Here is a 56,854-nt window from a genome sequence, read left to right on the forward strand (position 1 = left end):
CTGTCAGGCTATGCTTTAAAACGCGCCGCGTTTGACATAGAATGACCGCTAAAATGTCCCCTTCATGTGACCTTTTCAACTGCCCAGATGTTCGTATCGATAGATGACGGACTGCTTGTGACCTTATAGCACGACTTTACACCTGTTAGTGGTGAAACGTCCTGATACACACACTATACAGCGTTAAGAAGTAGTGACAATTGTCTTTTGGAACTACTGTACTTTGCGAAGAGAACAAGACTATCTCTCCTATCAAGATCCATCTTTCTGTTCAAACAACGCTGAAGAAAGCTTCGCCCGTTCGATCATTCAAATAATTGCCGTGATGAAGGACCAAGCGTTTACCCATGAGAAAGATGAAAACTATGTAAAACTCACTGCGAAACGTGCGACGACACTGAAAGTGTTTCGAATTGCGATGCCCGTTGTCTTACCCCGTAGTGCCGCTGCTTGCGGACAAGTCGATGTCACTGAAAACGTTAACTGTGAGTTGAGGAGTGTAAAAAAGGGGTCTGATGTTTCAAAAAAGCTTCCAGACTTTCAGTCAAAAGTTTGGATGTCTTTTGAGAGTGAGGGTACAACTCCTGATGTATGTGACCAAATCAGGGAACTCGAAGAAGTTGAAATTGGTAATGCTTGTACAACGTTGGAGGACATCAACCTTGAGGTGACCTCGACGACTTCCTTGTCAAGTAAAGGTGAGAGTGACGTAGAACCGACAAAGAGAACCGAACATCCAAGTAACACCGACGAAGGTTACACCTTCCTCAATATAACAGGTACAATATCAACATAACCCTGCTAAAATCTCTAAGAAACCTCAATTACTGTTTTGAAAGAATTATCTAAATATGCTATCGTTGCCATTAACTACGGGATATCAACAGAAGGTGAAGGGATTCATATAAGACTACTGGTTTTCTTCAAACATTTCTTTAAAATATGATGTGACTGAGATCGACAAATGATTATTGAAGTTGGCATTGTTTCTGTAACTGCACATGTTAGTTGCCGGGAAAATTGCGACTGTAATGTCCATGATTGATGATATTTCAGAATGAAGCAAACAGGAATCGCTAATTCACTTGTGACAAATTGTATTTCATACTCTAATCATTACCGTTTTTGTACTGATATCGTTAGCAATTTCTCCAAAGTCATTTGCGCACTTTTCTTTGCTTAGGGAACTCATTACATATGTGTTTTGGTTTACAAGTAAATTAGTATATTTATAGTATGGATGCATGGAGTATAGCCTGGCTGTAATTCGAAAAAATATGTACCTGCCTACAACATTCTTAAAAAATGTAAAATGTTATTTGTAGAGGTTACATCTTTTTAAGGAACGTAGAGACAGTTATGCAGAATATTCTTTGTTTATTTACATCACTTTACCATATGTCTTATAATGATACCTAACCGTGAAGGTCCCAGAGTAGAATAGGTCTTCCGCCATCCATGCCTGCCATATAAAGCGAGTGCGCTTGTCGTAAGAGGTACCTAAAGGGGATGGGGTGGTCAGGCTCGCTGACTTGCTTGACACATGTCATCGATTTCCCATTGCGCAGATGCTCATATAGTTGATCACTGGATTGTCTGGTCCAGACTAGATTCTTTACAGACCGCCGCGATATGGCTGGAATATTACTGTGGCGTAAAACTGAACACAATCACTATAATATACCTGATAATCAGTTACTAGCAAGTAAAATTCCTGTAGATGTTGATGACATTATGGAAGGCACCTGATACAGGAACTCATCTTCTTTGTCCGCATTAAAATTTAAACACGGGACGAGAGATGGAACTTGATTATTATCTTAGATAACTTGAAGTACACGATAATCTCTATTTCTTTGTCTGCAGGTAACACTGTCAATAAGGGTGTGTCACCAGAACTCAGGTATGTAAGTATGTATGTATGTGCGTGTGTGCGTGGATTGAACATATATTGCATACATCCGCAGTAACGTGCTCTCCATGTTCCTGTTTCTGCGAACAGGAACAATGTTTTCAGATTACTGAGTGGACTATATGGCATCTTGCTGGTCCTGCTTGGTGCAGTGTTACCCATAGCAGAAACATTCGTAGATTACCGGCGGCCTTATTTCTTTGAGGTAAGTTATCTGGGCATAAGCTAGTTCATTACTCACACTTTATTTGAAATCCGTGTTACAGGGTAGTAGGATTGCAACAGAATAACGATGTTCCAGAATGCAAAATCATACCATCGGAGCAATGTCAGTAGGACTGCTAGAATAAATTGGTACGGGGGTTCCTGTTCGTCTTTTTCTCGGATCGTACAGGAATTCGATAATGATATATGCATTAGTTTGAAACAGAAATGTAATGTAATGTTAGAAGGCAATGTACATCAAAGTCATGCTACAGATACGTGTAATTACGTTGAAAGAGACAAAGCAATATCTGGGGAAATTACTTGACTGACTTGCGTCAGTAGATCCTGAAACTGACACATGAACACCAGTGTAATTATCGATTACCCTGATCATGTCACGGTATTCTTTGTGACCTGTAAGATTTGTAATGGGCTACAGTCGTTACGAAACGGGCTTTTGACTCGTGCGCTGTTTCCACGCTGTCTCCTTGGTGGGATAAAGTGAAAAGCCTTGCGTTATAATTCTAGCAGAGGGAAGGCGAACAGCACGTCCGGCGGAAAATTAACACATGGGCCAATGGACCGTTCATAATTTATGGCTAGGGGCTTGATGACGATGGGTTGAGAAGCATGCACAATGAACATGAAATAGATTTATATACACGACATTTACTTCATAAAGTCCACACAACCTTGTTCTTCCAACAGTTACATTAATGACTGTCGTTTGGTTCAATTTCCAGGCGTTCTATGTATACCTGTACTGCACCAGCATGGGATTCCTCCTGTATGTCCATCTTTACCTTCTGCGCAGGCGCAGACGTGGTTTTCGAAATTTGCTGCAGAACTTCTCTCGCAACTTCCGCTTCAATGTAGATGACCATTCCTGGTCGTCCAGCTCTGTATCATTTTCTTCAGACAGACAAAGACGTAGGAAAGTAGCTTTTGACGACAGCACAACTAGTCGTCAGACTGGTAGCTTTTACCTGAGACTTGGCGCAGTGGGTGAGAGTGAAATTAAGAAATATATACAAATATGTCGTTTGTATAAAATACAAATCTAATTCTACACGGAAGCCCCTGTCATGGGAGTTTCGAATTTCACTGTGCACAAAATTCCGATTTTCACTGTAATGGTTATAAACCGTGGACTGTTTGAACCATATCCATTCTATGTTCTAGCTAGCATGTGAAACATTAACTTAAATGTGTAAAATGTGTAGCTTTGTGTGTAAAACATTTATTTACATCTTGTTGAAAACAGGCACCGGGGGATCGCGCATATCACTATAAAGATTCTTTGTACAACATGCCGCTTCAGCCTGTAAATCACATATACATATGGTAACTACTTCCTACAACAGGATGTCAGGAAAAGAGTAGGCGTAAGACACAGATCATGTGTTAGGTCAAACCTAGACGCATACAACACAATTCTAATGTGACAGGTCAATAAGGCTTGACAATGCTTGACATGTTTTTCTCCACTCCCTGATGATAGATATGATATCCATGTCCGGGGCATCTTGGGTTTAATCCTAACAGCAGTCTCAACAGTTTGTGTATTCTAATGGAACATTTCCTCAGTACCACCCGTACTTCAGAGAAGCCCATCCATTTCACGTTTATAAACTGTAGCATGATCAGATTATTTGAAATGTGTGGTAGAGTCACTTATGTCAAACGGTAACAACGAATCAAATTCATTGGTTAGAAACGTGTAAACTTACTGGAAGACAATCGATATGTACACGTGCCTCAAAACCATGACAGTGCCTCGATTACTTGGTCTTGCTTCATACAGTAAATGGCCAGTGTTTAACGCCTTCATTTCATCTTCGATACGGGTTTATATGATATAGGGTGAGAAAACCTACATGAATTAAATTAGGTAACACAGATCTATGAATATTCTCTGAGTCGATACCTTCAGTCCTAGTGACATGTTGTTTGACGCCGTACTCAGCAATATTCCAGCTACATGCGGCTGTCTGTAAATAATTGAGCATGGGCAAGACAATCCAGTGATCAACTCCATGAGCATCGACTCTCGCAACTGCAATACAATGACATGTGTCAAACAAGTCAGCGAGTCTGACCACCCGATCCCTCGCCTCTTACAACTAGTATGGATTACTGAAGAGCAATTCTAACCAGGATCTTCACGGGCAAGCACATCAGTGGATAAACCGAGTAATTCAAACTGGTAAAAATTAACCTGAGCTGTTAAAGCTTTGTGAAAAGAACAATCGTTAGTGAAAATATAAAAGACGGCACAGGGCCAGTACCAGTTCACCTCGTGCTTCTTACTACATTCACTGCACTGCACTCTCACGAATCTGCGTCAGCGAACTTTTTACCTGCGAATCTCGGTAAATTACACTCACGAATCACCGTTAATGTCCGACCTTACATCCAAGAAACACCGTTTAATTTGTTCAGGACCTTAAACCCCAAATCACCGTTCATTTCCGACCCTACATTCTCAAAAACCGTTAGTGCCTGACCTTACGTACAAGGGAAAGCGTTAATTCCTGACATTATATCCCCGAAACAACATTAGTTCATGGCCCTGCCACACCATAGATCTATGTTTACGTCCAACACTCGTGAATCACAGTTTATTGGCAAAACTACACCCACAAAAAACCCATACTTCATACTGATAAAGACGGGTGCATAATAGAGGTGATATTTCCGCAAACGAAATACACACATTAACACTGACAATTAAAAATTGAGCAACCAAATGACCGTTTTGAAATCATTGACAATATTCAATTTTTATTGCACCTTTGTCTCCAGGCTTTGGCATCGGCAGCATGATACACAGCGGACTCACCATCGGTCACTATTTTGAGATAACGCATTACCACGACTCATGCAGTGACGTGATACAAGCCATCAAGCCTGTGGCTAAACTTGCTTTTACTTTCACACAGCTGTACTTCCTGTTCATTAACTCCAAGGTTAGTGGTCACAGATGTTGTCAAGTTTCGAAGCTCCATGTCCGGGAAACACGTAAATCTCATATACATATTGACAGAAAATGAAAAAGGTGAAGATAGTCTACTTTCAAATAAATCTATCAAGCTAATCCAAAGGTTGGGCTGACACCTGATTAAGAAACGTGTTGGAAAGGTGTGGTTAAGTTTTACACTTTCAAGTAAATTTTGCCATTTGATTTAGATGAGCATCTACCGCTATAAGGTTCTGGCAGAGTTTGGCCTTATGCACATGTGCGGCACCAACATATGTGTCTGGTTGAGGAGCATTGTCGTGGAAACGTTGCACGTGACCCAGAAGTGGGAAATGCGCCAGGCTCTTGAGCAGCTACAGGAACAGGCAAGTCCCACTGCTCGAAACGTCCATCAAACTGACAGGTCCACAATGGGTCCAGGTGGGTACAGGTGTTGACTGGAAACAATAAGCGATGTCAATAGTAGATATTAGGTGCGGGGATGTGCTGAGCGTGTTTTAGTATTTCGAAACACAATGCGAGATGAATAATATAATAAGTCTTAAGGACTTATGAGTGATGAACAGGATTGCCACGATGAGAAGCGCAGGAAGGGTATAAAAACCACAGTTCCATCGAGAATGGTTGCAGCAAAAAGCGGCGTGAGTTCTGATTCGTTTTAGTTCGAAATGGTATGGATGCGACTTCGTTAATTTTGCATGGACCATAGTCGTTTTTTTATTTTATATTATCTTCTTCGCCAAGCTCGTGGTTTTCCCCATACAATTGTATGTCTTTGGATTAGGCCCCTGTACAACTTCAGATATAGTCAGATGTCCTTTTTGATAAATCACATAATATAATTTTTATTATTGAATTCTCCATCCTTACTGACAAGACAGAGGAGAAACATATGAGAAACATGTGGACCTTGTGTAGGAAGTGACTTGCCTCTGAAGAATCAAATTGTCCAATTTCGCATTCTTCTTGGTACTTTGCAACTCCCAATGTGTTGACCGCCAAAAACACATTCCTTCCGGCACTCCAGGTAATGAGACATTGTCGAAAAGGACAAGGTAAGGTTTGTTGGCACAACCTTGTTGGCATGTTCATAAGTTTCCATGAGACGCTGTGCATGTATGGAGACAGCACCAAAGCGACAGGTATGGCAATAAAACCATTCCAACATTTCGTTTAAGATATGGTGTGGAAGGTGTGCCAAGGAAGGACATCCACTAACAAGGTGTGGAACAATCTCAGCAAATTCAAGTTTCGAAGCTCCATGTCCGCATGCTAGCATTATATCACTGTTCTCCCCAGAACCACATGGGAAGTGACTGGTCCAAGACTGCAAACGGAAAGCCGTCTGTGTCGCTTTTAAGACCAGGCGACTTCACCCACGCGAAGGTGTTGCTTTGGTTTCTGTTGTGCCCGACACACTGCATAAATACAAGGTGCAGAGGTTTCCAGAAAGCGTCTCTTTAAATGACTGAATTTGGACAGATTTTGTGAATTGCTTAACCTAGGCTAATCACAATGGTCTACCGTGTAGCAGTACATCGCCATCAACAAAATCAACTTCATCTTTGGGATTCTGCCCAACAACGTATAGGTTAAATCCCATGCTTTCATCATGAAGTAGACCATAACATTCAATAGGGAAGAATCTCTATATTTATTAACCCACGACCTTCTAAATTGAAATAGAACTGGGCACTAAGAGTGGTGACCACTACGGTGAGACATCCTCCTCCTAATCAAACGGTAAAGATACGAAAGGCAGGTTTAGAATTAGGACCTTATATGAACATAACTGTTCCATGATATACTCAAGGTTTGTGCGTTTTGTTTCAGCTGGAGGGTCGGGGTCCTTCTTGCCAGAACTGAGCTGTCACTGGGATGCTATGATGGGGAGGGTCGTGGAGCAAGCCGCCTATTACCTGTACCCTTGTACCATTGAATACAGTCTCATCTCCGCAGGTAGACAGCCTACGCTATTTGAGTGATAATGCATTAATTTGCCTTATATAAGCAGAAAACCTTACGGCTTTGTCATTGATTTTGATAACGGTCCGTATGTTGGGATGAGAGTCAGGTTCACGATAACGATTTGGAGAAACGAGAAATGTTCACAAGGGGATTGTTCGAACTCAATCATTAATACTAAACTGAATAAGATAATTAATAGCATATTTTATTATCGGACCTACAAAACATGATTACTGTAGACGTTCTGGGAACTCACACAGACACACACACAGACACACACACACACACTCACACACTTAAAATGGGTCTACACAGAAGAAACACTCGATTATCGATTTTTCAGCGCATAGAGGAAAGCGAAATTACTATATTAGAAGGAGGTACCACTGATTCCGATTCTGTTGTTGTTATAGCTGCCAGATGACAGTGCATACTTAAGAGCAAACACATTACGAAAAACGTAATCGAAACGTTAATCATCATAGATGGATGCTCATGTATAAGCTGATAAGACCGACTTCAATTTTATTGAAACTAATATAGGGTCTAATATCCGAGTCCAAGATGAACTTGTCTTTCTTCAGGTATATTGTATCTGATGTGGAAGAATGTTGGCAGTGACACAGCACAAAGACCACACGAAGCTGAGGAGAAACACAAGACCTACCGCATGAGCGTCGACTGCGCAAGGTCCAGCAAGGGGCTCTTTTGTGGGCTATTGGTCTTTGTGTTCGCTGTCATCTGTCTCGTCGCCTTCTACGTGCTCCTGGAGGAGGAACATCTCGGTTCTGTCGCTTCCTTGGTCGGGCACCTGTCAGAAACGTCGATATACGTCGCAGCCACTGCTGCTCTTGGTATCGGCAGTTACCGGATGAGAGGCATGCACTTCGACCGTCAAGAACAAAGTAATCTTGAACAAACGCTACTGTTGATAAGTTTAGGTGGATTAATGCTGTATTCAACGTTCAGCATTGTTTCCGCTACATTTTACTATGGTAATCTGGAGGGGTGTCTCACTATTGTTACAAATTCAGTCATGGTGCTCCAAGCATCGACACAGGCATTGTTTATAATTGTCGGACTGCGTCTGACCGTTGCCAATGGACACCAGGTTCGGACCAAACCAGGAAGAGAATGTGTCACCTTTTTGTTGATAAGTAATTTTGTCATGTTTGGGATGAATGTCTTTGAGACTCAGAAGATGGAACACAACCCACTCCAGGTAGCGCTCTACGGAGCCCAGGCGTGGTCAATCTTCACACACGTGACTCTACCACTAGGGATATTCTATAGGTTTCATTCAACTGTTTGTCTGTCTAACATCTGGAAGCAGGCGTGGAAGAGGAAGCTGTTGAACTGACAAATAATCGTCACACTGGTTAATCAATTGGAGATCAGTTGGAGTACCCAGTCTCCTTCTGGTATTATTATGTTTCGCTAGCAGGCATCAAACAAGACTAGTCTGCTATTATTTTGGTAGTTACTGATAATTTTTTGTGCGTTGTGCTTACTGAAGTGTCATGAACACAAAACTGAAAACATATTCCTTTCGTCAGAATTTACTTCTGAAAGGCATAGAATTTACTTCTGAAAGGCAGTGATATTTCTGTATTATACATTTACTTTAGAGTTGTATTCAATTCTTCGTCATGTGTGTAGCTGTCCTTCTGGGCCATAACATCCCTCCGTGAGGTGTCTAGCGTATGTTGACTTTTGTACGTGGTGTTATAATCTAGATTTGACTGTTCTTCTTGATGCTAAGATATACTTTATGTCTGTAGGAGGTGTTGAAGGTTGCACTTGGTGTTAAGATATAGTGTATATGCTTAAGCTGTGTTATCTGTTCTACTTGATGTTAAGATCTAGTTTATATGTGTAGGTTGTGATGACTGTTGTACTTGGTGTTGAGTTTTCCATGATGTGTTTACTGTTGTACGTGTTGTTATAATCTAGTTTTGACCGGTTCTTGGTATCAAGATTTAGGGTATATGTGTAGGTTGTGATGACTGATGTACTTGGTGTTGAGTTTTCCGTGATGTGTTTACTGTTGTACGTGTTGTTATAATCTAGTTTTGACCGGTTCTTGGTATCAAGATTCAGTGTATATGTGTAGGCTGTGATGTTGTTGTACTTGGTCTTAAGGTCTAGATTACCTGTGTAGGCCGTGTTGCTATTGTACTTGGTATTAATATCTAGTTCATGTGTGTATGCTGTGTTGCTGTTGCACTTGGTATTAATATCCAGGTTATATATGTAGGTTGTGTCCTGTTGTACTTGGCGTTAAAGTCTAGTTTATAAGTGTATGTTGTACTGAATTTAGGGCAAAGGTTATACTTGAGCCCAGTCGTTATATGTGAATAATGGTGTCATCTATATGCGATAATAACGCTTTTGGGCACAGTAATCTTTACATATGTGTGCAAAAGCAAACATGGAAAAAACAATATTTGATGAAGTAAAGGAACTATAATACATACAGTTATCCTGCGACTTTCGGTGTTGTGTGTTCAACGTATCTTTCTACAAGCCTGAATGTAACAACAAGGTCAGCCTCGAATATCAGCAAACCTCGCAATTTTCTGTAAACCGTGACTGATGAGTCGTTAACACGTGACGAACAATGAAGATGGTAGGTCCGTGTCAATGTAGGGTCACATCAGAAGGCCGGGTTCTGTGATCTAGACGTTGATAACTGCATTTCCTTTGTCATCTGGAGGTGGAAGAAAATACCAGCGTAGGTCATAGAGGTTACCTCTAAGACAAAACCAAGGAACATGTGACAGGTGTTGAACGACAGCATATCAAGAGTAGCGACACTAGGACATCCTTTCAACGGTTACAATCAAACTTTATAAAGTGGTGAAAAACTCACGTCACTCACCCAATTCATATGGAAGAGGTGGGGAGTGATTAACACACCTTCGTGGTACAAACATAGTCTCATCGAAGGCCTCTTCCATCCTCAACATAGGCAAGAGTATGGATCCCTTCGCTCGGTTTCCATTTCAGGATTCTGTTCGAACAGTTCCAAATGAAGCGTATGCCACTGCATGCATACTGAGATTGTATGAGAGCTTCTACACTTATCTCACCATTCAGTCTGAAACACAAAGTTGGAATCCATTTAGTGAGGAAGCATGGGTACATGTTAGAGTATGACGGGAATTGTTATAGATTCACACCCTCATACACAGAATATGTATAATGTCGTCAGGAGGGGATTATCAGATAGTTAAAACAAGCGATGTCATGATACTCACTATCTTCAACAGGGAAGAGTAGAAACGTTCATCAATCATTATTGGCTGAGGAAGGCTTGGTGTCTCTTTTAGTAGTAATCCAGCTATACAACGGAGGAGGCCACCAGACATTATACGTTGTAACTCTAACTATAACCCTGCTAACATAAACAAACATCGAGGGTACCTCAACCCATTCTCCCCTCGTGACCTAACGCATTCATATTCCCGAACACCTCAGTGTTATTTTTGAAATGTTTGCTGCTCGGGTATCGGACCGTACACTTCAGCCAATCTGTTTGAATCAAACGATTCGAATCTTGCATCTTGTTGTTTTTTTCCCGCAGGTAGTGTCTTAGTAAAGTCGTTGCAATGTACTCCCCCTCTCAATATTCACAGTGACTACATTTGAACGTTTTGTCAAAATGTATTTGTTGGAAACAAATGTTTTCGTAGCCATCGCTAGATTTTGCGGACGACACAAGAAAAACAGATTTAGAGTTATCTCCCGTCCATCGATTTCCATTCGCAAAACATCGATAATTTCCGTGCATCATGCGTTTTTAATGTTATTCGAGATAAATAGTAGCTACAACGAAGTACCGAATTAGTTGCTATTGGCAGCGGAATATATTGCAATGTACCTCGCGTGTAAGCGGGAAAATAACAGAAGAGCGCTCAGTCAATCTGAAAACGACATTCATGTGTGAGGCAAGGTAAATTAAATATTGTACCCATGTGTGGAATGGACCCCGGCGAAACTATAACCGCTTGATTACCCCACGACCCCCTCACAGGCAAACTGTTAAGCAGTAGTTTGTAAATTTCTGTCAACATTAACAAATCTCAGTTTTTCTCACTTCTATTATTTGTCTTGCAAAAACTTATACTCAGCTCAAAAGCACATGGGTTTAACACCTTATTCTCACTCGAAAGCATGAAATTGAGTTATCAAAACCATGTTTTGTAGTACCATCCATAAGTCTCATAACCCGTGAAGGTCCTGGGGTAGAATAGGCCTTCAGCAACCCATGCTTGCCCTAAAAGGCGACTCTGCTTGTCGTAAGAGGTCGCAGTGGCTCGGGGTCAGGCTGGCTGACTTGGCTGACACATATCAGATCTGATTGTGCAGATCGCTGCTCATGTTGTTGATCTCTGCATTGTCTGGTCCAGACTCGATTATTTACAGACCGCCGCCATATAGCTGGAATATTGCTGAGTGCGGCGTAAAACTAAACTCACTCACTCATAAGTCAAGACGACAGAAGATGACAATTTAAAAGCTCTATGTCGTAAAATAATTATATTCTTATACACTGTATGTCAAGACAAAAATTAGTTAGGAGTTAGTAGAAATATGTTATGCGTCAGAAGAAGTCGATTTCACCAGATGGACGTTCTACGTCGACGGACATAAAGAAGTCACGGTGACTAAGTGATTTTGAAAGCTGAATCTGTACATTGGTGATACAGTGCATGACACTGAGATTGTGGGTTCGAATCCCGGATAGTTCTCAGACTCCCAGAATATAACTTGCGTAGAACAAGAAGAGGTTAACACCCTAAGAAAGCTGACGTGAACTGTTTCATCGTAAACATGTATGTGTATGCTTTGTTTAACTGACACATGCTTATTTGATTGACTGGCCGCTGGATGACCACTACATGACCGCAGTAATGACCGCCAGAATAGTTTTTTTCCAGCGGGAAGTGAAGATACTCAAATGCCGCCTACCTTGAGCGACACATCGGACGAGAGTCGTAACACGTCTACAGCTGTGAAAATCATGGACGTCAAGTAAGACCGTTCTCTATTTTCCTTCGTGACGTCAGTAATCTACCCTTTGTATTGGTTTATATACTACTACTACTAATAGTAATGTAGTTTGTATAGTGCTAGATTCCTTAAATGGATATGCTCAAAGCGCAAAACGAAATAGAATAAATTACATTATAAAGGGCTGGATATTAGAGGGTAAACTAGCATGCACAGACTGGGCCGTCAGACACAGTAGATAATTATATCACCCAAAATATATATAGCGCTAAATCCATCCACTAAGAGTGTTCAAAGTGCTACAAATGATGGTGAAGGTGAGTGTTCATCTGTAACTTACAATTGTCATTGTTTTCGATCCTCTTATTTCTAAGGAAGGTCATTTCAGAGCATCATTACAGCAGTTCCGATTGTCTTAGTTCATATACTCATATCACAGTTCCACAATAATGAAAGAAACGATTTCCTATTTCGTCGCTTATAAGCCGACTACTTTAGGGCGGTCAGTAGGTATTCCTGTTTTGAACTGACAAGGAAAATTATCATGTCATGTCATCAACAGTAAATGAAAACAAATGAAATCAAAACACTATTTATTCAGACTAGCATGTATGGAAACATTATTGTCGTAGAGTAGAAAACATTATTGTCACGATGAATTCTGCACAAAATGTTAGCCCAAAACGCTGCCGTTCACATGCACGATATTCGCACATGCTTTTCGACAACTTGATCCTCGTGCACACACACACACACATTATGAGGGTTTTAAGTGAGTCTTAACTTTTGAAAGCAAGTATATATTAAAGATTATTATCAAATTGTAGCTGCCTGTTTTTGTGAAGTTATCGTACTGGTTATTACATAAAGAATACCCGACATTTACGATGTATATTGTTTCAAATACCTATTGACTAACGGGATCGGATGGTCAGGCTCGCTGGCTTGGTTGATACATCGGTTCATGGGTCATCGGTTCCCAATTCCGCTGATCGATGATCATGCTATTGATCACTGGATTGTCTGGTCCAGACTCAGTTATTTACAGAGCGCCGCCATATAGCTGGAATATTGCTGAGTGTGTAAATCTAAACTCACTCTCTCACTCAAATATCAACGGTACAAACTACGGTGTTGTTGTCAACAAATTGACAACTTCTGTCCTACCCGTGTTTGTGTGAATGCCAGGTGAAAAGAGCCCGTCTCCCTGAGGCATTTGACTTCCGTGTCAAAAGGCTAGGTCACAGCTGAAAGGATTTGCCCTCATAAGGCCCCGTCCACCAGATAGGGTGCGAACGTCCCGAAACGAACTAAATATTAAACTTACCAGGATTTTAAGCGTAGATTTTTTGTGATTTTAATTGTGACTAAATTTGACAACAATCGCTAGCGGCTGAATGGACAATGTAAATCCAGCTAGGGTCCATTTAGGTATCAACGGTACGGTAAGTCCCCGTGGACTCTGGCATGGTGATCAACCTTCAGTTGTTGGTGATCTATGGCTCGCTGTATATATTGTACAGTGATTTATTTTCATGAAAGCGTACAAATTTTAAATGAAGAGCTGTGATAATCTAGAATTTTTACTGTCCTTCGATGACAGGTTTTAACGGTCTAGATTTATTGATTTCAATATTGATAAAAATGAAATTGTTCTCGTTATATAGCTGCAATATTGCCGATCTGACGCTAAATATATAGTCACTCACTCACCCATCAGAGACTGCATTCGTGGTATGTAGGAACAAACCCATCCACCTGGTGATGACCGAGCAGTGAGATTTGTCCACCTCATAAGGAAGAGGGTCGGAGACTAAACAAAATCGATGCAGCAAATACCAGTATACAACTACAATCATTTTGCCGAATATAGGATACAACCTAGTAATCACATAGGCAACCATCCATAAGGAATTTGGTTATGGGTCTGTGTTTTGACAGTTCTCCGTTTCAGGTAAGATGCCGTCCAAGGTGTATCTCTAGTATACACTGACTCTAAAACAACCTCTTAAACTCTGTGTATATGTAGTGTAAGTATATAAAGACAAGACGTTTGAGTGCAACAGAAGCAAACCAAAGACAGCACATACGAAATCTGCAACATTATGTACACTAAAAGCCAAAAGAAACGTTACCCTACTCCCTTGATGAGGTACGTATTTTCAGCTGGCGTTGAGATGTGTGGCCATAAAGGGCGACTATGCTTGTCGTAAGAGGCGGCTAACGGGATCAGGTGGTCAGGCTTGCTGACTTGGTTGACACGTTATTGGTTCCCAATTGCGCAGATCGATGCTCATGTTGTTGATCACTGGATTGTCTGGTCCAGACTCGATTATTTACAGACCGCCTCCATATAGCTGGACTATTGCTCAATGCAGCGTAAAACTGAACTCACTCACTTACTGAAAAACCCTCACTGACTTTAACTTTTCTACTGGACTTCGCAGTCACCGTTATAGGTTTATTTCGGCGTGGTTGAAAATGGGACAATTTAAATTCTTCTGAAAAAAGATGCATTTCACCTAATTATGAAAAAATACATACATACATACATACATACATACATACATACATACATACATACATACATACATACATACATACATACATACATACATACATTTTTCCTTATCTAATTAACTACACATTCTAATTCCTAACAGTAAGTTACATGCAAAACATTCATCCGCATAAAGTATTAATGATATCTCTCCAAATTAAAGTTTATATATCTACCAACGATTTAGCATTGAATGTTTATTCTACAATGCCACTCCGGGAAACACTGACTCGGAAGGCTAAGTTTGATATATTTAAACTGCTGTGTACGGAATTGTCAAAGATTTGGCCCGAAGCAATATCTTAGAAAGCGACAACATAACGATTAGTCTACTAAACTAAATACATATACTATTATAAACTTTGTTATTGAACCCTTTTCTACATTACTAATCACCCATAGCCAGTGTCAACTGCAGTAGTAGATGGCCGAATAAAATGGAGTCTTCCCCGAGGCTGTTAATTTCATTTTGGCTTTGAAGTGTCTCTGCTCTGTGCTCTCAACGTTCATCATACATACGAGTTTTGCATATGGATATATGACAAGCAACCTGAATATTTGAACATGGGCATCACATTTGCTAATTCCACTGTAGAGTGGCGATAACGTAAAGGAGTAGAGGGAGAAGAATAGAATGGGTTTACTGACTGGACTTTAAAGTGAATAAAACCAGCGAAGTACTTGCTCCTTACAGGACACACATGCACATTTGCAAATAACCTGTGGACACGTATACACAAAATAATTTCTAATAAGATATTGATTATATGTAAAGTTAAAGTAATAAGAACAGAAAAATATAAAGTTTCAATGTCGGTCGGTTTTAGTGGTTCACAGATATGCTTAATATAAAATGTTCCTCAAATGTGACAGTTAATGTTTTTGTTGACTATAAATGTCAGTGTTATAAACGCCCCCTACTGATGGTGTCTTCCTTCAGAGGCAGCCTGTTCCCGATGCTAAGTGGAGTGTATGGTATAGTTCTAGTGGTACTGGGATCGGTCATACCAATCACTCAATCTTTTGTGAATACAAGACACGTGCTCGCATTTGAGGTTAGTACCAACCATGCTATATATTCTTCATTGAGGAGGCTGACTACGATCATGTCCCTGCCACAGTGACAAAAGCCACATCTTTGAGTGGTTGTTGGGCCCTCTACTAGGTAACAGGGACCCAAAGCGGCAGATGGAAAAGTTTATCCAGACCAGTTTCAACGTTTCCCGTGTATCTTAACGGAATGGAATCATCGATCCTTCCTTTCTGGTCAAACGCTCAATTTTGATTTTAACTACTTATTGTTACTTTTAATTACATTGAAAGAAGCGCAACGTTTTTTGTCATGATTTTAAATGGAAAAAAAGCCACCGCTTACTGTTAAGAGATTTCATTTTTTCGAAACTTGCGTTTCTTTTGCTGTTCAGTATAGTTGATGTATATCATTTGATGCTATTGATAATGTCAAACACGTGTATGGAATATTATTTGATTTATGTAATTTCATTATTAAAAGCACATTTCGTAAGTTTGCTGTAAAGTGAACATACTCTTCATCTCAGGGCTTCTATATCTACCTATACGTGGTCAGCATCATCTTCCTCGTCTACGTCTATGCCTACTTGCTCAGGAGGAAGAAACTCAAAACGGAAATGTTGACGAAAATGCCGACCAAATCAAATTCTTTCACAAGAGGATGGGCCAAGGCTCGTACCAAGACAGAGGTCTCCCCTTCAACGACAGGCAAACGTAGGAGGCACATCTCTGTAGATGTGTCCCCCCACACAGGAAGTTTCTACTTACGCCTTGGTGCTGTCGGTGTGTAGATAATATATATATATATATATATATATATATTCTTGATTTTATAAAATGTCAACGCAAGAGAATTCAAGTGTCTCGAATGCATTCTCTTAAGACTTGCTTAAAAGTAAAATGTAAACAGATGACTGAAGATGAGCGAGCCCATGAGTTGGCGAGAAAAGGTCGATATGCCCTGACCTACTGATGAACAGGTATTAGATGAGCCACACCTGACAAATGACCCCAGTTTGCATATATGGGAAGGCCCTCCAGAACATTCCACTTGAAAAATGAGTGAAACAGGTTGTTGCCTATAACTTAGCAAATTCAATTTCCTCGTGCAAATCGTGTCTGCTGAACACGTGTTAAATAGAAGCGACCCTGGGTCACGGTCAGCATGTATTACACGTGCCAATGTACCAGTAGCAACCAAGTGTATTCGTCCAAATTACTTGCCCCGCCTACTTGTCACAAACGCGGTAACTGCGAAATCATATATTTTCTTATACCAGTGAAGATCCGGTTTAACGCTTGCGTTTAGCGACTGATGATTGTCTTAGGAGATTAACGGGGCAGGTCATTGTATTCCAATTGCAGGCATATATGTTCAAGATGCCAGTCAATGCTCATCATGTCAGTCACTACATCGTGTGATGCTTTTTGTTTTTAAGTCAGACCCGTGAAGGTCCCGGGGTAGAATAGGCCTTCAGCAACCCATGCTTGTCGTAAGAGGCGACTAACGGGATCAGGTGGTCAGACGCGCTGACTTGGTTGACACATGTCATAGGTTCCCAGTTGCGCAGATCGATGCTCGTGTTTTTGATCACTAGACTGTCTGGTCCAGACTCGATTATTTACAGACCGCCGTCATATAGCTGGAATATTACTGAGTGCGGAGTAAAACTAAACTCACTCACTCATTGTTGTTAAGTCACACAAGTCGTTGCGGATAAAGCAAACAAACACAGGGGTCAAGACGACCCAGTGATCGTGAAAGAATCTTTGGCCTCAACTCACGATAAGGGAATCCTGGCAGGGTTTAAGTGCGTAACACATATACTAATCCATGCGTGGATACAGCAATATGGATAAGAAGGACGATATTGTGAGACAACTGTTAAGAATTCATACCTTAAAAAGCTCACATTTATTGGTTAGTGGACCCTCTCTGTATATGAAACGACACTGATCCTAGATACTGTACAATTCTTGTGTTTCTCGCTCCGTAGGTTTCGGTATTGGGAGTATGATCCATAGTGGCCTTCACTTCGGACAATTCCTGGTGTTTGAGCAAGACCTCTCCCACTGTTTCAGCATCCTGGAGTCAGCCGAACCCATTCTCCACCTTATTTTTACATTCACACAACTTTACTTCATATTTCTCAATTCGAAGGTAAATAATTGTTTGTCGTGCATGTAACTTGTAAGAGGGAGATGGCGGTATTTGTAGCATATTATAGTCATGTAAATACAGGATTCCATCGACCTTATGTATGAACATAACTACCCTTAATCCGAGTACAACTGTGATAAAGTGAATTAGATTTTTAGGTTGGAACACGTCAAATCCTCTCAGGGTAATCAACAAACGTGAACAATTTCCAAAATATTTTTCTCTCTCCTCTCACTTTTGAGGAATTTTGTATGTGCCCAAAGGGGAAAAATATTCAAACCTAGTATTAATCAAAAGGCAATTTGAACTACTATAATATTTAATTACGACAAGCAAAATTATAAGGACTACTACTTTATCTTTGTTTCGTATAATGATTTCTGTTTTCATCAATACGCATTTTTAATTTCTATAGATTTGTTTCTGAGCACGATTTGAACTTGATGACGCTCTCACAATAGCCTTCCCTTCAAAGTACACGTGTGCGAGGAAATTCTCTGTTGAGTTACATAGGAGTTAAAGAAGCTGGCTGGGATTAAACTACTTGGCAGCCGGTGATGCGATATAGGTGATTGTTTGTTGTTTTCAGATGTGCATCCATCGTTACAAAACCCTTGCTCGCTTTGGTCTGATGCACATGTGTACTGCGAATGTATGTGTCTGGTTCAGGAGTATCGTCGTGGAGACGCTACACACAATACACGCACACAATCATGGTCAGCAGAACGAGAGTCATCACCACGACTACTTCCCTCAGCACACAGTAAGCTATGACACAACCAATGATATCCATAGCAATGACTCTCAGTGGGATGATAACGGAACGCTTCAAGGTACACTTATTTGTTTTAACTGCCAGTGAAGTCGATTATGTTCTAATTCTCTTCGATCAAACGAACATAAAATATTTATTTATGTACAACAAAATACTTCGCATGGGTAATGCCTACCGCAGCTCACAGGCGAGCAGGTTTATTAACACAGAGTATACAAAGAGCCGGCAGAATATTAAAATACCATCTCGTCTGCACCTTCAACCTGTACCTGAAAAACAAGCAAATTCAAAACCAGAAAAAACTGCTTACACATATATGAAGTATACAACAGACGTTCCTGCAATACTAACTTCATTTTATTAATATTATTAATATATTATTATCATTACTGTTATTATTCATTTGTTTGTGTTTAAATGCAAGACAAAACTAAAATACATATCTCCAATTCCTTACATCCTCAATTTTGGGTCAGGTCCCATCTCCAGGCCGCTCCATGTCATATAAAATCACATCAGGTCAGCCCTCTCCTCCTTACATCCGAACCTCAGTACCTCACTGCTAATACAGATCGCAATACTGCGTAGATGAACCATCCGGCTTGTAATCCAGAATTATCCATACGGATTGAAGGTTCAATACTGAAACCTTCATAACTTCAACAAGTTCCAATACACTCGATTTAAGAAAGCTGCTCGCCGTGTTGTGCGAAGACCTCGAATGACTCAACTCATGCTCAATCTCACCACGTCACCTTCGTCACGTGGCTTCAGCACAAATCTCACGTGCAAAACACCTTCGCTGCAGTAGGCAAGCTCTACCGTATTTAACCCAAAATAAATTCATTTCTTTTTCAGCCGGAATATATCGTCTATATATAGCACTAAACGCACATCATGGACGATGGTATCTCGACAATGGCATAAAAGTGGCTGGATTGTGTTACAATGATACAACAGCGATTCTGAAGTTTTATGTGTGATATTACCGTGACTTTCATATGATGGTGGCCCATCTGATTGCCCGAAACAAGGCCTGGTCTATCGCTCCATTGTTCAGGATTTAAGCTCATAAAGATATGTGTATCCAAAGCCGTCTATAGAGAGGGCACTGGTTCAAAATATTTCCATTTAAATATTAGATGTGCAGTTAACAGTATTGATGATGGGGATGGTGATGTGGATGATGAAGAGGGAAGTAGAAGATGATGTTGTTGGTGATGATGATGATGATGATGATGATGATCTGTACGGTCGTGACATGACGGGTTTCGTTCAGCAGCATCAGCCTCGACGTCAGCTGGAGATATCTGTCCCCAGAAAACTACGATGACTGAGCTTGTCGAGTCTTCTGGTCCATACCTGTACCCATGCACTATTGAATACAGTCTGATGTGTGCGGGTAAGTCAGAGCTACGTAGCATAGCTGAACCTATAGTGGATAAAGAACTGAAATCCATTTATTTCACGGCCTGTCAGGTCTGTGTGCGAGAAACAACCCACACGAAGAGCCTTGTAGGAATATTTAGCCGATGGACGCTTTATATTATAATTAGTTACGTAACAGCGAGTTGAATTTGGTGCCGTGTTACTTTTAGATATACTGTTACTTATTTACAACCCCTTAAATATAAATTTGGAGCAACCGTAAACATCCTCGCCAATTGGTCAATATCTTAGCGTGCGTGAGTATGTGCGTCTCTCAGTACGTCTGTGCAGTGACGAGAGAACATGGTCACTTGCACGTCTTTTTGAACAGCATTGAAATGGGGTAATGTTGAAATTTAGTATTGTACGCATGTGAACAGTTGTTAGAAATGCAAATATTCATTGGCATTATAAATGTAGATACCATTTGTGATGAAAATATATGTTTTGTCGGTACAGGGATTTTATACGTAATGTGGAAGAATGTTGGACATCGACGGAGGAGAAGCCACCCCCTTTCTCATGACGAAGACGAAGAAGCTATGGGCCATCAGAGGATGAGTGTTGACTGTGCAGGGTCCAACCGAGGCTTATTTCTCGGCATCCTTCTCACGGTGGGGTCCATCATCTCCATCATAGCCTTCTATGTTCTCGCGGCTGAGGAGGTCATGTCCAGCACTGCCATCATCATGACACATCTTTCAAGCTCGTGCATGTACCTGGTCACCTCTGTAGCTCTTGTCATTGCTGCCCAGAAGATGAAACACCATCGCTTCCACTCAGAACACAAGGGTGACCTAGAGGACACACTGATCCTCATTTCCTACACTGGATTGTTGTGTTTCTCACTCTTTAGTCTAGTTGCTGCCATCTTACATCCGTATGACGGAAGGACTGCCTTGACGATTGTTTCCAATGTAATGATGATGGTACAGGCTACGATGCAGACAATATTTATTATGGCGGGAGATCGGATGACTGCTGCAACACCTTCACAAGTTAGCAAGAAACCAGGTCGGGAATTGGTAACCTTTCTGTTGCTGTGTAACTTCGCTATGTGGGCAATGAACACCTTTCAAACACAGAAGCCCAAACATAACCCAGTTCAGGTGGAGTTCTATGGATATGAAGCATGGGCCATATTTACTCATATTTCAGTACCCATGGGCATCTATTATCGATTCCATTCCTCGGTGTGCTTATCAAATATCTGGAAAAATGCATGGAAGACCAAGAGACACATTTAAACTAGCTGGATTATTAGCAATGATGTTTTGTTTTAATAATAGCTTCACGTCACGTTCCCATGGCAAATACTTCTACGTGGAGTCGGGAAAACAAAATGAAGTCGGATTCACCGGAGGGGTAATGCATAAATGATTTGTTCGGATATGTTGAAACTGTACATATTTGTTGATATGGAATTTCGTATCATCATCCGTTACTGACGATCATCACGTAATAAAACACGAGGGCATTTATATTTTTTGTCTCTGTACAGGCACTACGTTTCTGTGTTTTGTAACGTAACGCTCGCGGATACCATGGAATCAAGGATTTAGGGATAAACATGCCTCTGTTATTCTCATTTACCACTTTGCCAAGAGGTGGTGTCAAACACCAGTATTCTACCCAGTTCCATGTGATCAGCATAGTACCGCTGCCACAGACCAGAAAGGTGTGATTTGTCATATCTTACATAGTCCATTCAATAAAATGTACATATTTCTTAACTCTTGACGAGCCTACACGTTATTCCACGTCTTTAATAGAATGGTTTAATTTCACTGAAAAATATCGTAGCGATCGTTTGTTTACATGGGTTGGACGGTTCCACGTGCTGTCATCTAAGTTCGACGGAAACCAACGCATGCAGCCTGTTTGATATATATAAATATGCATTGTCATGAACCTTACTGTGGCATTTGCAGATGAATATCTACGTAACAATGTAAATATTATGAGCGCGCAAAATGTTTGGGTCCTTGAGCATATCATCTGTATTATCTCCACAGTAAAGTACTCAGTATAACCATTACTGTTGAAAATCAGTTATAAAATTGCAAAGACACCAGGCTAATCTGAACTTTGACTTAATTTAGGAATTTCTGAGAAAACTCTTATTAATATATGAATCACCTGGGTAAATTGTATGAATAGACAGTTAGTGAACCCCATAAGTGGCTGAAAGAGACTGATGCATTATACTGGCCCTGATCACTTCTAGTCCAAATTTTCATCTGCAAGGATTGTCATAGATGGTACTGAATTCCCCATCCAGAAACTTAAACATCCCATTGTTCAGTATGTTTCCAACCTACAAATATCACAATACAATTAAAATCCTTGTTGGATCTACACTAAGTGGTCTTGTGTCATGTGTGTCACATACATATGGTTGCTACACAAGGAAACGTCAGATAGTAGAACGCAGTAGTTTGGTGGTGATATTATCATGTCCAGTAAAGGTTGTGACGTACAAGGTATATTTGCAGCCAAAGATATGACCATTAATATGCCAATGGCAAGAGTAGTATTTCTGGCAAGAGTTATATTACGTGATGGGAATATATCAAGCAAGAGAGTTTACATGAACGTTTTATTGGTCTGACCAAAACATTCAAAATACTGACTGAGCCTCTCAACAGCTCTGAAATCAAGTTAACCACAGACATAAGCACAGTTTGCATTATGCTTGGTTCTTTCAAAAAGTACATTGCTCATTCTACTTGCTGATCATGAAGGTTACAATTACATGTCTTCCTTCTGTTTCCAGTTTCTGTATGATAGCACACAGTTGTTTAAATAATGGATAATTAGAATAAAATGAAATGTTCTGATTTATAATAAGACCGGAATGGGAAAATATGGTAAATAAGCGACTAAGATAATTGTGTGTAACCATACTCACTTACGGAAATGATAAATTTCCGGTATCAGTGAAATGCGTCATAATATGTGGTTAGTCGTTGACGGAGGTGTAAACATGAAAGCAAACAAGACACACACATTGTAAAACGATACCTACATGCTTCCAGCTCCATATTCCTACCTCCGCATATGTAAATACAACACCAATGGCTCGTGGTTGTAAATGAACAACTAAATAATGTTATCTTCATTCACATTCAATTTAATCAATGGTTTATAGATTAATAAAACGGCCCTGCGAATACCACACTAAAATCAAATGGTCAACATCGATGTCGACAATAACAGCGTAAACACACATCCACTGGCTCGCCCACTCCCCTGTCTTCTTGCCTACATCTACTCTTTTCACTTCTCCTGTCTTTCTAGTCCTATTTTCACACTTTCACTCCTAGTATTTCTCCCTTTCCCCCTAATTAGTTAATATATTATTCAAAACTATTTTGTGCATTTTCAAGGATGTTACTTTCACATCCATGGACAATATCTTCATCTCTATTTGAAATGGACATACCTGGATTTACACAGTAGCTGTATATATGCATTTTATATGTACTTATGTATCGGATCTGTTCCTATGCTAATAAAAAATAAAAATAAAATATATGAAGATTTAAAAATAACATGTTCACAGATAACAGTTATGTTTTTCTTCTTCTTAACATACGAGCCTAAATGTCGACTGAAAATATAAAGAAAACGTATTTAATTTCAGTGTGAAATTTACGAAGGAGAAGATGAATTGAATTAACTCAAGCACTCTTTAATGTAGACACGTGAAAACGAGTTTGAAATTATAGCATATGGATACGTTTTTGTTGACTCTCAAAATTATACTTTATTTGGAGATGGCTGAATAATTCTGAAAGTTGTGTCAGTCTCTTTTGCTTGATGTTTGGAGAAGAAACCAACAGTTTTGAGATGCGAGACAATGCGCGAGCACGCACATGTGAAAATAAACCCACACAGAAGGACCCAGGGTACTCTACCAAATTCGTCAAATAAACAGTCCTTCACCTCGATAGAACTCGGTGTTATGTAAATAATGTAAATGTTGTTAAGATTTAGGTTTAACAACTTTTGGCCTGGCGCGTTCACCTTGCGACTGATAATTGTGGGTTTGTTACTCTGCTCCTCAAAATCAAGGTCTGATTTGACTTCATAATGTTCACTGTTCAACTCTACAAGTTCCCGTCAGGTAAATAAAGTTCCTGTTCTTCAGACTTAAAGAAGCTCATATGTTTTTCTGACACATGATCATTCACGATCATAAACGAAAACCGACACCGAACTTTACCGAATTTTAGAAACACGCGTTCATTGGTTGAGCTAAAGATGACAACCCATCAAGAACATTATTGCATGTGGATGAAAACTGGTTCTCTTGAAAGTTTTTGCAGCTACTGTGACAAACGATAACAATATTTATTGCAGCATATCTGATTATTCCAAACTTGTATTTTTGTGGAAGCGGAGTTTTCAAATTCAAATATGTTTGTGTCCATAGGACGCAACCCAAATATCTGTCAGCGGCAATTCATATTTTGATGTCGAAATGCAGCAGAAACACGTCCTTGGATCATCCAAGCAGGATTTGCACTATATATAATCACACTTAACCCCCTGGATGCCGAGGGGTTTTTTCAGGTGCACATTTTCGTAAGGTTTGAAACGTAAGTGAACGTTGTGCGAGAATTGAGCTCGTGTGGTCCTGGATCTGGTCCATAAAATTACACAGAAAATTAGAATATTAAATTTCCTATCGTTGGTATAAATATAACTGTGACAACCTCAGGGGTTTGAGAAATAGACACTGCTAAATGTTGCCCAAAACTTTTGTGTGCGTTAAAAAACAGTAAAGTTCTCCGTTTTGTATCTTGCACTGATAGAAGCACTCTGCAACGAGTTTTTTTAATTTGTCATCTTTACGGAACGTGTGGGCGAAGAATATACAGCTTGATATCTGAACGACATAAGTGTATATGAAATGGATTTATGTGGTAATGCATAACATCATACGCACAAGATAAAATATGACCGGCAATAAATGTCAAAAATCGATTTTCTTTTATAACGTCAAACGTCGACAGAGAGGTCATGCACGTATAAAGATATGGGGCATACCTCCGCTATGCTTTACATTCGGTCAATGTAACTCAGATCATTTGGAGAGAATTTCCTGTGGATTCGGACAGTATATTTTCGTTATGTTTTGTTCACACTGAACCAAACTGTTCCGATACAAATTTACCCAATGTGAGAGGATACCGTTTGGTAGTTTCAGAATTTGTAAGAAAAGATGCCAATGTACTACATCAGAAAGCAGTCAATAGCGATTTGTATGGCCCTATCCGATACACAATTTAGTTCCTAGATTCCTTTATTCTCCTGTTTCTGTAGATGTATTTTCATTAATTTTACATCTTTATTAATGGTGTAACACACATTCTCAAATGTAATGAAATAACTGAAAATAATGCGACATTTTAGTTGACGTCATGGCATGTTTTGTGCATTTTGTGACGTCAGAAAAAGACGACACTGGTTTGCTGATTAGTATTTATCATTTATTAGTGATTATCACTCAGTGTGTAACAGATCTCTGTTCTGTGTCAGAATTCAACACTTTTTAGGAAAAACATGAAATGAATGCCTTACCGCTGGGTATTGGGAGCAACACGCGTACGCGCACATGTCTGGCATCAATTGAGCATAAATTGATTTAATAAACATGTAAACATGTAAACCTTTCTTCTTGTGATTATGTAATTATTTCACTTCATAAGTATGCAATGAAAGGTACAAAGGGATCGCTTTTTCACTATGGAACTATTAGAATATGGACGTAAGGTTTGCCCAAATTAAGACAAGGCCTGGTTTATATATTTTTAAACAATGTTCGTATAAATATTGTTTGAGTTAGATATTCTGTCATTAACATAGGTTTTAATCGAATTCGAATTGACTTTATTATCCAAAACAATAAAAAGGAATCCTAAAACGTTTTGACAAACTTGCACCTGGTAAGTCAACTTTCATAACTGCTTTGTCTATAAAAACGACGCAAACCAATTAAATGAACAAGAAAATTCCTTTAAATATGCGTGCCTACACATTTTATACAATGTACAAATCATCTTCATCAATATTATCAATGTTAGTTATAAGGTTGAATTAAATCGCTGTTTATTAACCTGTTGTTCATATGAAACTGCAATATTTGTTCGAACGTATTGAATATTGTACATCACAGGAACTAAATCACATATTGCAGTAATGGCTACGTGTGATCTTCTAACACTTGTGTTGAAGATCAAACTGTGGTACAATAAACTTACTGAGTCAATTTCCCATGTAAATATTATTCACACAATCCAAAGTTTTCAAAGAATATAAACGCATACCCCATATCCACATATGATATGATGTTGAACATGGATATATGTAGATCCTGAAATCGGTTTCATGAAAAATATCTGAACGATACGCAAAATATACTGAAAGTGCAATCGTAATGATATGGCCATTGTGTTAACTCTTGTTCATCCGACCTTCACCTCAAAGAAATTGCCTAATATGTGACGTGTGACATCACTACCGATTTACGTTCACTTTGTTTCCATGGAAACAAACACATTTCTTGGAAAAATACCTAAATGGCATAAGGTACATTCGCAATGGTTGCTAGATGCATGTTAAGTGCAAGTTCTTTCAACATTTGGCATGATGAAAACAACTGTATTTACAGATATGAGCATGTATAATATATACAAAGAAGTCAACAGGCTTTGATACCTCAATGTGCACAACATAAAGACAAATACAGTACAGATTCACATGGGATAGGGTCCCTTCCCTTAATGTGCATAAATTTTAACCTGTTGCCATGGAAACCGTGGACTCTTAAACACATTTACTGGTGCACATTTCTATTATAAGCATTTTTAAATGTGTTTAGACAGCAAAAAAACCTGTGGCACCTATTACAGGTGGGGTGGTAAAGGATATAATACATACGTGTCCAGTTATCCAGAAGATTTAGTTCCCTTACTTGTTGTGAGAGGGTGACCAAATCTACCATTTGTAATCTCCATTGTCAATGTACCTTTACGCTAAAATTCTTCTTCAAGCAGTGGTTCGTGAGAAGAAAAACAAGGTTTTCTATGTGACACCTAATATGGATCAGAGAGTCTCAAATCCTAAATATTACTCTTCATTGGCCAAGATACCTGTACACGAAATTTGTAACCCAAATAATTCTTGAGGAGAAAACAACAAATGTGGAATGTTTACGGACAGATGGATGCATGCCATGACATTCTGTCATGCAATAAACCCACTGCGCCTTTACTATCTAAAAATCAAACTGGCCAAAATAGCAAAATGCACCAATTAAAAGCCACATAAGATTTTACTTCAAAATATCCAATAGCTTAAGACATACAATGTATAATACATACAGCTGGAGTGTGTGTGTATACAAAGTTCAAGTCTCCATTGAACACCAACGAAGTATTTTTTAAAATACAGAATGACAAAATTATTAGAAGGCAGCTATTTAACAGTCAATTGTAGTACATGCAATGTTTTGTTAAGATACAGGCTGGACAAGGCGTATACACCAAAACTGCACAAAGATCAAATTGTTAGCATCGAAAAAGGAACAAAAATAATAAAGAAAACTCATGACCAGGAGTTGATATCATGAAATACCACACAACATTGGCAGAGAACAGAACAAGGAGCACAACTATAGTTTGTATCCAAGAGAAATTTTGTGGGCACGTTTCGTTCATATTCATGATTACTGATACACAAAGTTGAAATACAAACGTTTTACAAGAGATTTAAATGTGTATGCAACTAAATGCTCCTTTTGATGAAAACAGTTCAAACGGAACATTCTCACTTAGATTAAGATTAAGAAATGCATCTACTGTTTACATTCCTCGCTGTATACATCTACTGGAAGTCTATTTAGTGCAACTTGGACAAAACCGCTCTTCAGACAGGGAATCCAAATTATGAATCTTCAGGCAATTTCCGTGGAAACATCTGTCACAAAGATCACATGCAACTGAGTCCAAGTCTTCACAAGTCCCACAGGGGTATTCAGCAGGGAGACGTGATTTCTTCATCTGCCATTTTCCCCTTCCATTTCCCTTCACAGGCTTTTTGCCCCTGTTTTTCCACTCCCTTGAGCCCAAGGTTTGTCATTTGGTTGTCTGGATTCAGCTTGAGCATCTGAGTGGGATAGTTCCTTCTTCAAAGTTTGAATCAAATCATCCTTTCTAATCTTGTATGGGAACTATACTCGCCATATGGAACCAATCTCATGAAGCTCCTTCATGGTAAAAGTTTTTAATGTGTCTGAATCATGTTGAACATTAGTTTGCAATAAAACCCTTGAGAACTCTGGAGAAAACATTTTAACTTGCTTCAATGAAAAAGCCTGGGTATGGTATGTCTTTGTCATCTTGTTGTCTTTGCGGTGAGCCTCTTTCTTCCTTGTGTCACAGTGTTCCAGGATATCTCGCACTATTCTTGTCTCATCATTAGTCTTGTGAAAATTTCCACAAATTCATCATAACTATGTGTAATGTCAACAACGGAATTGTTTGCTCCATCGATACAATCCTCGACAGCCAAGGGAGATGAACTCTCTGTTGACTGGGGTAACAAAAATATCTGGATCCAGTTGGTGAAAAGAGCCATATCTGTTTTCAAAGACGTTGCCATAAAGACATGGAGGTGCTTACCATAAAGATGTAAATTAAACTCTGCCTTCCCTGATGTTTTGCTTTCGTCTTATTTCACTCACTCATAAGCATCCTTAAGCTTACTCTCCTCGCATATGTGTTGCTGCTTCCTGACAGCCCTCCCAATGTTTTTTTTCTTTCTGTATTCAGATGTCACTACATCAAATCAACCTTTTCTTGTTTTGAAGCAGTTGTTCTTACTTTTCTTGCAGCATGGTGTGAGGAGCTTCTGAAAACAATACCCTCCCACATACCTAACCTTTGCTCGTGGCGCTTCATTCATTTCTGGAGCAGTTCTTGGATTTATATCCTCTTCTGCCAAATTCATGGTCGCTTCAATTTTCTCTCTGATCGTCAGAAACAGCTCTTAACATATATGATATTCTCTTGTTCCTGTTGTATGAAAGATGTTAGCTACAGATGTTTTGTGTGTTGATGATGCAAGGTAATCCTTGCCCAGTTTGTAAAACTTTGCTATATTTTCTGTTGTTGGTGTTATACCAACTGTTTGTACATACATTTTTTTGAAATGGTATGATTTGTTTGGGAACAAAATCTTTCCACGACATCTTTCTTGCTTGTGGCTTCATCGGTTTTAGAGCACACATCCTTCTGCAAATCAGTAAATATGTAAAGAGGTTTTGGGGCTTGCAGGTCCAACATGGATTCCTCCACTCCTTAACACTCTTGATTTTCATCATCATTGTCATCTTCATCCGCGTCAACAATCTCATCGTAGGCATCACTGAGATCTATATCATCAAATGGGTCAAATTCAGCTGTCAGCCCAATCAGCAATCAGAGACATTTCATCTGCCTCACTCAAATCAAACCAAACAAGTGTGAAAGTCAGAGGAAGATAAAACAATGTAATATTTGTATGAGGATATTCGTACTGCAATATTATTCAAGAGTAATACCGCTGCAAACATGATGTCAAAACGTCGATAGAATAGGACTTCAGTAGCCCATGCTTGCCAAAAAGGTGACTGCTTATGGTAAGAGGAGACTAGCGGGATCAGGTGGTCAGACACGCTGACTTTTCTCACAAATGTCATCAGTTCCCAACTGTGCAGATCGATGCTGATGCCGTCGATCACTGAACTGACTGTCTGGCTGCCATGTTGCTGGAATATTGCCGACTGAAACTGAACTCACTCAAAATTGTTTACAGTTCTGATGTCACAATGCAAGTTCCACCATGACAATGGTTTTTGGCCTAGCATGTCATCGCTTTTCATGGATTTGGGATATTTTATATATTAAATAATAAACAGGATAACTCACTCATGTGAAATACATTTTTATTTAAGTCATGAAAGATTAAACATCAAACTCACCTTTGCTTGGTTGATACAGTAAACACTTTTCCATGGATCATTAACTGAAATCAGTCCTCATTAGGATATTGTAATCACAATCATATAATTTGTCTATCACATAGTAGGTAATGAATGACTATTTACCTTTCATGTTGAAAACACATTCTTTGTCATCAAGAAGTGGATGTGTGTCCCTCTCATAGAATTGGAATAGCATTTCCTCTTGGGGGATCACAACACGCTGGTCAAAATTAACAATCAATCTGTAACCTGTAAACAGGCAATGAAAACATATGTATTCTGGTTTGTCAAGTATCCACATGAACACTCAGACCTTTAAGACCCTTTAAGAGCGTATATATGACACAAATAATTATAGGTCCATCACTTAATATCCTTACAGTCCTCCCACATCAAAGTAGCACATGCAAGTATGCACATTTAGTCAAACAAGAAACATTTATTCAAAGGGCGCACCCAGCTTATCCAGTGAGTGTATCTTTAGTATACTTAAACTTTCTGATAGAAACTGTTCGAGATAGGCAATGCAAACTACGGAATGCTAAATACCCTCACTACTACAAGTAAGAGTATAACAATATACCCCCTACTCCGCCCCTGTCAATGGTGAGGAGTTGTACTAAAAACAGAAAATGATAACAGCCATTTCTCAACTTTATTTCATTACAAATGATAATAATCATTCTATGAATTTCAATGATTAATTCTTCTCACCTGTCAATAGTCATTCCTTGAGACTTACGCACAGTCAAAGCATAACATAGTGTAAGGGGAAACTGCAATCTCTTTGCCACATCAGTCTTCAAACTTGGATCATAAACTGACAAGTTCAAAATCCATTATATTAGATACATCATAGTGCTATCAACCTTGAAATTGACATTTATAGTTGTTTGTGGTCATTTGGGATTTTTTGTTTTGCACCTAGTGTTGCCTTCTGCCATAACAAGCGACTACGCTTCTCGCAACAGGCGACTAACGGGATCGGGTGGTCAGGCTCGCTGACGTGGTTGACACATGGCATCAACTGCGCAGATCGATGCTCATGTTGTTGATCACTAGATTGTCTGGTCCAGACTCGATTATTTACAGACCGCCGCCATATAGCTGGAATATTGTTGGGTGCGACGTAAAACTAAACTCACTCACTCACTAGTACTGCCTACTCAAAATTCATAAAATCATTTACAAATGATATAATCAACATATATTTTCATATTTACCACAGGTTACTACAGGGGTTACAGATTGATAGCAAGAACAGTATTCAAGTAGAGAAGTTGTTTCAACATTATAACTTTGAATGATTCGAGGGAGGCGCCAAACCATGCTCATCAAACATATTTTCTAGACTACTGAAGACGTTATTTCCTACAGTGACATGTCCAAGGCCTAGACCTGGTTCAAACAAAAGAATCTATCAAGGCATTACATGGAAAGACCAACATATACTTAAACCCGATGAAGAAAAGGACTTTGATACAGACATTATTATCAAAAACATTCCTTCAGATTTTAGAGTATGTGAGTGCGATGTGTCCAATAGGTTTGTCAGAACTGCAATTGATTCTGACTATTGTGCCAATGGAAATGCTCTACAAAAGGAAATTCTTTTCCAACCTAAAATCTGACAATTACACGTTTCAAGTACCTATGTGGATTTAAGCTCCCATTTCATCAACAATGCTTTCACACGCTCTTCACAAAATGTGAACCTTGTGTGTGATATAGTGCGGAAAATACAATTATGTATGGGAGCAAAAAGGTAAACTAAACGTTGTCGAATGGACAGTTCCAAGAAATCTATTATATCACCCAATTGCAAAAAGGGTAATAATATCCATGGTAACAACAACGTATTGTCGAATATGCAAAAACATTGCATCGATTCCTAAGGCCAAGAAAAAATACAGTGAAACCAACGAAAACTGGAACGAAGAAAATCATAACTAAAGGCAAACATTTCTGCAACTAACAAAATAGTGGCATGCTGTCTTTGCCCTCAGAGACCCTACTCGTCCTGTATAAGAACTCAATAGAACAAGCAGCTGGGTTCTAAGAGAGATGTTTCTGTGATGGTAAGACTATCGATGAACGTCAATGGCTTCATCCCCGGTCACTTGCTTTGGTTGGTTCGTCATGAGAATGTTTAGTGGCCGGCGATTCGCGAGTTATTGCATATTTATTGACAATCATCAACAGCGTGATAATTTTACAAAACTGGGAAAACAATCACTGATCCACAAATACTATTAAATTAAAAAGTCTCAACTTCATGTGACGTTGTAAGTGAAACTTGTTGCTTTTCGTTGAGTGTCATCTTGACCGGTCTTCGGCCGTGTGCCATTTGTTTATCTCGATTAGTTATCTCCCATGTTCAACAATCGGATGGCCCGAGTCTATCTGTGGGGTGGTTGAATGGGCCCGATTCAATCAATCGGCTGGTCACGCCAAGCCCTGTGTACATTGTGTGTACTGTGTGTACATTGTTTTGCACATATTTGATGACACGTAAAAAAAATAAATGTTAAAGGTTAAATGTTACCTTTGAATTTTGAACGAACGGATAAACTTTCATAATTTGCCTAGAGTTGTATGCCCAGAGGGCGGTGGCTCATGGGCCAATCTTGTGGAATAATTACTTTTTGATTCTTCTGCTTGAGTATATCATTCAGGTATCCTTGGTGCTGCAAGTTGGAAACCCACTTGCAGTTAGCATTGTCCTTGTGATACTCAGTGGTGGGTGGGGAGCCTGGATGATGAATCAAAACAAACTCAATATGGACTACCAAACTCCCACCAAAAAAAACAAACGTCAGCTCGACAACGATAATGAACAAACACCGTCCAAAGTAACAGACAACTGGCCACGTTTCCTAGTTCTCGACACCGTAGACACCACTGAAGCTCAACCCTTTTGTAATATCTAAGGGTATATATGGCCTCGCAGGCGAAGTGAAGAACATAAAACACTTGCGTTCAGGATCTTTGTTGATGGAATACAGTAGGAAGCAACAAGCCACCAACCTGCTGAATACCGAAAGTTTAGCTGGTATCAAAGTTTCAGTTAAAGCGCACAGAACGCTGAACACCAGCAAAGGTATTATAAGGGATAGAGATCGTTCGTTGGCGGAAATGTCAGAACTGGACATCGCTTCCGAAACGAAAGATCAGGGTGCCACATATGTAAAGAGATTTGCCACCCGCAGAAATAAGGACATCATTCCAACAAACACTTACCTCTTTTCATTCTGTTCGCCAGCTCTTCCTAAATGTCTCAAGGTTGGTTATTGTAATATTTCAGTCAATGTTTACATCCCAAATCCGTTGGTATGTTTCAGATGCCATAAATATGGTCACGGTGTCAACACCTGCAAACAGCCAATAACGTGTGCTCACTGAAGCGAGACTTCACATGTAACTGAGGATTGCGAAAGTACCGTTAAAAATGCACAAATTGTTCAGGTAATCATTCATCCTTTTCTAAAGACTGTACAATTTGGAAAAAAAAACAAATGGAAATAAACAAAATCAAATTTACTCAAAACATTAGCTTCGCTGATGCTAAAAAGCTTGTTGAATCTACAGTACGAAATGATTCCTATGCATCAGTCGTCAGGACACCCTCCGAAAGCTTGCCAAAAGTAAATTTAGCAGTCTTCCGTTGTTCTACTGAATGTCAAACAGATTTGACATGGGTTACAAACGATACCCCTCAACTTCTTATACCAGAAGAACAGTCTACTCAGACTTCAGAATTATGTGTAAACAGTCAGATGTTAGCCAAAGTTCAGAATGAAGTGCAATTGTTGTCACAGTCCACTCAGAAAACTCGTTCAGAAACAGTTTCAAAGACAGTAGCAAAAAATACAGCCAAACCAAGGACGGAGAACGTGAAAAAAGGTAGCAGAACCTCTAAGGGTTCAGAAAGTCAAATACAGATATTAAACAAATATAGTTCACTCGAGGATATGGATGTATCTGAAAACATCAATCTCAGGGCACATAGCCTGTCGCCCTCGAAGAAAGTGAGGGGCAGATCCCCAATCAAACCACTTAAAAGATAGGTCATTTTAGTAATATCGTGCAGTGGGATTGTAGAGGTCTCAGAACCAATTATAATGAATTACAGCTATTGGTCCAAGATTTAACACCATCGGCATTCTGTCTGCAAGAAAGATATCTAGAACAGACAGATAATTTCAATTTACGTCAGTTTGAAGCGTATCACTATTTCGCCCCTCCAGGTGATAGGGCTACTGGAGGTTCTACTATCCTTATACGACGGGATGTTATTCACAGCCCTATTACACTTAACACTAATCTCCAAGCTGTTGCAGTGCGACTGACTCTGGGTGTAGCATTTACATTATGCTCTCAGTATATTCCACCTTCTTTAATACTTCAGCAGACTGATCTCCAATCACTCTATGACCAACTCCCGAAGCCATGTGTTATTATGGGTGACCTAAACGGTCACAACCCACTCTGGGGCAGTACTAACACTAATGCTAAAGGCAAAATACTTGAAGATTACGTTTCAAATAATGATTTGTGCATATTTAATGATGATTCAAACACATATCCGCATCCTGCAACTGGCACTTATTCCTCTCTAGATTTGTCTCTTGCAGATTCTAACCTCCTCAATGAATTTGATTGGACTGTTCATAATGACCTTTGTGGAAGTGACCACTTCCCAACTATTCTCTCAGAAATTACTCCATCTGATTCTCCATCGTTTACTCTATGGAACTTTTCGAAGGCTAACTGGTCTTTATATCAAACTATGTGTGAATCAAAACTGCGACCTGAATATTTCAGTGATATAACTGATCCCATTCAAACTTTTGCTGACACTGTAAATAGAATAGCTGATGAGTGTACACCAAAGTCCTCTACGACTCCTCATGTACGAAAACCATGGTTCAATGCAGACTGTAGGCAGGCCAGAAAAGCGAGGAAAAAGGCAGAACATTATTTTCGCCGTCATCCAACTGTCCACAATTTAAATAAATTTAAGATACTTAATGCAAAGACACGTCGTACCTTCAAGCAAACCAAACGACAATCTTGGAGAAATGATGTCTCCAAACTTACTTCACGCACACCAATGTCCAAGGTAGGGAATATGGTTCAAAGAATTAAAGGTAAAGGTTCCAAATCTGCCGTACACTACCTCAAAAATGGTGATAATTTAATTACTGATAAGTCTAAAATTGCAAATAAAATCGGCGAAACTCTTGCCAAAAATTCATCATTGACAAATTATGTTCCTCAGTTTCAGAGATATCAGAAACAACAGGAAAAGACAAAACTTAATTTCGAATCAAATAACGGTGAAGACTGCAATGAAGTGTTTTCATTACATGAGCTACATACTGCTCTTGAGCAAGCTCATGACACTGCAACTGGTGATGATAATATCCATTACCAGCTTCTGAAACACTTACCTGAACCATGCTTGATGACACTTTTAGATATATTTGATCAAATATGGACGTCGGGGGAATTTCCTCCTTCTTGGCGTAATGCCATTGTAGTCCCAATCCCAAAACCTGACAGGGATCATACAGATCCATCGAATTATAGACAGATATCTCTAACTAGCTGTGTCTGTAAATCCATGGAACGTATGGTGAATAATAGACTAACTTGGTATCTTGAAACCAATGACCTGATCACAAATATTCAATGTGGTTTCAGAAAAAATCGAAGTACCATTGATCATTTGGTACGTTTAGAATCCTTCGTGAAACATGCTATGGCCAATAAACAACATGCAGTATCGATTTTCTTTGATCTCGAAAAAGCTTATGATACGACCTGGAAGCATGGTATTTTGAAGGATTTACATGACTTTGGGTTGAGAGGCCGTCTGCCTCTTTTTATATCAGAGTTTTTAAAAGACAGGCAATTTCAAGTCCGAGTAGGTTCAACCCTGTCTGATCATTATAATCTTAATCAGGGTGTTCCACAAGGCAGCATTTTGCCTGTCACATTATTTAGTATTAAGATCAACAGTTTATCCAAGGTTTTAAACGATTCCATTGACGGATCACTTTTTGTAGATGATTTTAATATTTCTTGTCGCGGTAAAAATATGCGTACTATTGTACGGCAACTACAGTTGTGTTTAAATAAAATAAACAAATGGTGTCTTGAAAACGGCTTTAAATTTTCTCATTCCAAAACAAATTGTATACACTTTTGTAGAAAATATAAGCCACATAAGGACCCTGAACTATCATGAAATGGCTCTCCCATCAAAGTTGTCAAGGAGGCCACTTTTCGATTCCCATTTAACCTTCTTACCGCACATTAAATCCCTTAAAGCTAAATGTTTGAAGGCACTAGATTTGTTGAAAGTTGTTTCCAACTCAAAGTGGGGAGGGGATCAAACTACCCTCTTACACCCATATCGATCACTGGTACGTTCGTAACTCGACTATGGGTCAATCGTATATGGTTGAGCCTGCAAAAGCAACCTTAAACTGCTTGATTCTGTCCGCCACCAAGGTTTAAGACTTTGTCTTGGGTCTTTCAGAACTTCACCCATTGAAAGTCTCTACGTTGAGGCCGATGAACCATCTCTTACACAACGTCGTATAAAATTGTCTTTGCAATACATTACTAAATTATATTCTAATGAATCTAATCCTGCATATAATTGTGTGTTCAATCCGCTTTATCAGGATTTGTATCACAAACAACCTTCTCTTGTTCCGCCTCTTGGGCACAGAATTAAACTTCTGCAGACATTCGGGTGGAAAGTATATCGCCTTTCCGTCTTCTTTCCTCTCCTCCTTGCCAATTGGTTATGCCACAAGTTGACCTAACATTAACATCATTTAAAAATCAGAAACAAATGACTTACAATATAAGCAAGAATATCATCAGTTAAAAAACAAATATAACAATTACAAATCCTTATTCACAGACGGGTCCAAGAACGGTGGCGCAGTATCTTGTGCCACGGTCATTGGATCCAGACCAATATCTTCTAGATTACCGGATAGCAGCTCTATTTTCACAGCGGAAGCTAACGCCATATTAACGGCTCTTAAATATATTGAAAGACACCCTAAATATGAACAGTGCATCATCTATTCCGACTCTCTTTCTTGTCTTCAGGCGATTAAAAATTTATCATGTAAACATCCACTTTTAATAGAAATTATTGAAATGTATAATGATCTTGCTAATGGCCAGTACGGCATCGTCTTTTGTTGGTTACCAAGCCACGTAGGCATTTCTGGTAACATGATGGCCGACCTTGCTGCCAAGGCAGCACTCAACAAATCTGTGACACCACTTCTTATTCCATACTCTGATTACAAAGCTAGCATTAGAACTTACATCCGTGATCTGATGCAGAAGAAGTGGGACACCCAAGTAGGTATCAATAAACTACATGAAATAAAACCGTATATTGGTTATACCTACTTGGGTTGTCAATCAAGATTTGAAGAGGTTATCATGCGCCGATGTCGTATTGGCCATACAAGATATACCCAAAGTACCTGTTAAAAGGTGAGAATCCTCCGTTTTGTATCCCTTGTGATGAGAGAGTTACGGTCAAGCATATTCTGCTTGACTGTGTTGAATTCTCCATCACAAGGGACAAGTATTTCAATGTCAAAACTATCAAGGATCTTTTTACAAGTGTTAGTTCTTATTTAATCATTGGTTTTTAAAGAAAATTGATTTCATGGTAGAAGTGTGAGCACTGTGATTCTGTAAATATATGTATTTTAATAATTGGTAGTTTAAGAGTAGTAACGAGAATTGTTAGTGACTGTAGTGCTATGAAACTATTGTCCTCCTGAGAGGGTACGTAAGTCCACAAACATTCAATGTAAATTCTAAATTTCCAGGTTTTTAATCGTAGAATAAGTATCTTTTTATTGCTTGGCTAGATTTCCCAAATTGCTGACGGCTGAGGGGATGATGTAAATCCAGCTAGGGTCCATGCAGGTAGCAAAAGTACTGTAAGTCCCCATGGTCCCCAGTATGGTGATCTACCTTCAGTTGTTAGCAATCAGTTTTATATTGTATTGTCCTCTATAGATAAATTGTTTTAGGTATATTGTTACTAGTTTTACATTCTTTTTTTGTGATATTCTAGTTGTTTTACTGTCCTTTGTTTGACAGGTTTTTATAATACACATGTATTCCATTTTAGTGTTTTGTTCCCGTCACGATCTGGCTGAAATACTGCCGATGTGACGTTGAATATTAACTCACTCACTCACTCACCCACGCGAAATTGTAGTTAGCATTATTAACCAATCAAATTGACGGAGGTCCTAAAGCCCGACCGACGATACTTTTTGTATACTTCCGGCACAGCAACTCGGTCTTTAGCGATTTAATAAAAACAACAAGTGTATCCCCTCGAAAGGCCTATGTATAGGCCTCCCACACACATCGGAATCGTGGACAGAAGCTTTTGATACTCGTCAGACTTTTAAAACGACGAATGCGTAATAGTCCGGTTTTCGATCACGTCGCCGTGATTTGGTGATATAGTGAGGAGGTTGGATAGTAAGCCGAGGCTTAGTTTATCGTTTTTCGGACCCGCGGTGGGCGCCTGTGGGCTGGAATTAATAAACAAATTTAAAGGGTGAGTTTTCACCGTATTGGGTGATCCATGATTTTGGCGTGAAATTACGGAAATAGCTGTTTTCGATGATTCGTGGCGTATAACTGTTGTAATAATGATCCGATTGTGACCATTTATAGCCCATTTTGTAAGGAAATAGTCTGGTTTCGACCCGTTTGCCTTAAGAATATTTTACGCAGTGACATGTAAGTTTGATTGAGGAGGGGGTGGTTTCTTCGTTACATCCCTTTCCTTTTATATAGTACTAGGGTAGAGTCTATACACCTATATGTCTTTCGAACGCCGTTTCTAAACGATAAAAGTCCCTGTGTTACATTCTCCATAACTGTTTCTCACTCTCCCACCAAGACTTCGGTGAGTTGACATTAAATTTGTGACCTGACTAACTGACTCAGTTGTATTGTACATGAAACCATCATTGTGAATCTCTGTATTTTGCTGTGTATCTTGCCTTTGCTTTTGCTGAATAAAAATATTGAAAATCTTAGACTTGTCAGTGTTATACTTTGCTGGTTCTGTGGGGATTTCTTACACCCTTTGTCACGGCAATTTTCTAACCCTAACAATACACAGAAGGCTTTGAACAGTTATCATGACATGTTTCTGTGAGAACCTCGTCATTCGTCACTGCAGTATCTTCCACGGGCGAGTAATAAACAGACAATGGTTTACAACTGACAACGAAGGGCGGAATGAATGCAATTCACTCTTTATCTATTGGCGACATCTACTGAATACAGTGTTTGCAATTCTTGTGCACTGCAGAGTTATATATATTGATCCATAAACACAACTGTTTATTTAACAGTTTGTGAAATGAATAACCTGTGTTTCACCTGTAACAAGACTGTCCACATTTAGGAAGAGATACCTTTCATTTGATCAGAGCTTACATTGTCATACTTACATCGATGATATTGCGTAATACAGTTCTAGTCAACAGGTGTTTAGTATCATTAAAATCTACTCGTAATAACTTCCTAATTGTTTTTCCTAATTGATTATTTTGTGTAACATCTTTACGCTACAGCTTAGCTCCACAGGTGTTGAATGTTATTCAAAATGTGCTCTGTGTATTCATCTCCAAATATTCATGTTTATGTTATTTTCCATTTACAAAACTGATTGTTGCGATTGGGAGCTTGGGGTAAAACAGTACAGTTACAGTTGCCTTTGTTGCCATGATCAGTGAGTCAGTGAGGTTAGGTTTACGCCGCACTCAGCAATATTCCAGCTGTTTGGTTGTTGTCTGTAAATAATCGAAGCTGGACTAGACAATCTTGTGATCAATAGTGCAAGCATCGACCTACCCACTTGGGATACGACGGCATGTGTCAACCAAGTCAACCAGCCTGACCACCCGATCACGTCAGTGAGTGAGTGAGTGAGTTTAGGTTTGCGCCGCAGTCAGCAGTATTCAAACTGTATGGCGCCGTTCTGTTAAATAAGTCATCACCATGAGCATGGATCTGGGATAAGATGGCGTGTCTCCTCTTGGAGGAATACCAGGAACAGACAGTGCCACCAGTTTCACGCACTTTGGAAACAGTTCTACATGTGAAACCAGTGAAACAATCATCTTGAGAAATGACACATTCAGGATTTGTCTACCTATTGATCGAGAGGACAGGTGCGTGCTATCTCTATATTCATCTTAAGTATGGGAAGTGCCTACCGTCAGCGATATGTTATGAGAAATGATCCCAAAACTGCCACTATGGTTGGGTGCTTGTAAGGTTACCTGTGTTTTCATTATGACGCATCCGTGTCTCATTTGTAAATTGTGGAAATGTGTGTCTTGATGTGATAGGAACTATTCTTCCTTTGTACTTTCAAACGAAACCCAGGCCAGCCTGTTCTCGCTTTACATATGTGTATCAAGAATGTTTCGGAAGCAAAGTTCTTTTTTGCGAATATTACTAAGTGAAGTAGATTGCTCACTTTCACTAATAAGTTACACAATTAGTGACGAATGTTTTTACTTAAATTACGTAATTATATGCCAGCCATAATAAGGAACTGTGTTTTATAATATTCTTTCTAAACTGAAAAATAAAACAATAATGTAAGGTTTTTGTGTAAACCATTATGAGTGGACACTCATATCGTAAAAATCCCCTGCTTAATGTTCATTACATTGTCCAAACCTACATGACAGGTCTGCCCACCGTCAGCAGTTAGAGCGGACCTGAACCAGTCTGTCAAATGGGAATGGGTTGTCATATTCTCTGCAAATAAAGGACGTTAACTAGAGGAGTTGGTCCGTTTCATTCTTGTGTGAAGAACCTTTTCTGGGCATTTGTAGTTTAATATGGTTGACAGAAGAGCTATCCTAGGAGTCAAATGGAAGGAAAAAGCGGCCATATTAAACCGAGTATGGATACAGCTTCCTGAGAAAGGAAGGGGAAGGGGGACACTCTTCAGAAAGAAGGGGTGCCCACTTTATTTCATCCGCTTTCAGAGGTGATGTTATAAATTTTGAGGACAAAAGAGGGGATGCGCACCCCTGCACCTCCCCCATCCCCGGATCCGTTTATGTAGACGTTGATGAAACGAAGAGTTGAAATTGAAATTGCGTGGATATGTGGATATATATATAAATATCCTGTATCATATCATATCATATCATGTTGACTAATTGTATCACGTGACACAACGCACATCTGAACCTGCAGCCAGATGTGCCATACACATCCAGGAAGCTGAACGGTAGGGTCGTGTGTCATGCTTTCTCTGGGATTATGCTGATTGTGTTTTGTGTTTGGTTCATATTTTAGAGGTATTTTATTTGTTGTTTGATGTACGATTGTTGTTTAGCTGCAGGTGAAGTTGTGTAATGAACGAAATGGGTTCAGCGTTTAGTTGAACAGGTCAGGTTTTTTTGTTTGTTTGCGTGGCATTCTAGAAGTTGGTGGTACAGAGGTTGCAAAACATTATAGATGATTAACTGTTATCACGTTTCGTTTCGTTTTGCTTCTTATACCGTTTTTACCATGATATACTTGAAGATGGTATACGAAGTTATACCAAAATGTCGCTATAGTGAAAATAAAGAAGCTGATCATACACAAAGTCATTTTAAGGACTTCTTATTTATTCTCAAAGAATTATAGCGTCGGAAAATGAAGACATTTGCTGGGCTCTATTTATCTTTTATGCGAACCGTTGTAAAGCGAAAATGCCATTTATAACCGGTCTCACTAAAAGCGGTCTCTTTTGACCCAAAGCCTATGAATTGCTGAGGTTATTTCACTGGACAGCCTAAAACTGCCAATTCAGCTGTCTAACCATATTGTTATATCAGGCAATACTTGCAGTAGTTGAGGGTGTTAGATGAAAAGGTCAGGTCTGTTTTGTATTTTCTGATCGTGCACCTGTGGATTAGAAAGCGCTTTTGTTCATGAAAGAACTGGATAAAGTGGGCACACTTCTGTGTCATTCCTCTGTGCAAAATGAGCAATATTTTCACATTTGGTGATTGTGCCGAAAGACATTTTCAAAACACACATTTACGTCCTATGTCTTGTACACCGTGAAAAGCGCATATATATTCATATGCGTTCCCTCTTGAATAACATACTGACATGAGAGCGAGTGAATTATAGTCGGCAATATTTCAGCCATAGTGTCACTGAAACACGTTACTGATTTATAGTGATGAAAAACAAATTATAACATTTAAACACATATAACAGGACCACATGACAACAGGATATAGACTGGTAACAACTGAAGGTAGATCATCATGCTAGGACCATGGGGACTTTCAGTGCATTTGCTAGCTGCATGAGCAGTAGCTGCATCTACACTATTCCGTCAGCCGCTGGCGATTTTACCAAATACTTAGCCAAAATTTGAGAGAAAAAAAAATCTACGGTTTAAAAATCTGGTATTTGAAAGCTTTGGTACTTATATATCCTATCAAGAGGACATTTATTTTACGATACTTTAACCCCCGTCGAGGATACAGTCACGAGTTAACAATCGCAGTTAATAATTTATACTAGCATGTTTAAAATATAATTTGTGTATTCACAAAACACATCATTCAAATTTTTTTTTGATAATTATATTTCATATTAATTATGAATAATTATTACTTTATATGCAATTATTAAATGATTAATATTATAAGAGATTCTTAACTGTTTTGACATTGAATAAATTATCCCTTATAATGGAAAAATCAGTACAGTCAAACAGGACATGCAGGACCATAATTCTTCCATCACAGGGGATGGAAAATGGAGGATCTTCACCTTGTAACAGGTATTCGTGAGTATATCACTTCAAGTCTGATCAGAAGGAGATGTACTTTCCACCCCAATTCAACAGTGAATGAAGTGAATTGAGACCAGTTACCATTTCAAAAATATCCACCTTGATAAGGGTGGAAAGTCAGATGGGTTATTTGTTGTTAGAAATGTTGGAAAGTGGCCATTTCCACATGAATCATCATGAACTGACCAAGTAAATTCACGCAGAAGGTTTGCATCTGTAAGGACCTTTTTAATAATGTCAGTTACCATTTAATTATTGCGTTTTTAAAAGAATTAGATTTATTAAATGACTTGTATATAATTAAACATTTCATTATTGGTAGTTTAGATTAGAAACTGAGATTCTTAGTGGCTGTACCCTCTTCAAGGGGGTTGAAGTATTGTAAAAGTATTGTCCCCCTGAGAGGGTACGTAAGTCCTGAAACATTCAAAGTAAATTTAAACTTACCAGGATTTTTAAACGTAATATTTTTGTTATTTTAATTTTGGCTAAAATTTCATACAATCGTCAGCGACTGAAGGGATGGTGTAAATCCAGCTAGGGTCCATACAGATAGCAAAGGCACTATAAGTGCCCATGGTCCCTAGTGTGCTGACCTACCTTCAGTTGTTGGCGATCTACCGCCAATTTGTATATTGTGTTGTCCCTTCTAACTAAAATGTTTTTTATTTAATTTCTAATTTTACATGTATACCTGTGATATTCTAGTTATTTTACCGTCCTTTGTCGACAGATTTGTAACTTATGCATACATTCCATTTAAATGTTCTCGTCACGATATGGCTGAGATATTGCCGGTGTGACGATAAACATTAACTCACTTTTTCGAATAGTCTACCGACTTGCTGACATTTACTATTACAGATGATGGTGAACGAGAGTGTTGACACAATAGTGATTTTGTTTGCGTAGATGCAAAAGTTTGCGTTTCTCGTAGTGAACATTACAGTCCTCACCCAGGTGATATCAGTCTAGGACTGATTTAACAGTCTTAGCAGACGCGTAACTACTCTTTGTAATACCTATAAATATACATTAGTGGTTATACCATGGACGTTTGCATCAAATAATACGCACCATGCATTTTACCATGGACGTATAGATCACTTTTGGATTTTGCGAGTCATCAACTACTAGTCATCTAGCAGCTGTTTAGTAGAAAGTCACACTGACATATTTCACGAGTAATTCGTACGATCGTGTAATTACCTCCCGGTGACAATACAACGCCATGGCCAATGCTGTGATTAACAAATACGCCAGCTGGCACCGTTTTTAATCCGCAGTTATGTCGTTGCAGCTAGAATGAATCTCCACATAGCGCAAAAATGGATGACAGTATCGGTGTAAAAGATTAGAAGGGCTGAGCGCTGCCATTCACAATTTACTATCAACATTCTCATTAGGACTATTAATAGTGAACCACCACACCCACTCCAGCCTGGCAAAGATACAAGAATATATCGAAACATCGCGCTCACGCAACTAAAGAAGTTGTCATCCACAAAATATTGTTTTTTTGGTTTTTTTTATTTTACAACCATTATGACTGCACAGATGATTCATTCCATATATGTTACTTGAGTTTCAGTGCGCGTCCTTCAGTGATTCAGACGGGGTACGTGGCCTTGAAATCACATTGATAATTTTGATTATTTTACATGTTGTCTGTTACAGGAGAAAGGCAGTTTCGAATGTTTACTGAATTCAAACTATGAAGTTGCAACGTGTCTAAGAAGAGGTGTGTTTTACCATGTGGAGGCGGCACAGGAGGCCATCTGTTATGCTCATCGTTATTCTTGCGCACAGCGCCGTTTTCACATTAATGAGTATCATATGGGTGGAATTTCCAAAGATTTTTAGAGTGAACGATATTTTGAATGCAAGGGGCAGTAATCTGACGATGCCGCACTGGGTCATTCCTAAATGGCTGCATTACGAAAAACGTGATTATTCCAGAATCATTGTACATAACGGAACATTCCGCCCCTCCTTTGAAACAAGCAACGAGAAATTCACATCTGTCACCTCAGTAGATGTGTACAACGAGTTTGAATACGAATCCTTTAGGATTAAAGAGCCATTATTTCCAAGAGACATCGACAGGGAATTGTTCTTTAAGTTTGGTATTGGGACCAGTCTTCTAGATCCTATTCCCTATAACAAATTACGAGGCGTTGTGGAAGTTATTCGAAACGGTACATCCAGTAAAGCTCTTAGTTGTGGATGGCCTAGCGACTATTCATTAATGCATGGGACACTTTCAAAGACAGCTACTTACTTCGACAAGCTTTGCCCTCTACTATCGCCGGAAGCAAACAGCTTTCAACACTTTATGGACGGGCTACTTCCAAAACTGGTTCAGGTGAGAGATCTTCTACTGCATCCGGACATGAAACTTCTAATTACAAAACCAAGAAAAGGAGATGAGAAAATGATAATGAGCATATTGGACCGAATGGGAATCCCAGAGAAACAGATTATATGGTATAATGGTGGGACCTACACTGCTGACTTCATGGTCGCTGCGTGTATCGCTCCGCCTATACATCCGGTTCTCTGGAAGAGTGCAAGGGCACTCATTGGTGTAGCAGAAAATCGTCCAATCCCTCCGGACAAAGCGTTGGTAATACTCCTCACTCGGGCATACAGTCATAATGGCGGCCGCAAGATCCTGAATTTCCGCGAAGTGGTCGATGTCCTTGAAAGACGATATAGTAAAGACAGAGTTCTTGTGTTTAAAGGGGGATATTCATTAAATGAGTCTATGGATCTTTTTGGAAAAGCATACCTTATCATCGGTGTGCATGGAGGAGCACTCTATAATTTGTATTTTGCAAGAAGTACTACAAAGATCCTGGAAATAATGCCATATTCTAAAACTGGCTATCCGAGAGGTCTTGCTACAACAATATTTTGGTCAATGGCCAGTATGATAGGGCAAGACTATTGGAGGCTATTAATTGAAGCGTCGAGTGAGCAGAATAATATTGTTGTTGATTTGAAACTTCTAAACGAGACATTGTCAAAAGTGGACAGTGTGCTCCCTGTGAAGCATCGTCAGATGGCTGGTTTATAACAGTGCACACTCTCAAACATAGTGGTCTGCTGATTCCAGTGTAAGCAAACGTAAGAGCAGACTGAGAAAATGGTTGAATTCTTTTGTCTCCAGATATGGTTGCGGTGGGGTAGACTTGTGGTTCGACGTTTGTTCGCTACGCCGAGGAGCCGGGTTTTATTGCTAGAAGTAGCGTAAAACCATATCCAATCACTCTTAATTTGACAAGTAAATGTAAAATAACAGTACATAAAAGTTTTTGTGTTTGCAACACAGTGTGAAACGGAATTGTGTTTGTTATTTTCTGTTACACCATTTGAGTTGTAAGTAATAATAAAAAGTCATCTTCTATAGCGCAGTTTCCAAAGACCAAGTCATTGCGCCTAATCAGAATCTGTTTCTTATTATCCCGGATAACCCAATCTGCCTATTAGCAGGCAGAAGGTTAAAGTCACATGACCTTCTGCTGGGTGAACAGAGACAATTTTGAACAACCTCATTTGCCTAAGGTGAGACAAGTTGAATCACACGTGCTTCGTTGTGGGGCAGAAACTCCTAGGAGTCAAGCTGCCAAACACGGTCCCCATCCAGTGTTCTCCGGCCTCGACGTTGCTTAACTTCAACTGATTCGCGACCTGAACCTTCTGCACAGAACCACATGCCATACTGTAGCGTAAACGTCAAGTGATTGATATCGTGAGCATTTAACAAGGCCATGGGGCTGGCGAGACACAGAATTGGCTGACCATACATTTGGTCGTCTCTTACGATCCCTATTGGTTAATGATCCATAGGATCCGGGATAAAATCATCTTCAACCAAACACGTTTGTCATAAGAGGCGACCAAGGGTGATAAGGTTCGCTGACGTGGTTAATATTATGTCACCGCATCTCAATTGTATAGGCGGAATATCATGATGTCAGTTAAACGACTTTTCTTATCCTGAGTCAACTATTATTCGTTTGATCAGTGTGTTATAACAACAAACCTATCAACAAAACTGATTGTTCTGGGAGGAAGAACCACAACGGGCGACGGAATCAGCACCTAGTGTTGAATGCCAAACATCCACCAGTTACCTCATGAAGTACCTGCGTCAATTCCGCGTCCGTTCTGTTCTATCAGTATGATCTCGAGCTCAATCCTGGCTTCCCAAAGATGCTCACACTGCGGGACATGTTAATATCTATGTGACATTATCATGAAACAAATAACATTAAAAAATAGGGGTTTTATAGGTTTCAGGAAAAATCGAAGAACCATATTGATTATTTGGTACAATTGAATTCTCTTGCTGAAATGCTCTCTGTAAGTAACCGGCATGGAGCGTGGATATCCGTAATCTCGAGCAGACGACACCACCTGGAAGCGTGACATTTTAAAGGGTTTTCATGACTTTGGTTTGAGGGACTGTGTACCATTCTTTTTATCGTCCATGAAGGTTAGAATGTATCTCCATGGAACCTAAGCCTGTCGTAAGAGGCGACTAACGTGATTGGGTCGTCAAGCTCGCTGACTTGGTTGACATTTGCCGATTCCCAAATGTGCAGATCGATGCTCATGATGTTAATCACTGGACTGTCTATTCCACCCTCGATATTTACAGACTGCCGTCATATAGATGGAATATTGGTGTAAAGGGACGGTCACTGGTTTTACTTATTTGGTTGCAACGAGCTGAAAGCTGTGTTATCTTGCTCAGACTAAGATTCAGGCGCCAGAGGATTAGTAATTCCCACCATGCATTCAATGGCGATGTTCCGTGTCGAAGAGACAAGACGTGAAGTAGTGATTTGACCTTGAAACGCCTTCAAACCGCATGCAAATTTCTGAAAGTAATCTGGATTTTTATTGCCAGACAGTGAATGCTCTTTGCTGCAACATTGCAACAGGAATGTGATCTTTGTTGCATTGTGGCAATGCCTTTCTAATTCTTGTAAGAAATCTCATTAACTTCAACATTTTCAGGTAAAATCGATTTTTTAATTGTGCAGTTGTGTAGAATCATGTCATCAACACTTTTGTTACATATTTTAACAATTGTTTAAACACAATAGGTAAAAAGTTTCTTTTTAAAAACTACAAATCGCCTATGTGATTCTTTTTTGGATAGTATATTTAGAAAATATAGATATGTCTAATATTGTAACATGTGAACTAATTGATTTCTCAAATACAATAATGCGTATTTTCAAAGATATGTTAGAAAGTTTAAAATTCTCAACAGATATTGAATTGACAATGTTTACGCGTATTGTAATTTGTATAAGAATTTTATTTTGTGAGATTGAATAAATAACTTTGACTGTCAGTGGCTGTATCCTCAAAGAGGGCTGAAGTAACGCTATATGATTGTCCCTGGAGAAAGTATGTAAGTCCCATTCCATTCATTTTTTATTCAAACTAATCAAAGAAGAGTTGTTCTCTTTTAACGTTTGTCTAAACTGTAATACAATTGCCAACGACTGAAGAGATGGTAAATCGAGCTGGGATCCATGCAGGTAGCGAACGCACTGTATGTGCTCATGGTTTCTATGGCGATCTACCTTCAGTTGCTGGCGAGCTGTTTTTTATGTTGTGTTAAATTGTATTGTTTTTTTTATCAATAGTAGGACACATTTAGATTTACAAACTAGTTCTATATTCATATCTGTGATCATCTAGAGGTTTTTACCATACTTCGTGGACAGGTTCTTAATTCTATTATGTATGCAGAAGTTTGTGACTAAACTGCGACGTCATTATAATTTTTAACTCACTCGCCCTAAAACCCAACTTTTGTAACAAAAACGTCAAGGGCTCGCGTTTAAATGGACCAGTGGTCATTTTTTTCGGCACCATATCAGTTATTTTTGTTTTTTTACCGACTTAAGTAGATTTCCATCACATTGGACTACTCTCACAATCACGCGGACATACCGCAACATACCAGGAATGCTGTTGCCAACAACGTACACCCTTCAACTCACATATTACCGCGTGCCAGCTGACTGACGTGTGGAAATGATTACATGCAATTGAACTGGCCACATATGTTATCTGTACGTAAGTTCTCCATGTCTCACTCAACATCATATTATCCCTTTTTGCATCTTTTCCCCATACTGCTACCATTGTGAGTGACACCAAATGATTACAAATACATAAGCATATGTTATTACCTTGGTATTTCAACCACTCTGCGAACAACATACACATAGCGAACGTAGATTGCATATGTTTTCCCCTCGTTCCGTTTCAGAATAGACCCAACGACCATTTTCTTGGAAGTAATTAGTTGCATGAATCAGAAATGTTATCACAAGCACTCTGACGTAGGCACTGTTTATGCTAATGCACATACACTGCATTGGGTCTTATTTGCCTTTGAGAGATGTGCATATATTTAAAACTGAAACATGCAAATGAAACTATGTGCATGTAAATGGGAATTACCCTGATGCTATCTAATTTCAACATGGGTGCATTGTCATCATTATGTTGTCACCTATGACGTAAAATAGCCGGGAAATGGAAGAAAACAACGGACGTCAACGTGTGAGTTTTGCATTATCTTATTACGAGGAGAATCCTTCCACGGAAGTGGCCAAAACAAAATATATGTACAACGATACGTCAAAGTGTGAAAAAGATTTGATATATGGTATGTGTAATGTTGCCCCTGATACGAAGCATATTTCGCGAGATCGTTAATATCATGTGTCCAATTGACATGACGTCATTAGCGGACAAAATTCTTTCTGCATGCAGGCATGTATTTTACCGACTGTTACTCCAGCGAGTTATGCGTCGTGATTCATCAACAAATGTTCTGTCACTGTATCGTGCGATGATAATTACTGGAGTGACGCGATTTGTTTACAAACGGTTGTAACACTACTGAAACAAATATATACTCGTGATAAGGGTTTGGTCGCTTTTATTTATTTTATTAACGAGCCTCGTGTTTCTCATGATCAACGATAGGTATTCCGAAAGATGTGAAATTATGATATCAACATAAGCTGTACACCGTCCATTGTCGGAAGGCATTTGGTATTGTTGTAAAAGTATATAGGTTCTAATGCTGATAAAGCATGACCTCCATCGTGTTGTATCTTACAGTGAGGAAGGTGCATATCGGCCAGTTCTTAGTGCAGAAAATATGTCTGATGTCTTACATGCAGGTGGAGATAACTTTACGCTGATGTACAAACAACATAATACAATATTGTACTACCATGCGTACATAATGCTCATCTTGCTTCGAAAGCAGAAAAAAAACTGACTTGAGACATATCTGGGTGAAAATCGGGTCAGCAGTATAGCTACTTTATCAACGTAGACAACAATGTTGCAGCTTTATCACTACAGTCAGCAATATTGCAGCTTTGCCACAACTGTCAGCAATATTGAAGATGTATCAGTGTAGACAACAATATTTCAGCTTTATCAACGTATCAACGTGGAAAACAATATTGACACTTTATCAACGTAGACAGCCGTGGCGAGCTACTTCCTCGTGGTGGGTGCAGAGTAACGCTAAGAGCTCACCTACCCCCTGTGTGGACCCGGGTCAACTAGGTCCATATCACCCCATTGGTAGTCGCAAGGAGCGACCGAATTGGGCAACCTGTTTGACGTAGGTTGCGTCACGTGTCGGTGGAGGAAGGTCAGGTGGTAGAGGGCAGTAGGAGACTGAACCATTTTGCTCTTATTGCTCAACACACCACTTCGGCCCTTACTTCACCTAGATGGGTGGTAGAACTGGCCCAGTTCTATCAATCGGCTGGTCACGCCAGGGGCCTCTAATCGTGTTCCTCTTGCCTAACACACCACTTTGGCTCTGACTTCACCTAGACGGGTGGTTGAATGGGCCCGATTCAAGCAATCGGCTGGTCACGCCAAGCCCTGTGCCTAGTGATTGTCATTATTGCACCTTTTATACTATTGGGTCTTGGTTATTTGAAAATTTCAATACACAAATTATCATTGTCTCGTTGCCTAGAGTCCTATGCCAGAAGGCGGTGGCTCATGGGCCAATCTGGTTTATAGACCTCTGAATTACGTGTTCTTAAGAACTGAGTCATGGATTGAACCAGTCTGACACTTTGTCTTTAAGATATCATGGCTTTTCATGTCTATGTATTCTGGAGTATGACACCTTTGTAACCCTGGCGTTGCAGGCTGGCTTCCCCTGCATCACCGTCCTTGTTGACACTCGATGGCGGGTGGGGAGCAAGGGTGTTGAATCCTATTCTACCACCATGGCAAAACACGCACAATCTGGTTCATCAAAAAATTACAAAAGGAGACATGTAGATTGTGTTTCATCTGATGATGAAGCAATTACTACCAATAGTACTTCATGGCCTCGGTTTATTGTTATCACTTCTGCTGATGGTAACCCGGTGAAATTGAATCCGTGTGCCATTTCCAAAGGTATTGAAAGTATTTGTGGAGTCGTGAAAAATGTTACACGCCTTCGAAATGGTTCACTCTTGGTTGAATGCACACGAAGGCAACAATCCGTCAATCTGCTGGGGTTACAACAATTTGTCAATATCAAGGTAGTTGTCTCAGTACACAAAACCCTCAACTCCTGTCAAGGTATCATTAGAGATTATGGCCGTGTTCTCTCTGACATGGACGAAAGTGAGATTGTTGCCGAACTAAAAGACCAAGGCGTTACAGCTGTCAAGCGTTTCACCAAAAAACAAAATGATAAAATATTCAAAACAAACACCTATTTGTTCACCTTTGCTCTTCAACAAATTCCAAAATCAATCAAGGCTGGATACTTCAACATTGGGGTGGAGGTATACATACCAAACCCGCTCCGATGCTTTAAGTGTCAGAAATTTGGTCATGGGGCAAAATCCTGCACTCGTAATACTGTGTGTGTCCGTTGTGCTGGCGCTCATGAGAGCTCAGATTGCACTAGTGACACCACCAAATGTGCAAATTGTGCAAATGACCATACTGCTTCATCCAAAATCTGCCCTCGACATGTTCATACATCTAACATTCTCAAAATAAAGTATACTAAAAATGTTTCTTACCAAGAAGCAAATAAATTGGTTCAGCATCCTTCCATAATTACGTCTGCCAAACATATTCTGCTACTGTTTCATCTGCAGCTCCTACTCCTGTTAACAAAGTTCTTACTGCTTCGAAAAGTTGTCAACCAAACCATATCATGGGTGAAAGATGAGCAGCTTACAGTCACTATGCTTCACATTGTCATACGTCAGCTTCACAGACCAAGATGACTCAATCTGACATAGAACCAGAAACTGAAAGTGAACTTACTCAGGATAATGTCCAATTAACACAAAAGGAGAAGAAACAGATGAGACGATCCAGGGGCCTACAAAATTTGAAGGTTCCTTCTTCCTCATCCCCAGCTGAGGTCCATAACTCATATGGGCTTCTTGATATGGAGGCTCTCCCTTCACCTCAAGTGCATGGGAGTGGATCCCCACCCCGGTCCAGATCACCAATCGAGCTACTGTAACATTATTCAGTGGAACTGTAGAGGACTTAGGAATAATCTGAATGACTTACAGTTATTAATACAAGACATAAGTCCATCAGCATTTTGTCTCCAAGAAAAGTATCTGAAGAATACCGATCACTTGGATGTTCGGCAGTATAATAATATTCATATCATTTCTTTTCGCCTGAGGGTGTTAAAACAACTGGAGGCTCATCAGTCTGAAACAAGGTGTCATCCAGAGCCGAGTTCCACTAAATACTCCACTTCAAGCTGTTGCTGTGCGTATAACATTACACTTTGTCTTTACTTAGTGTTCTCTTTATATTCCCCCATCTTCTAATCTCCATCAAACCGATCTTCAGGCACTGTATGATCAACTTCCTAAGCCGTGTATCATTATGGGCGACCTTAATGGACATAACCCGCTCTGGGGCAGTGCTAATGCAAACAATAAAGGGAAGACATTGGAAGAATTCATTTCACAGAATGATTTATGCATTTTCAATGACAATTCTAAAACCTATTTACACCCAGGGACAGGAACCTATTCGTCTCTTGACCTATCTGTTTCTGATTCCACTCTACTTTCTGAATTCGAATGGTCAGTCCATGATGACCTCTGTGGCAGCGACCATTTCCCCACTGTATTACGCTCTGTTGTACCAGCTGATAACCCTCCTTCAACACGATAGAATTTTTCAAAGGCAAACTGGTCCTTGTTTGAAAAAGAAACATGAAACAAATTAACGCATGCTCCTCTACGTAATGTTTCAGATCCGACAAAACGTTTCTCTGATGTACTACATGACATAGCTGATGCATGTATTCCTAGGTCCTCTGCAAACCCTCACATTCCTAAACCATGGTTTGACAATGATTGCAAACAAGCAAGGAAGGCAAGGAAAAAGGCCGAGCGTTATTTCCGTCGCCATCCTATGGTACATAATTTTAATACCTTTAAAATTTTAAATGCAAAAGCAAGGCGCACATTTAAACAACACAAACGCCAATCATGGCGCAATTTTGTCTCCAGAATAAATTCACGAACGCCTATATCCAAAGTCTGGAATATGATTCAGAAGATAAAAGGCAAAGGGTCTAAATCTAGTGTCCAGCACCTTAAAGATGGGGATCACCCTTTAACACATACATACGATATTGCAAATAAACTTGGGGAAACTCTTGCTAAACCTTCTTCCACATCTAATTACGATCCTAAATTTATAAGATATCAAAAAGAACAAGAAAAGAAAAATATCAGCTTTACTTCAGGTAATGGAGAAGATTACAATGAGTTGTTTTCCATCCACGAACTTCATACTGCACTTAGTCAAGCTCATGATACTGCTACGGGAGCGGAAAATATCCATTATCAACTCCTGAAGCACTTACCAGAAGAATGTTTGGAAACTCTACTTGCAGTCTTTGATGAAATCTGGACGTGTGGTAACTTCCCCCCATCATGGCGTGAAGCAATAGTTGTGCCCATACCTAAACCTGGACGTGACCATACTGACCCCTCAAATTATAGACTGACCTATTTCACTAACCAGCTGCGTTTGCAAAACCATGGAACGCATGGTCAACAATAGACTGACATGGTACTTAGAATCTAACAATCTAATAACAAATATTCAGTGTGGATTTCGGAAAAATCGAAGTACTATTGACCATTTAGTTCGATTAGAATCATCCGTAAAAAATGCAATGATTCAAAATCAACATACAGTGTCTATATTCTTTGACTTAGAAAAGGCATACGACACTACATGGAAACACTTAATTTTAAAAGATTTACATGATTTTGGATTACGTGGCCGTTTGCTTCAGTTCATATCCAGGTTTTTAAATGACAGACAATTTCAAGTCCGAGTGAGATCTACCCTGTCTGGTCATTATAATCAGGATCAGGGTGTCCCACAAGGCAGCATTTTGTCTGTCACATTGTTCAGTGTAAAAATCAATAGTCTTTCTAAGGTTGTAAATGATTCCATTGACGGATCTCTTTTTGTGGATGATTTTAACATTTCATGTCGTAGAAAAAATATGAATACTATTGAAAGGCAGTTACAATTATGTTTAAATAGAATTCATAAGTGGTCGTTAGAAAATGGATTTAAATTTTCGAAGATTAAGACAAAATGTATACACTTCTGTAGGAAATATAAGCCTCACAAGGATCCAGATTTAGTTCTAGATGGCACTCCTATAAAAGTTGTTAAAGGAGCTAAGTTCATAGGTATAGTTTTTGATCATCACCTGACGTTTTTACCTCACATGAAGTACTTGAAAAATAAATGCCTGAAGGCTCTAGATTTACTGAAAGTTGTTGCCAGTTCTACATGGGGAGGGGATCAGAAGACCCTCCTCCAATTATACAGAGCACTAATCCGTTCCAAACTAGAGTACGGATCCATCGTCTATGGTGGAGCCTGTAAAAACAACCTCCAAATACTTGATTCTATTCACCATCAGGGTCTGAGATTGTGTCTTGGATCTTTCCGTACTATTCCTATTGACCGTCTTTATGTCGAGGCTGATGAGCCATCCCTAAAACAGCGCCGTATCAAATTATCATTACAATGCGTCACAAAACTATATTCTAATGAGTCCAACCCTGGTTATAACTGTGTGTTTACTCCTGTTTATGAGGATCTGTATAACAAAAAGTCTTCTCTTGCTCCACCTCTGGGGCTCAGAATTCAATCACTCATTTCTGCTGCCGGCATTGAACTGGAAAATATAGCTCCTTTCCGCCTTCTTTCTTCTCCTCCTTGGCAACTAGTAAGGCCACAAGTTGACTTAACACTGACAACTTTTAAAAAATCGCAAACTAATGAATTACAATATAAACAAGAATACAATCAATTAAAAATTAAATATAATGTATACAAATCATTATTTACTGATGGATCCAAGGATGGTGGCGTAGTGGCTTGTGCCACTGTCATTGGATCCAGAACAATATCTTCTAGATTACCAAATAATAGGTCTATATTTACAGCAGAAACAAACGCAATACTCTCAGCCCTTAAATATATTCAAAGACATCCTAAGCATAAACAATATATAATATTTTCTGACTCTGTACCATGTCTTCAGGCAATTAAAAATTTATCATGTAAACATCCACTTTTAATAGAAATTATTGAGTTATATAATGATCTTGCTACTGGCCAATATGACATCGTCTTTTGTTGGTTGCCCAGCCATGTTGGCATTTCTGGTAACACCATGGCCGATCTTGCTGCTAAGGCAGCATTAAACAAATCTGTGACACCACTTCATATTCCATACTCTGATTACAGAGCTATAATTAGATCGTATGTCCGTCATCTGATGCAAAGGAAGTGGGACACCCAAGTGGGTATCAATAAATTACATGAAATAAGACTTTATGTTGGTTATACCCACTTGGGTTGTCAGTCCAGATTTGAAGAGGTAATCATGCGACGATGTCGTATTGGTCACACAAGATATACTCATGAATACCTATTCAAAGGTGAGGATCCTCCGTTCTGCATCCCTTGTGATGAAAGGATCACACTCAAGCATGTCTTGCTTGACTGCGTTGAATATTCCATCACAAGGGATAACTATTTTCAAACACGAAGTATGAAGGATCTTTTTAGTAATGTTAGTTATCATTTAATTATCGCATTTTTAAAAGAATTGAATTTGTTATCAGATTTGTAAATAGATAAATATTTTATGAGTGGTACTTTGGATTAGTAACTGAGATTGTTAGTGGCTGTACCTTCAAGGGGGTTGAAGTAGTGTAAAATTATTGTCCTCCTGAGAAGGTACATAAGTCCCAAGGTAATTTCATTTTACCGTCTATTTTAATTGTATTATCTCTGTCTTTTAATTTTGGCTAAAATTCACTTCATCGCCTGCAGCTGAAGGGATGATATTAATCCGGCTAGGGTCCATGCAGGTAGCAAAAGTACTGTAAGTCCCCATGATCTACCTTCAGTTGTTGGCGAACTATAGCATGTTTTATACATTGTATCGTCAGAAATATTTTAGATTTCATGACTAGTTTTAACGTCAATATATCTGTGATAATCTAGGTAGTTTTACTGTCTTTTGTCGATGGATGTTTTAGACTGATTACCTTGTTTTCATCGCTATATGGCTGTAATATTGCCGATGCGATGTAAAAGTTTAACTCACTCACTTGTTTTCAGCATTGTCCTTGTGATACTCCGTGGTAGGTGGGGAACTCGGATGACGAATCATTACCACCTTGCATGGAATAGCAAACCCCAAACAAAAAAACAAAACCAAAAACAAACTTCCACTTGAAAATGATTATGATGAACAGCGACCTGCGA

General features: G+C 39.3%; 2 protein-coding genes and 1 pseudogene across 2 annotated transcripts; all 3 read left to right on the forward strand.

Annotated features, from left to right (window-relative positions):
* Nucleotides 1-556: 556 nt before the first annotated feature.
* On the forward strand, nucleotides 557-21,286 carry LOC137277437 (proton channel OtopLc-like). Its single transcript, XM_067809165.1, has 15 exons — nucleotides 557-779; nucleotides 1,867-1,903; nucleotides 2,018-2,117; nucleotides 2,863-3,124; nucleotides 4,925-5,088; nucleotides 5,309-5,519; nucleotides 6,933-7,058; nucleotides 7,652-7,972; nucleotides 12,011-12,104; nucleotides 15,584-15,698; nucleotides 16,203-16,458; nucleotides 17,673-17,836; nucleotides 18,426-18,669; nucleotides 19,894-20,013; nucleotides 20,499-21,286. Exons 1-15 carry the CDS (start codon nucleotides 557-559, stop codon nucleotides 21,284-21,286), a joined length of 3,225 nt encoding a protein of 1,074 aa, XP_067665266.1.
* A 22-nt stretch (nucleotides 21,287-21,308) lies between these two features.
* LOC137277441 (uncharacterized) lies at nucleotides 21,309-22,775 on the forward strand (annotated as a pseudogene).
* Nucleotides 22,776-41,381: 18,606 nt separating this feature from the next.
* LOC137279232 (uncharacterized) lies at nucleotides 41,382-46,325 on the forward strand. The gene is made up of 2 exons (XM_067811734.1): nucleotides 41,382-41,407; nucleotides 44,657-46,325. The coding sequence occupies exon 2, from the start codon at nucleotides 44,733-44,735 to the stop codon at nucleotides 46,056-46,058; it is 1,326 nt and encodes a 441-aa protein (XP_067667835.1). The 5' UTR covers nucleotides 41,382-41,407; nucleotides 44,657-44,732; the 3' UTR covers nucleotides 46,059-46,325.
* Nucleotides 46,326-56,854: the final 10,529 nt, after the last annotated feature.

This window comes from Haliotis asinina, chromosome 3 (assembly GCF_037392515.1).
Source record: "Haliotis asinina isolate JCU_RB_2024 chromosome 3, JCU_Hal_asi_v2, whole genome shotgun sequence".
Classification (NCBI taxonomy): domain Eukaryota; kingdom Metazoa; phylum Mollusca; class Gastropoda; order Lepetellida; family Haliotidae; genus Haliotis; species Haliotis asinina.

What these genes read in the sequence shown, in the direction of transcription:
- LOC137277437 (XM_067809165.1), top strand. Translation starts at nt 557, where the DNA reads ATGTCTTTTGAGAGTGAGGGTACAACTCCTGATGTATGTGACCAAATC. An exon ending in GTGAAAATCATGGACGTCAA is followed by an intron (nt 12,105 to 15,583) that starts GTAAGACCGTTC and finishes GTCTTCCTTCAG; the next exon opens with AGGCAGCCTGTTCCCGATGC. An exon ending in TGATAACGGAACGCTTCAAG is followed by an intron (nt 18,670 to 19,893) that starts GTACACTTATTT and finishes TTCGTTCAGCAG; the next exon opens with CATCAGCCTCGACGTCAGCT.
- LOC137279232 (XM_067811734.1), top strand. Translation starts at nt 44,733, where the DNA reads ATGTGGAGGCGGCACAGGAGGCCATCTGTTATGCTCATCGTTATTCTT.